At 31.1% G+C, this 55,172-nt stretch overlaps 6 protein-coding genes and 1 long non-coding RNA gene across 11 annotated transcripts in view; 4 read left to right on the top strand and 3 right to left on the bottom strand.

The window, feature by feature from the left end:
- The first annotated feature begins 4,528 nt into the window (after positions 1 to 4,528).
- On the top strand, positions 4,529 to 7,648 carry LOC123197495 (LRR receptor-like serine/threonine-protein kinase GSO1). Its single transcript, XM_044611818.1, has 4 exons — positions 4,529 to 5,117; positions 5,636 to 5,896; positions 6,012 to 6,872; positions 6,950 to 7,648. The coding sequence occupies exons 1-4, from the start codon at positions 4,691 to 4,693 to the stop codon at positions 7,429 to 7,431; spliced, it is 2,031 nt and encodes a 676-aa protein (XP_044467753.1). The 5' UTR covers positions 4,529 to 4,690; the 3' UTR covers positions 7,432 to 7,648.
- An 8,503-nt stretch (positions 7,649 to 16,151) lies between these two features.
- Positions 16,152 to 16,681, top strand: LOC123197213 (zinc finger A20 and AN1 domain-containing stress-associated protein 7-like). Its single transcript, XM_044611396.1, has one exon. It carries the CDS (start codon positions 16,212 to 16,214, stop codon positions 16,647 to 16,649), a length of 438 nt encoding a protein of 145 aa, XP_044467331.1. The 5' UTR covers positions 16,152 to 16,211; the 3' UTR covers positions 16,650 to 16,681.
- A 687-nt stretch (positions 16,682 to 17,368) lies between these two features.
- Positions 17,369 to 18,375, bottom strand: LOC123198143. The gene is made up of 2 exons (XR_006497973.1): positions 18,258 to 18,375; positions 17,369 to 17,643 (listed from the first exon to the last, which is right to left on the bottom strand). It is a non-coding gene; the product is annotated as an uncharacterized LOC123198143 (long non-coding RNA).
- Positions 18,376 to 19,827: 1,452 nt separating this feature from the next.
- On the bottom strand, positions 19,828 to 26,693 carry LOC123198142. Of its 3 annotated transcripts, XR_006497971.1 has the most exons (5): positions 24,098 to 26,693; positions 21,612 to 21,823; positions 21,244 to 21,431; positions 20,172 to 20,244; positions 19,828 to 20,082 (listed from the first exon to the last, which is right to left on the bottom strand). XR_006497971.1 is itself a non-coding variant. In XM_044612769.1 (1 exon), the coding sequence occupies exon 1, from the start codon at positions 26,434 to 26,436 to the stop codon at positions 24,094 to 24,096; it is 2,343 nt and encodes a 780-aa protein (XP_044468704.1). In that variant the 5' UTR covers positions 26,437 to 26,693; the 3' UTR covers positions 23,701 to 24,093. The 3 variants fall into 3 exon arrangements, 1 of the variants encoding a protein (XP_044468704.1); XR_006497970.1 differs by having other exon boundaries at positions 19,828 to 20,244; XM_044612769.1 differs by lacking the exons at positions 19,828 to 20,082; positions 20,172 to 20,244; positions 21,244 to 21,431; positions 21,612 to 21,823 and having other exon boundaries at positions 23,701 to 26,693.
- Positions 26,694 to 44,516: 17,823 nt separating this feature from the next.
- LOC123197897 (peptidyl-prolyl cis-trans isomerase FKBP53) lies at positions 44,517 to 49,873 on the top strand. Of its 3 annotated transcripts, none has more exons than XM_044612401.1 (11): positions 44,517 to 44,676; positions 44,900 to 44,973; positions 45,913 to 46,148; positions 46,289 to 46,422; positions 46,977 to 47,319; positions 47,648 to 47,776; positions 48,275 to 48,521; positions 48,999 to 49,083; positions 49,170 to 49,211; positions 49,306 to 49,354; positions 49,521 to 49,873. In XM_044612401.1, exons 1-11 carry the CDS (start codon positions 44,664 to 44,666, stop codon positions 49,600 to 49,602), a joined length of 1,434 nt encoding a protein of 477 aa, XP_044468336.1. In that variant the 5' UTR covers positions 44,517 to 44,663; the 3' UTR covers positions 49,603 to 49,873. The 3 variants fall into 3 exon arrangements, with proteins under 3 accessions (XP_044468336.1, XP_044468335.1, XP_044468337.1); XM_044612400.1 differs by having other exon boundaries at positions 47,636 to 47,776; XM_044612402.1 differs by lacking the exon at positions 47,648 to 47,776.
- Positions 49,874 to 50,044: 171 nt separating this feature from the next.
- Positions 50,045 to 53,962, bottom strand: LOC123197899 (enolase). Its single transcript, XM_044612403.1, has 17 exons — positions 53,807 to 53,962; positions 53,436 to 53,499; positions 53,216 to 53,280; positions 52,991 to 53,038; positions 52,813 to 52,899; positions 52,621 to 52,701; positions 52,440 to 52,541; positions 52,279 to 52,359; positions 52,100 to 52,174; positions 51,855 to 51,917; positions 51,658 to 51,738; positions 51,335 to 51,529; positions 51,203 to 51,253; positions 50,998 to 51,086; positions 50,867 to 50,918; positions 50,524 to 50,580; positions 50,045 to 50,383 (listed from the first exon to the last, which is right to left on the bottom strand). The coding sequence occupies exons 1-17, from the start codon at positions 53,870 to 53,872 to the stop codon at positions 50,303 to 50,305; spliced, it is 1,338 nt and encodes a 445-aa protein (XP_044468338.1). The 5' UTR covers positions 53,873 to 53,962; the 3' UTR covers positions 50,045 to 50,302.
- A 413-nt stretch (positions 53,963 to 54,375) lies between these two features.
- Positions 54,376 to 55,172, top strand: part of LOC123197307 (probable rRNA-processing protein EBP2 homolog) — a 1,743-nt gene continuing 946 nt past the window's right edge. The window contains exons 1-2 of the mRNA XM_044611543.1: positions 54,376 to 54,488; positions 55,025 to 55,172. The exon at positions 55,025 to 55,172 is cut by the window's right edge and continues 946 nt beyond it. Of these exons, the coding sequence (XP_044467478.1) occupies positions 55,040 to 55,172 (133 nt within the window). The 5' untranslated portion in view covers positions 54,376 to 54,488; positions 55,025 to 55,039. The remainder of the gene's footprint in view (positions 54,489 to 55,024) is intronic.

The raw sequence follows: 55,172 nt of genomic DNA, 5'->3' as shown, positions 1-55,172 counted from the left end.
ATCAATTTGGGTATTATAATGATGTATTTATAAAATTATATTTTTGATTAGACGAAGATAAATCATCTTCATCTAACGAAAATTGATGTTGAAACTTGAAGATCGGAAGGAGAAGAAGATGGTGGAAAAACTGAGTGACACTAGGAATGGAGATGATTGCTAGAGAAAAAGAAAGAAAGCCCAAGGGGAAAAAAATAACTTTTTAAACTTTAGGTAAAAAAAAAAATTTAGTTTATTAAACTATAAATAAAAAATGAGATAAAATTTTAGTTTTTTAATATTTTTTAAATAATAATTTTATTCTTAATTTTAATAAATGAATATATATGTAAATTCTTAAAACTTAACATATAAAAATTTAAAAATAGACCAAACCTTGGGTGTGAACTAGTCTTTTGGCCAAACTAAAATGACAAAAGTACCCACAATAATATTAATTTGTGACAAGATTTTTTGTGAATGACATATAACAGATGTGTTTGAGTATTATTAATGTTGTGACTTGTCATTGGTTGCAGTTGTTCAAACAGATTTCTTTAAGACAATGCTTCTCAAAAGGACGTCACATGAGTAGGAAAATATCGCACAACAATATAGAAACTTTTATTTGTAATAAAATAAATAATTAATATTAATAATATATATCATATAGTATAATATAATATAATTTAATATTAATTTAATATAATTTATAATATATATTATTTTTTATATATTTATTTTATAAGTATGCTGTCGTCCAACCCATCCTTTGATGCCGAAAAATTCCATTAAAAAATATTACAGAACAGGATTGGGAACAACTGTACTAATTATTTTTTACTGGTCCAGGGGCTCCATTTATTCTTTCCTGACAAAGTTGGGCCAATGTGGTCCTCTTTCCATCTATTGCTTTGGTTGTTGTTGGTTATTTCAATCCATTTTTATATAGATCGGCAAGTTGCTATTTTTTTAAATAAAAAATATTAATTTTTACAATTTAAAATATATAACAATGTCTTTAATTTACTAATACTTTGTTTTATTTTGTTTGAAAACGTTGCTAATGGATTCCTCACACCAATCAAGAGTGAGGAATCTGTTAATAACACAAAACCAACCATTGTGAAAGAAGAGAGAAGAAGGACGAAGAAGAAAAACAGGAAGAGAATAAGAAAGGGAGAAGAAAAATCAAGAAAAAAAAAAATGGAGGAAAGGAGAAGTTGAAGAAACATTTTCCAAATTTGGTGGTCGTGCAACTCCAAATCCAACATTCTCTTCAATGGGATGATTTTAGCCTTTAGAGAAGTAATTAACGTTCAAGGCAATTTCAAAATTTCACGTAAAATGGTAAACTAATAATTTATAGTTAAATTAAATAACTGTCATTAATTATAGTGAACGACGGATAAACAAATAAATTTTTTAAACTTAATGGTTAAAAAATCATTGTTTCATAAAAGTTGGAGAAGTAAATAATCATTTCAACTTTATATAACATTATTGTTAGAGATATAATTGAATCGAATTAAACCAAGTAATGCTCAATTCAAGCTCAATTCCATTATTTTAATAGAGAACTTGAGCCCGAAATATGAATTGATGGTTCAAATTTAACTTAAAAAATTATATTTAAACCATTTAATTGCTAAAATAATTTTTAAACCCCTAATTTATATATTTATTAATTACTTCTTATATTTAAAATTAAAAAATTGTAAGTGAAATTTTTTAAAATATATTGATATTTTACTTTGATATTTTACTTTGGACAACTCATGAGTTGATTCAATAACACACTCATTGCAGAGTATATATGAAAAAAAAAAAAAGTATTATATATACAATTTTGTATACAACAATCATATGTCATCATGTAATTAGATAGTTCAAAATTAAAGATAAAATAATACTCAATCATATAGTGATATATCATTATTTGTATATAAATTATACACATAATTTTATTGTATATGGAATTATATTAGATCGAAGTTCTTCTAACAAACCTTAAGATGATGTGTATTATACAACTTTTTAAATTTAGTTACTGTTTTTTTTTCCCTTATGATTTTGACACTTGAACTATCAGTTTTCATAATTTAGGCTCTTTAATTTAACAATAAAATTATGTGTACTTATTTTAGGTACATAAATATATACACATTTATATATGTTATTATGTGATTGAATGATTTTGAATTAATAATAAAATAACACTCAATCATATAATAATATATATAAGTATGTATATATTTATATATTCAAAATAGATACGTATAGTATTACTTTTAAGACCAAAAGACTTATTCCCACCCAAGTTATATTGAAATCTCAAACACATACTTGTCAACTTTTAAAAACTCAAACACTAATCTATCATCCAACTTTTGTTAAAATGTTCTATTAACATTACGGGTAAAATTGTTGTTTTACTAGTAATATTAGAAAAAATTATAATTTTATTTTTTCTCCCAAAAATTTAAAAACTAATAATTTTACCTCATTTTCAAAACTTTTTCAGAGAGAGAGAGAGAGAAAAGAAACTTAAAGATTTATGGTGAAAAACTATTTTTTAAAACTAGAAAAGTTTTAAAAATAAAATAAAATTGTTAATTTTCAAAACTTATGGGAGAAAATAAAATTGTAATTTTTTAATATTATCACTAAATAATTATTTTATTTTTAATTTAAAAAAAAATCTAATAAAAATTTAAATTTAATAAAATAGTGAATATATATTCAAGATTTCACTATCCTTTGGTAGGGAATATGTCTTTTGGTCTACCATTAATTTAATTGTCTCAGAAACTAAATATATTCTAGAACGTGACAAAGCTATCAAAATAAAAATATATATATATAAGTAAATAAAAAACAGAATATTAGAGCTCATATAGCGGACATACAGGCGAAGACAGTATAGGCTCGTGGTCGTATTGTCTGTCTCTGACATAGAACTAGCTGTGCCCCTTTCGAATCCATAAATGCACATACCCCAGCCGTTGCCCAATCACAATCATCGTAATGCCGCATTTTGTTTGAACTTATCATCATCACCTACAATCCGGTCAACCGATTCAATAGATATCTACGGTTAATATTTTGTTTTCATTTGACCTTCAAAAACTTTTAACGGAAAATGCCAAGGGCTGGCTACGGCTTGTCATAAGATTGAGTGTACAGGATTCACAAGTTTTTGAATTCCTGCGACTCTCTAGGCATCTCGGGTTTGAGGACTGCTACAAAGACGCGCCTGTTAGTTTTGTATGTGACTACCCATAATTGACAAGGTGGCATAGACTTTATTTGCTTAACTATTATTAATTATTTTATTTAAATTTTAAATACAAAATTATTTTATATGGATTATGTTCCCTTCTTTTTTTCAAATTTAGGTATAAGGAAATTCAAAACATTTAAGAAAAAACATATTTAAGAAAAATTATTTTATATATATATATATATAGATTTTTTTTTTTAAAGAGTTAAACCGTTTTTTAACATTGTACTGATCACACTAAACAGATAAAATATCTAATTCAGTGATTATTCTTATAATCACGTATCATATCGTATATCAAAAATTTAATTTTTCATATCATATATCAAGTATCATATGATACAGTTTTTAAGAAATAAAATAATAAAAAAAATCTAATTGGTAAATTATCATTTTAAAAAATATCACAAATACTTCATTTCTATTATATCATCATTTTTTTTAAAGTATATCAATTTATATTGATAACATGTATTATATCATAATTTATATATTGTATCTTATAATACGTTTACTGAATCGTATTAATTTAATACACTTTATAATATGTATTTTTTTCATCTTCATTGTATGATACTAATAATTATAAGTTATGAACACTACATTAAATAAATCAAAAGTTTAATTTTAATATATCAATGAGGATCCTCTCTAGCTTAAGGGGAAAATGATTTCACTAGGAGTCAAATAAAATGAATGGTCTAACTCAAAAGAGAGTATAAGATTAGTTATTAATTTGATGTTGAGTAATATTATATACATAAATAATAAATATAAATTTATATATAAACGATAATATATCATTATATGATTGAATATTATATTATTTTTAATTCAAATTTATTTAATTATATTATTTTTTATTTATAAATTTATGTTTATTATTGGTATAATTTAATATTCAAATATTGTCCCATTCATTCATAACGGGCAAAAATTTTAAATTTTGAATTATATATATTTATTTGTTTTATTAATTTATAAAATTCAGCAAAAATATATTTATTTAAACTTCCTTTACAGAAGCTGCTAAACACAGTGATGGTCAACTCAAGTCTGCATTCTTCATCACCTAAATTACTAATATGCAACTGAGCCTCTACCAAATCCCATGCTCATTAGAAAAGTCAAATAATCCAACGGCCATCTTAAATCGTCATTGCGTCCAAACAGAAAAATCAAAAATTTTCTTTCTCCTTGTTTTGGGTTTTCCCATATAGTGAGTACACACTCCTACTGAGAATGTATGAACTTTTCTGCATCTTTGTCTCTTCCTCACCATTTTCCCCTTTATTATAAGGAGAGAAAGAGAATACTGAAAACTGAGAGAGAGGCATCAAAACCGCTCAGTCAAAGAAAAAACCAGTGACCAGAGAGAGCGACCGAGTCACCAAGATATCTTTTGATATTTTTGAACCAAAACCAGACATGGGTTCTAAGCTATTTCTCTTCTGCCTGCTTGTTCACTTCATGGACCAAACATGGGTGGCTGCTGCAAACACAGAGCTGAGAACACTCATGGACATTAAAGCGTCTCTAGACCCAGAGGGCAGGCATCTCTCTTCATGGAGAATCAATGGTGAGCCATGCGATGGTTCATTTGAAGGAATAGCGTGCAACGAGAAGGGCCAAGTAGCCAACATCTCCTTGCAAGGAAAGGGTTTGTATGGCAAGGTGTCTCCAGCCATTGCAGGCCTCAAGCACTTGACTGGACTATACTTGCATTATAACTCTTTGTATGGAGATATACCAAGTGAAATAGCCAACTTGACTGAGCTTACAGATTTGTACTTGAACGTAAATAATCTCTCCGGCGATATTCCTCCTGAGATCGGTAACATGGGCAGCTTGCAAGGTTGGTTTCTGGTTTTGTTGAATATATAATCTGAGTTGCATTGTTTAGTCTGTGTTTGTTCATGGTTACTGGGGGATTGGGGTAAAAGTTTTCAACTTTATGTGTTTTTTGTTTTGACACAATTTGGTTATTTTATTTACCAGCCTCCTTCTTTCTCTCAATAGGATGTTCCTATTTTCTCAAGTTGATAATTTTCAAGGTTTCCTTTACTGTTTGATGAACCTGAAAACTGTCTAAAAAATTCCTACGTTTGGATTCTGATATAAAGGTACGAGTAGACATATAAGTACATTATTCCACAATAAATCTGACCATATAAACTCTTTTCCTTGAGTCAATATAAGACATTTTCTTCTGGAAATCAAACAGAATATGTTCCATATACAGTCATTCATTTTTGAGTTTCCGTGTTTTCTCTGTAAAGTTTGAAGCTTGCTTGGCATATTCTATTGGGTTTTATATTTTGGTGCTGTGTGTCCAATCTGTGACTTATTTATGGTTCTGCATATGCTTTGTAGTGTTGCAGCTTTGTTATAACCAGTTAACAGGCAGCATACCCACCCAGCTTAGTTCTTTGAAGACGCTTAGTGTTGTTGCTTTCCAATCTAATCAACTCACTGGTGCAATCCCTGCAAGTTTAGGTGATCTGAGTATGTTAAGGAGACTAGATTTGAGCTTCAATCGCTTATTCGGTTCAATCCCGCAAAAATTAGCTGATGCTCCTCTTCTGGAAGTTTTAGACATTCGAAACAATACTCTGTCTGGCAATGTGCCTCCTGGTAATCCAATTTCTACAGCTTTCGTTTGATTTATTCTATTGTTTGGTTGATAATTACTCTGATTTCTTGAAAAACGTAAATGGAACTTGATTTTGTTTTGATGTGGTCAATGAAGCTTTGAAGAGACTGAATGAAGGATTTCTATATGAAAACAATCTGGAGCTATGTGGAGCTGGGTTTTACTTGTTGAAGGCTTGCAGTGCTTCAAGTAGCATCAATCCTAGTAGACCTGAACCTTTTGGAACTGGTACAACAAGAAACATACCGGAGACAGCAGATTTGCAGCTGCCTTGCAACCAAACTCCGTGCTCAAATTCATCCAAATCTCATCAAGCATCTGTTGTTGTTGGTGCAATTGTTGTAACCATTGCATTGTTAGCTTTAGCTATTCTGACCTTCACACAATATCGGCGCAGAAAACAGAAGCTTGGAAATGCATTTGATATTGTTGACAGCCATCTTGGTGATGACCTGGCCAAGGGGGTTTATAGGAAGAATGGCTCTCCTCTCATTAGCCTCGAGTATGCAAATGGATGGGATCCACTGGCCGATGGTAGAAATCTCAATGGATTTGCTCAAGAAGTCTTCCAGAGCTTTAGGTTCAATCTTGAAGAGATTGAGACAGCCACTCAGTACTTCTCAGAGGTGAATTTGTTGGGCAAGAGTAACTTTTCTGCTACCTATAAAGGGGTTTTAAGAAATGGGTCTGTTGTTGCTGTAAAGAGCATCAGTAAAACTAGTTGCAAGTCAGATGAATCTGAGTTTTTGAAGGGACTAAACATTTTGACATCCTTGATGCATGAGAATATAGTAACTTTAAGAGGATTTTGCTGTTCAAGGGGCCGCAGGGAGTGCTTTCTCGTTTATGATTTTGTTCCCAATGGAAATTTGCTTCGCTATCTTGATGTGAAGGATGGTGATGGCCATGTCCTCGATTGGTCCACTAGAGTCTCTATTGTCAAGGGCATTGCCAAAGGTCAGTTTCCCCTTCTAACATAATCTGAGTTTATTTTCTTTCCAAGCTTTGTTCTCTTATATTTTTTTCTGGAGCAGGTATAGCACATTTACACAAGTGCAAAGGGAACAAACCTCCTCTTGTTCACCAGAATATTTCGGCTGAGAAGGTGTTAATCGATCAGCGATACAACCCATTACTTGCAGATTCTGGCCTGCCAAACGTTCTTACCAATGACATTGTCTTCTCAGCCTTGAAGGCCAGTGCTGCCATGGGTTACCTGGCTCCAGAGTACACCACCACTGGTCGATTCACAGAGAAAAGCGATGTTTATGCATTTGGGGTGCTTGTTTTACAAGTCCTCTCTGGGAAGCGGAAAGTTACCAGCTTGGTCCAACATGGAGCTGAGTCATGCAAATTCCAAGACTTTATCGACCCAAACCTCCATGGAAAGTTCTTCGAATACGAAGCAACTAAACTCACAAGAATCGCTTTTCTTTGCACCCATGATTCTCCTACTGAGAGACCATCTATGGAAGCGATTGTCCAAGAATTAAGTAACTTTAGTAGTTGTTTCTAATTTCAATTACTTCATTTCTCAACTGTTGCCTGAACAACTTATAGTGGGTAATGGCAGGATGAGGATGAGTGTGGCACAAACTATTCACTGATGATGGAAACTTTAGTAGTCTTCCCACTGGGGACTAAGCTTTGTTGTTCGTGTAATTTTACGCAGGCTTGCTAAGCCTGAAAAGGGAAATGAGGAGTTTTTCATCCGTGATTAACTTTGTTAAAAATTTCCACACAAATCATTTCTACATACAATTTCTGTTCAGACTGTCGGACACATATTATCTGTTACTTTTAATAACGAGAGACTTCACAACCACTGAATTAAAGTGGAGAGTTTATCGTTGAAATTTTATCAGAGATTTAAACCCAGACGCTCTAATTCTTGGAGCTTCTCCATTATCATTTGAGCTATCCAATTGCTTATGTATCACAATGTGAAACTGAATTCCAGCTTTGTGGATGTTCAAATTCACAACAACCCAAGAGGCAAAACAATTACTCAAATGTGATTTTTCATTGTAATAATTGAACTTGTCGAGACTTGCGGCAATTACAAGCAACGAAGACGCCAATCATGGAGATGACAGATGAATCTAAATGTAGATTAGAGGGGAACTTACAAAATCTTCTATAAAAGAGAGAAGCAAAAGACACACTCATACCATAACTCAATTTTCCTCGGAAGAGGTATCCTCTCTTCATGGCAAGATTTCTGCAGAAATTTCTTGTCTCAAAAGTTACTTGTTTTGTAAGATTTATTTTGTATAAATTAAATAAAACTGATTTATTCTTGATATCATAAGATCTATGTATAATTTATAAAATAATAAATAAAATATTTTAAAATTATAGGAATACTTTATCACTACCATATAATCTGAATCTGTAACCTTCCTAAGAGTTTTAGTTTTATACTGGATTAGTTTTGGAGAGAAAATTTAGTTAATATATACAGGTTAATAGACTCTATCAAAAATCTAATTAATCTTAAAATTCATATTAATAAGATTATAACTTTTAAGTATATTAAACTTATCTTTATTTGACCACTTAACTTCATTTATAAACTATATTAAATTATTCAATTACCTATTTTTATTAAATCAAAATTATAATTAATATTAATTTACATAAGAAAATTTTCTATCAATACAAACAGATAAGTTTATTAAATTATGGTATCAGTGATATAATAAATGTTTAATCAACATCAAAAGACGAGTAAGGGTAATAGTATTTTCTTTTTTAAGTAAATGGTAATATTAATAGAAAAATAATGACCCCTCCAAAGGAAGGGCACAAGAATAACCTAAACAAACTCTCCCCACAAGGAAGGGCAACCTAAGAACAAAGTTAAGACAAGCCGAACCTACACAACACAAGATATAGAGGAGGATCAATCAACCATGTACAGTAATAGTATTTTGGCAGCAGCATGTTGGGAAGATAATCCCCTACCTAGGGTTGGATTCGAGTCGAGCCGAGCTCGGCTCGCAGCCAGCTTAGGCTTGGCTCGGTTTATTTATGGCCGGCTTGAGTTCGGCTCGGCTCGACTCGTTTTTTATATCAAAATGATATCGTTTTGTATATATATATATATATATAGATCAAAACGATGTCGTTTTGTATAAAAAATTTTAAAAAAAAAATTACCGAGCCAACCCGAGTCAGCTCAAGCTCGGCTAGAGCTCGATCGAGCCGAGTAGAGCCCGGCTCGTTTCGGGCTCAAACAGAGCCAAGCCGAGCTCGAGCTCGAGCTGATTCGGCTCGAGTCCAACCCTACCCCTACCCATCATATTTCTGATTTCTAAAAGCAAAGAACACCTTGAGTTTCATCTTAAAGATTAACAAAATTGATTAAATATTAAAACTTTTAAAGTAAAAGATTAAGTTCAAATTTCTATCACGTTTATGAAACTTTAACTTATCTAATGTATTGATTATAAGTTCAATTACTGTATCTCATGTTTATCCATTTAACAAATACAGACAGAGTCATCGGTTATTTAAAAGAAAAAAACACACACATTTGAGTTTGTTACACTTGATTCTTGAACACCCCTGTTCTAATTCAGAGACAAAATCATTTCAAAACAAATCAGCAAGTTCTTTTTTGTTGATGACCCATTATTTTTACTAAACACGGAAGATTATTGATTAGGGTTCTAATAATGGATGTCTGTGGCTCTGTAATGTACCTCGGATTCTATCATAAATTCATAAGGCTCTTGATGCCGAAGCATGATGATGATTATTGTCAGTTTTATGTTGTTTGGCAATGCTGGGTCAATTTGAGTCGGTTGAGTCCCCACCAAGTTGTACCCTTATGAATATCATGAATATGACAAGATGACAGTTGGAATAATCAACCACTGTCAGGTAATTCCTGGTAAGCTTTTTATTAGTGTTTGCCATGCCTATTTTCTGGATCCAGGGTCAGGAACGTCAATAGAAATTAGTCCTTTTAATTTGGCCAAAGGTTTCCACCCAAGATTTGATGTAATTTTAAACTATCATTTATCAATTTTTTAAAGTTTAAATATAAATATATAAATTAATTTATACTAAAAACTAAAAATATTTTTAAAATTAAAATTTTATCATATGTTTCTCTTCAAATTTAAAAATCTAACAATTTTATCTCACTTAAAGTTTAAAAAGTGACAATTTTTTTCTAAGATTTTGAAACCGTTATTGGAGATGATGAAATTCACCGTCTCCGATCACGTTCTCTTTCCCTCCTTACTTATCTTTCTCTATTGATCAAACTCCTCCTTTCGACAAAGATAATTTTGTCTTCACCAGAGAGAGAGATTTGATTGACAATGAGAGATAAGTCAAGAGGGAGAGAGAGTACAATTGGAGACAACGATCTTTGCTATCTTCGACAACAGTTTCAAAAACTTAGGGAGTAATGGTTACTTTTCAAATTTTAGGTAAGAAAAATTGTCAAAATTTTAAACCTGAGGAAACAAATGTAATAAAATTTTAATTTTTTAAAATACTTTTCATTAATAACAGTTTTACCTTAACTCTATCTGAGATTTTTAACATAAATTGACTTGTGAGTGAGTGTTTAAATTTTTTAAAGTTGGTGAGTGCGAGTTTGGAATTACATCAAACCTTGGGTGGGAGCAAGTCTTTTGGTCATTTAATTTTAAGTGTGCTATTGGTTCATATAATTTGTTATTTTTGAAAAAGAGGTTATTTAAAAAATTATTATATATAAATTATTGTATTTGGTTGTTCTAATGAAATATTATTATGATATTATTTCACTTAAATATCCTAAAAATTATTGGGTATAATTATTTTAAAATATTCTTTATGTTACTTATTATATTAATAAAAAATTAAAATATTTTCCGTTTTAAAAATTAATAAATAATCAAGTGTTTGATTCAAAATAATAAAAAATTACTTCGGTAATCTATTTTTAAATATTGAGTACCTTTTTTATTTATAAATAATAAAAAAATTTGATAATGTTTTATTATTAATACTGATATGACAAGTAATATGAATAATATTAATTTACATCCAGTGCTACAGAATATACATAATTTAATCTAATTAGGTGAAACTTTGCAATAAAAAATTCTCAATTAAATTATGTGTATGAAAAATGTCATATAATTATGTGATTAGATCTTATTTTATTTCTAATTAAAAACTATTAAATCACATTGTAATATATTATTATTTCTGTATAAAGTCGTATACATAATACTTATACAAAATTCTACTATATCTTTATTGTTTGGCTAACATATTTCTAAAAATAAATAAATTCACATTTAATTTCCAAATTAGATGTGATTTCACTGTATTCATATATAATATGAACCATTTTTAGCATATTGGTCCTGCCTCTTATTCTGATTCACAAAGAAAGATTTCATTCACTTCCATAAATAAATAAAAAAGAAAAAAATAGTTGGCCACTTCATGACCACATCTTCATCCTAGAGGCAGGACTGAACATTGATAAATGAGAGGTCGGCCAAAAAATGGTTGCCAGATAAGGAATGAGAAAGAATAAAACTCTAGAAGAAAAATAGTTACTTTTTAAATTTTAGGTAGAGAAAAATAGTTAAATTTTTTAATTTAAAGAAAAAATATAATAAATTTTTATTTTTTAATATTTTTATTTTAAATTTTAACAATAAAATTTAATAGAAAAATAAGTATCTAATTTTTAAAAAATTAATAAATAAAAATTTACAATTTCACCCATCCTGGGGTAAAAAAAGGTCCTTTGGCCAACTTAATATTAGACTATCACCATAACATGTGCCACCAGGAGCTTTGTTTTTGTACTTTGCCATTATGAAATCCGGCGATTTTGTTTTAAAGTAATGTTAGGAAACCAATAAAATGCACCGAAAATTACACTGATTTAATATTTTTAAATAAAAAATTAGTTTGACGTTATAATTTTTTACTTCAGTGAGATGATAGATGAAAAAATAATTAATATGTGAATAAAATATTGAATCGGTGTAATTTTCGGTGCATTTCTTCAGTTTCAAACAAAATTGTTAATGGGATTGGATCAAATAAAACCCGGTTTGAAATACGAATTTTAAATCTCGCTTGAAAAGACCTATTCTAATATTATTATGTGTCAAGTTTGACTTATGAGTTTTTCAAATCAGATCATAAGTTTTAATAGTAAACTCATAAACTAACTCGACTTAACCCAATCAATCACTATTTAAAAATAAAAATCAGAGTAGAGCCCTTCAACCAAAGTAGAAGCCTTTAATTTTTTAATTAATTTATTTTTCTCTATATAAACCTATTCAACTTTTCTTTAATTTCAAGTTAATCTCAATTCTTTTATTATATTTTTAATCTTATTTTCTTTCATTAACTTTTTTTTGAAAATTATCTGAATCTGTAAATAATAATTCTTTGTATTTATAATTTTATTTTCATTTTAATTTTATTATTATAGAATATTACAAATAGATCCAATATCAAAAGAATTCAAAGATGTGGATGTTGAAGATGAGTAAATAAATTGTATAATATGTATATTTTTTTATTTATGTTTGCAATTTATACAATACGTAAATTAATTTATTTCTACTATATTATAAATTTATAATATTTTTCATCAAACACTTATAATATTTCTCTATCACAAGTGATGAATTATAAATAAAATGTTTAAGGTACTGTTTTCGATTTTAATAATTGAAAAATAATTTGTATTTAATAATTTTAATTAAATTTTTTTAAAAAAATTGTTTAAATGGATCGACCCGTGGACCAATCCATTTAAGGCCCAACCTATATATAAGGCTAGGGCTGGATTCGAACCGAGCCGAGCTCGGCTCAGTTCATATATGGGCGGTTCGAGTTTGGCTCAGCTCGTTTTCGTTATCAAAACGACATTTTTTTTAATATATATTAATCAAAACGATGTCATTTTGTATAAAAAATTTTATAAAAAAATCTACCGAGCCAGCTCGGTTCGAGCTCGGCCAAGCCCGGCTCGTTTCGGGCTCTACCGAGTCGAGCTCGAGCTGGCTCGGCTCGAGTCCAGCCCTACTTTCGGCCTTAAAAAATGAATGGGCCAACCCGGTCCATAAATAAGAAAATTTAGAAATTTAGTCTATTAATAATTGATGTGGTATAATTAAAGGAGAGAACACATAAGAAAATTTAGAAATTGATTTCAAATTATTTATGGTTAACTTTTAAAATTTATTTATTTATTTTCTTTGCAGTGGAATGCTTTGGGCTGAATGCTTTATATATTTATTTTGAGATGTTTTGGGTTGTGTGTTCAGGCTGTTTTGGGCTGTAATAATAATGATTTAAAAAAATCATAAATAGGAATGTTGCAGCATCAAGCCCACATGAAGTTTCTTAGTTGCAATAAAATGCTGCGGATTAAGTGTTTTGGTCTGTAACATGAATTTGGGCTTTTGACCTTTAGTATAAATCTGGGCTGCCGCATGAATTTTGGGTACGTAGTATAAAGTTTTGGGCTGTACTCGATTTAACTGGACCTGACCAATGGATGGGTCAAGTCAGGTTAGATCAATATAAGAGAAGATGAAATGGATGCGAGTGAAAAATAGGTCAAATTATATGAGTAATAATTTTAAAAAATTTGTCCAGCCTTGTGGCTATAAGTCAACCCACTAATATTAATTTTTCATTATTAATTTTTTTTATAATTATTTTAATAGATTTATTTCGTAATTTTTAGTATTTTTCTTTTCAGGTATATAAGAATTCTGTAGAGGAACGAACATTTATCTCAAATTATAAAAATACTTTTTATAAATTTGAAGAATTTTAGCATTGAACACAAAATAAATATCTATAACAAAGTGTTTAGTACTCATATTCTTTAATTTGTTTTCAACACAACAAATTCTTTAATTTTGGGGTAAAATTGAGTTCATTTCATGTCAAAAAAAGGAAAAATATGTGAAATTCATATTGGGTGTATTGTAATTTTAATGTTGAAAAAGAATAAGAATATAAATAGGAAAAAAATAACAGATGACTCGCAAGTATGCCCAACCCGTCTGTAAAAATTTATTACCTATAAATGGCAAAATAAATACAGATTCAAAAATCTAAAACTCGTACCCATTTTTAACTAAGGTTACCTACGGATCTTACAAGTAACCTGCCTATTCTGTCAAGTCTAATTTTAATATTTTGGGTATTATTTTAACATTTTTTTAGGATTAAAAAAATGTTTGAAAAAAATAAATAATCTTAAATTGATGTATTATTTTATATATACATATACATGTAAATTATTGTTAGAGTTTAAAGTCACCAAGGTAACTAAAATCCATGCATACATATACATGTAAATTATTGTTAGAGTTTAAAGTCACCAAGGTAACTAAAATCCATGCATATATATATATATATATATATATGCATGAATGGTCTAAGTTACAAAATTGTTGTAAGTATTGAATTAAGAGGTGGAATAGTTGTTCATTTGTAAGGGTGTAATATTTATTCCATTTGATATCATTTAGATAGATGAACGATTATTCTTTAATTGTGAATAACTATATAGATGAAATGTCATTCACCATAGAGATCATTAAAGACATAATTTTAAAAGAGAAGGAGATATGATTAAAGCGGTATAAATATTTAGGATGTCTGTTTTTAAATATAAAATGTTCATTCTAAACAGTTATTTTTTAAAAATTTATATAAAGGAGTCTCATTTTTTAATTAGATTTTTTTTTTTTGTAATAAGAAACCCTATTTGAACTGAATCATTACTTTTATAAAACCGAATCAATCACATTAGATAAGGTAAACTTTAGATTCAACGATCGACCTCACAATTACTGAACTAGATAAGTCAAGAATTCGATCTTGATATATCATCAAGAAAGACTTGGACTCATACTTTCTTGTACAAAAGAGTCTCATTTTTCAATTCGATTTTTATGCTTACAGTCTAAGAGAAAGAGAGCATTATGGTGAGTGGCATTTTTCCTTGTTTTAGGCATTGTGGTGAATGGAGCCGCAAGTTTCGGGAGCACCACGTAGAAGATTAAAATGTACTTGAACTAGAAAATGAATGAACCAGAGACATGAATTTTCAAACAGTATTCTAAAAGATCAATGTTATCTCCTAGAGAGCCTCTCTTCGTTTGTAATCTTTCCGAGATGGGGTGGGGGTAGAAGCCCATTGAGAGCTCGACTCTTTGGGATAAAATTGAGCGAGTGATGAAATTTGCGGCTTTGTGGGGTTAACATGAGGAATGGGAGAGATTGTTAAGAGCTAGTTTGAAAGTCTTCCATGGTTTTTCACCTCGTTATAATTTCGAATAATACTTTATATACAAATAAATTATACAAATTAAAATAAAAATATTTGATTGAATGATTTTGAAGTAAAATAGAAAGTAAATAATCACATCACCCAATCATAAGTAGTCTTCTTAATTTATATAAATAAGTTTGCATAATTTATTTATATGTATAGTTTTATTTTTTATCTTTCTAACACATCCTACTTAAGTGGGCGATGGAGAGAGAAAGAATGCAGCCAAAGATAACGAATTTCGCTATCTCTAATGACAGTTTCAAAACCCCAAAAGGAATTTCTTATTTTTTAAATTTTGGATAGAAAAAAATTGTTAGATTTTTAAATTAAGAAAATAGAATGTGATAAGTTTTTTTTTTTTAAATATTTTTAGTTAAGTAACATTTTTACCCTTAAATTAATAGTGAATTTTAACATGAAAGTAAATATTTAGATTTTTAAAACATAAATAATAAAAATTTGAAAAAAGAGTAATCTTTGAAAGTTGTTATCTTGGTTATGGGTTTGATTGGGGCATTGAACAAAGTGAGCGTCCGAGATAAGGCATAAAAATAGCCCAAAGGAATTTAAGTAGAGAGCCCAAATCCTGAGATAAACCATGGGCAGAGGAGGAGAAAAATTCACTAGATCGAAATGTTGTTTCTTCTGTCACAATTCTTACTAGGAAATAAACTCCCAAGTAGGATTAAGGTTTCTTCTATTCCTATTAGGAAATATTTTCCTAGAGAACTAAGTAGTGCCAGTTCTGAATCCTCTTAGTTGTCATTTACCCTTCAGGATATTCAATCCTCATAGGAAAAGGATTTTGATTTAGCTGAGGGTATTCTTTTCTAGACTCTCTATAAATAACCAACACACAATCACGAACCCACCAGCTTATTCACATTACAAAAACAAGAAGTAATCACAGTGCGGTGTAAAAGCCAAAAAGAAGAAGAAGAAGAAGAAGAACAAAGATGGATCTAAACAAGGCGATTGCACCACTTTGCGTAAAGGGTTGTGGGTTTTATGGCTCTCAGGAGAACAAAAATATGTGTTCAAAGTGTTACAAAGAATATCTCAAGTCTGAGTTTATTGCTAAGAATGAAGCCAAAGCATTAAACCTGGATAAAAATTTGACTCCATGTGAATCAAGCATTGCTTCTGATTCTAGGTCAACCGAAACGACATCGAATTTTGCCACATCTGGTTCAGGTGTGAAGAATCGATGCAAGAATTGCAGGAAGAAGATTGGATTGACAGGTTTCGAGTGTCGATGTGGGTACACATTTTGTGGGATGCACCGATACCCGAAAGAACATCGTTGTAGTTTTGATTACAAGAAAGCTGACCGTGAAATTCTGGTTAAACAGAATCCACTGGTTAATGGTGATAAACTTGCAGATAGGATTTGATTCGATTCATGGTTGTTTCAAATTGAATTTTTTAGGCCATACTTTTTCTTTTTTAAGTTCTTTGTGTATTTTCTTCAGTTAATAATAGAATTTATAATGTTGTCTGTACACCAAACTTTTCCAATGAGGTCAGTTAGTACCTATTTGAATTCTAAAAGAGGTTTAATTAAAAATAATAATTAAAAGATGTTTAATAAGAAAAAAAATTAAATATTTAATTGTTGGATAAAGCTATTTCACCCAAATAAAGAAAAATTGCAGTGAAAAACACGTTAAATCTACACCAAAATGTTTAAATCTCTACGTTATAAGCTATAAGACATGATAAGAAATGATTCACTATCCTTTTTTAACATTTATGTTGTCGGAAAACAAGCAAAATCTCCAAATCTTGAGTTCGATGAACAAAGATGGAAGGTTGATGTGAGTAGGCACAGTAAGAAATGATTTACTACCCTGTTTTTAACATTTTTGTTGTCGGAAAATAAGCAAAATCACCAAATCTTGAGTTCGATGTATCCAACAATTAAATATTTAATTGTTGGATACAAACTATTTTTCATTCAAACCGAATTCGAGTCAAAGGGTGTTAGGACTCGGTTTGGTTCATGTCTACCTCTACTCCCACTAACCCTTTTCTCATTTAAGATTCCACCCAAAAAATGAAAAAAACAGGTGATTTCCTATGAAAGAAAAGTAAAAACAAAACACAAAATTAATTAAGGAAAGCAACTTTAAATATATGATTGGATTGATCTGAAAATTTAAGGCATGGCTACACTGTTGTATAAGATGAATAAGAGATATAAACAAGAATAACTAGGTGATATTACTCAAGAGTGTGGCAAACCAAATCTAGATGAAGATAGCTATTGAGTCTTTTTGCCTTTTTTTTTTTTTCCCCTTGTAAAGGGTTTAAATAGACATAGTGGTGCACTGTATCGGGCCGCTCCAGCATAGTCCCATGAGCCTAGAGGTTGGGTAATGCATATGCCTGTCAATTGATGGGTTTAGCAGGCCGAGCTAGTTCACGAACATATCAAAGCCCACAGCACAAGTTAGGGTTTTTTAAATCTTGTGTCTTCGTAAACCCTTAGTGGACCAGCTTGCAAAGTTAAATATATTTCAATAATTTTTTAATATTTTATTATTTTTTAATAGATCAACTTGCAAGCTTTACCCTAAGAAGCTGACATGGCTTGCAAATGAGGGGTCTGGGCCAAGCCCATGTCTAGGTTTAAGGCTTTTAGCTCATAGCTACTTTATTTACATATATTTCTAAGTTATTTCATGTGGTATGTGTTTTCATTATTTATTTTTACTCTCTTATATTGAGTTTAGGAATATAATTTTTATTTTTATTTTTTAGCATATATGACTGATAATATTTTTTTCACGGGAACCAAAAAATGAAATTAGTAATTATTCGCATAAAGTTAATCAAATTAAATAATTTTCTTGGGATTACAGTAAGTAAGAACAAGAAGAATTTCTATCCTTAAGTTTTAAGTGTAAATAAATAAATAAATATTTATTAACTTATAATTAAATATAAACTAATAGAAAATTTTTATTTAAATTAAAAATAGGAACTGGGTTATTCTTTACCTGGAGAATAGAGATGGGCAAATGTCAACGTTTGAGCTGGATTTAGAAAATCAGCCCAACAAACAGAACTCTGTCTGTCTTCTACAATTATCAATCTTCTTCGAATCTTCGTCCACCAAATGTAACAAAAAAGAGTCAAATATATCCATCAATTGTATTCTTAATTCAATTCTGGCCGAAGGACTTATTCCCACCCCAGATTTGTTACATTTCCAAATTAGTATCCATGAAGGATTGAAAACTCAAATGTCCACCCATAAATTATTAAAATTAACAGAACCAACTAAGTTTCAAAGATAAAATTTTCATTTAGTCAGTAATATATTAAAATAATAAACGTTATCAATTTTTCTTCTAAGTTTAAAAAACTAACAATTTTCTCCTAAGATTAAACTTTAAATTATTATATTTTCTCCCCTAAAGTTTTTTTCTTTTCTCTTTCCATTTTTTGACGTTGTCTCTAGACAAAGATGACTTGTCTTTGTCCAGTGACAAAGACGATGTCTTCGTCTCTGGACAAAGACTTTGTCATCATCTAAAGACGATAACAAAGTTAATAATCTTAAGAAAAATTGTTAATTTTATAAATTTATGAAGAAAATAGATAATGTTAACTGGTTTTGATAATTTTAATAACTCATAGGTAGATATTTTGGTTTTTAATACTTAAGAGATATCGGTTTAGGAATGCAACAAGCCTTGGGTGGGAATAAGTGCATTGACTTGGTTTGGCCAAGAGGTAGCACACAGATAAATACATAATTATATAATAAATAATCTCCCTGTTTCTAATTAGTTATGATTAGCTAAGAAATTACCTCCACTAATCCACAATAGGTCAAATACAAAACCCATCATTTCAATACCCTGGACCATTAAAGGTGGTCCAGTAAGAAATATTGTCTGCTTCCTAATTACATTTATTATTAGGTTTAGGTACAATTAACAATATCTTTAAGCAATCATGTAATTGGAGGAATATTAGGGAATTATAATTAGTTATTTTGGTTAATAAGTGTAAATCATGATTATTAAAGGGATTAGATGGGTCCTCTGCTACTGATTTTGTTTTCTTGATTAAAATTTAAATTATGAAAAAAATAAAAAAGGGTTTTGATGAGGCTGGTATAATTCAAGCTTTCTATGAGTACCCAATTTCACAAGAAGGCTCCTGTTCTAGAAAGGTTGGACATTTCTATATGAAATAATTGAAAAAAGACATAATAATGGTGCATATGCATGTCTAATAAGTAGTTTTAAATCCACTATATGAAGCATGATATTTTCATAAATTACTGGTTTTAATGGAGTATTATTAGATGTCTTTAAAACCTGATGCCCAGAGAAGAAGATAACAAGAGGAAAAAACCAAAGAAAGAAAAGCCAACTGCCTGTTAGGTGAATCAAAAACCATAACTAAATAGCAAGCTCAATTATTCTTGGATCATTTATACTTATTACCCACCACAATCTATAGTTCTTTTCATTAGTAAACCAAATTTCTTACCTCTATAGTCAATATCCATCTCCTCTACCCACCCAAAAGTAAGCAAAAATCAAATACATTTAATTTACCATAATTTTTTCAATTTTCTTCAAGTGAAAAGTCCAGTTACATGATGCGAAATATCAGTATCAGTAGCATTATAGTGACAAAAAAACTGCATAAGTATAGCAATCCATTTCAACACCATCCTACATGATTTTCACATGAATGGATTTCGATTTCAAATACTACCAAGAGTTGTTGAATAAATGAAAGTTAAAACGAGAGATGATGAAAAGAAAGATTAATGATGGTGGATGATTGAAAGTTAGAAGACTCCTGTATAAAAAGAGTTGTGTTTCAGTACTAATCATTATACTTATTCCTTTTGAACAAGAAGATGAGTGGAGAGAACAATGAAACCATACCATACGATTGAAAAAGCTCTCCTTTCTGGTTGGTGAGCAGTCAACATTACTGACCTTGCCGACAGGATCCTTCCTGCGTATCTCCACCAAATTGAGTAGCATAGGTAAATACATTTTACTCTACTAATAAACTTACCCATAAAAAGTGAGAATCCAATTCATTTTCACATTTAACTCAATACAATAGGGTTATTTCACTTTCATTGACAGACAAAAGGAGGGTGGACAAATCTAAGCCCATGCATGGAGAGAGAATGAGGGGGAGGGGGTCCAAAGCTCAAACTGTTTTATGGGTCCTCCTATGATAAGAGGAAATGATGGATATGTTTTTTCTAAAAAAAATGATAGAAAGAAAGAAAAGAAAGGAATATCTACCAAAACTACCATTAAAATGTCTTAACACCAAAAATGATGAGCATCTGAAAACTAGAGTACTGTTTGACTGCTACTCGAACATAATAATAGCAAACAAGTATCCCACATTCTATTTTGTCACCCATCAGCAATTTTCATTTCATAGTTCCCTCTTCCATTTAACGTTCTTTTTTCCATCTTCATGGTTTATGGGTAACACTGGCAGTAGATTTTAATGTTTCACCTGCCATAGACTGCATTCATGCATTCCACCACCAAACTGCATTCATGCTTTTTTATTTTTTATTTTTCTGTTCTCATAGGTTTTGAGTTTCAATGACTGTGAGTTGGGTATAGCAGGGAGAATAGGATTCGAGGGATATATATTAGACGATTACCACAAGCTATATATGCTCAGACAACCACTCTATACACAAATCAGTGATCCAGCCTATATTGTGTTTATAGCATTGTGTACGATACAATATGTTTAACAATGTACCAGGACTCCCAACCACATTAGCTCAACAGCCAGCCTAAATATTTTAGCAAATTATTATTATTATTAACTCCTAAAATTTTAAATTTATAGTAGAACATTGTCCTTAGGTCTTGGATAAGGATAAAGATGCTTCATCGTGTATAAACTTAACCACATGTCAAGCCAAAAGTTAACTACATTTGACATAATGAAGTCATCACCATTGTAACCACCAACCTGCTGAGTTATAATATCACTTGCTGAAATGTAGAACCTGCAAACACGTTCAAGGTCATCACAATATCCCTATCAGCCATTCTATGTGCCTCCTTATGCCGACAAGCCTCCTTGCTTCTGTTTTGCTCACTACTGTTTAGTACTCATGGCTACTCTAACCGACAGCTCTCCACGATTTAATTTTCAACCTTGACATCAAAAGTTTGAAAAAGGTCCCATTAACAATGTAAGAATGTCACAATAATTTGCACCGTTTAAAAAATAAGTCACCAGATTTGATGCCTTATAAGCCTAGCAAAAACAATAAACTAATAGATAAATAGTGAGCAAAAATGAAATGATGGGAAAGAAGGCCCCTTTGTCCTCACTTTTCTTTGACTATGACAATAAAAGCACTGAGATGGACATCCACTCCTCGCGGTGGGGCTCCACATTTTTAGAAACAGGCACCTTAGGTGATTCAGTTGTGTCATATCACCAATAAGTGCTGCTTCAGCAACAAAGATCTGCTCTCCAGTTTTCCCAAGGTTGACACAAGTCTGATTTGCCATATTCCCGACTGGTTCAAGCAAGCCCTGGTCTGCAGCAAAAATATACAATCAGAAATTTCAGAACAAAACTATTTTGGTGTCGTTTGCAACATCTTCTACCAAGAATGGATCTTATAATAGTGGCCACTCCAGTCCAAGCATACACTGGTCTCTTTCTTATGTCACCAAACAGTCAAATATGAAACATTACAAACTTTAGCATACTTTGCTCTTCTCAACGATGTAATCAAGAATTCACCAAATTTTTAAAGATTCTAATTTACCTTTTATTTAATAGCGCTACAACACAGATTATAAGGTTTTTTGTTGTTAGTTGCATATGCTCTTCTGTAGAAAAAGGACAACTACCAAAAAAAATGAAAGAATTAAAGAGAACAATAAAAGACTACATTTTAATTCATATGACCATTAACTGCTCAAAATGGGTCAATTATATGCAGCAAGAACCTTCCTAGGAATCTACTAGATATATGATCGCAAACTTGAGTAATAGTTTCTAGTCAGTTTGTTCCTGCCTTCGACACTTGTCATTGGGTTTTAATAGTTATGACATATATCAGGTGAGTCAGTCTCTAGGTACTGAAAACCTCTAACACTCACTCAGAAGACATTAGGACTTGGTTGAACAGAGTATAATGTCAAAATGTATGATTTAAACCTAGGTGTTGTAATGTATAAAAAGTCTAATGTAGGAGCCTATGTAGAAAAAATCTACGAGAAAAATTAGGGTTGCCTTCCCCATAGTCAGGCAAGCCTTCTGGTTATCTGCTCTAAAACTTCTTGAGAACATATACTATACTCTTGTTCCATATCATGCCAAAGAAGTACTTTTGTGTACAAGTGTGAGCATAGCATGGGATACCAGAACTCCCTCTAATCAAAGAGTTTTACAATGGACAGTTCAAGCAAAGCATTCAAAGCTTTTGTCTTGAAGTCATAAGACAGCTAGAGCAAAATTCGGAATATAAGCAAAAGCTGAGGACCAAAACAGAACTATTATAATTGACAGAGAAAAAGTTACATTTTCCTCTTTGGCCAAGATTCAGAATATGTGGCAAGAATAAAGGCAGTGGATGATTATGCTCATGATATAACTAGGTGTGCCCTCGTTGAGATCATATGTTTACTTGCATAATGAGTTATAACCCCATTTATCAAGGAATGCAAGTGAAATATAATTACAAGTTAGGAGGGAGTAACATGAAGCTAATAAATTTAAAGTGGGAAAAGTGTTATGAAGCCACAACTAGGTTTTTGAAAAACTTCTGCAAAATGAAGAATATCAACCTTCATATGCGCTAATGCTCTCAGTACATGTTATAACATCACATAATGTCTTTTTTTATTGAATCACAAGATAATGTGAAACACAAGAGACTTGACCATCCATATTAGTTGGTATCCTTTTAAGATCACTGATGTGATGCACAATGGTATTAGCTTGAAAAAAAAAATTCTTAAAATGAGTATTACATGGTCAAAATGATACCTATAACCTCCTTAGGTATGAATAAGTTCAGTCCTTATGAAGTCTTTGAAATCTAACCATCTACTGCTCTTAATTTAGCTAATTTTACCTTCTGGTTCATATCACCGTCTTCCCTAATCTCTTTTTATTATTGATCCAGACAATTGGACATTCATCTCTGCCAGTCACCATTTTGGACAGAAAAATTTGTAATATAGTTTCATTCTTTAAACAGTAGAATACTTTTAGCACAATGTCCACATTGATTGATGCTTAAGTCTATTATTCCATTGACAGTCTTCAACAAATGAAAAATTACTCACCAATTCCAAAAAGGTAAGCAGTGAAAATTATCAGGAAGTCATCTACCAGCAGATTGCAGAAGATGAACTTATAATGTCTATTCACGAGAACAGTATAGATATTAGACACACAAAGGAAAGTAAAAGCAGCAATAGATATCAGACAAAGTCAGTAAATCATTCATTCTGGTCAGTATTTACAAATAAACATTCATTTTGAACTCATAAGATTGAACTATCAACAAAAAATTACGATATAATAAAATATAGCTCTAACATTCTAGCACAAAGTTCAACATCCTTCCTGTTATGGTCCTGAGCCTTTTTAATGTTATGTTTATAAACAAGGAAGGGTCTCTTCTACACAAACTGCGCTGCAGGAGATGTCAAATCCCTTCCTATATGTATCTGTGCCAGCAATACCTCTCTAAATCTTCTACTATATAAAGATGGACAAGAGAAGAGCCGCGGAAAATAATTCAGTAAATCCTACAGCTTCATAAGTTTACAGGAGTTAAAAAGGAAAACATTACATTGATGATGCATCAGCAAAGACTTCGTTGAGCATGTCATCCTCACAGCCTGATGTAGCAAAGAGCTCCGCATCCTTTTCTTCCTCATTAGAGAAATCCCGTCTTTCAAGCTTGGCATGAGCTGCAACAAATATCATCTTCTGAGCCCTTTCAAGACCCACTCGTGAGTGTCTATGCACACAAACCCACTTCAGAAAGGACCAATTACACTTAAACCCAGATGAGGTTGCATGTAGGAAAATTAACCTCACTGCAACTTTCCCTAATGACTTGTACTCACTAAGGCAAGTTTCCCAGACAAGCCTACTGCTCTGGGGATTAGCAATTTTCATCTTTCCAGTTATAGGATCTCTCTGTTTAACCTGGACAGCCTGAGCATACAGTGGGTCTAGCCCTTCTGATCTCCATTTCATGAGCTCCATCAATGCAAGATGAGCTTCTTCCCTTGAAACAAGTCGGGTTATCAGCTTATCCACATCCTTTTCCTGCTCTTGCGTCAAGCATCCGAACGGGGGGAGGTATTTTCCGCTATTATCCCTCACCAAGTAAAGAGGGTCAAGAATAAAAGCAGCTGACCATGCTGGATGATAGTTTTTCCTAAATCTTTTTTCAACTATTTTCTCAACAGGTGCTTCACCAATACCAAATTTGGCACACCAATTCTTGACTTTTGATCTCAACTCCTCCCAAAGTGGGAGGCATTGTCCAATTAATGGTCTCTCAGCCTCAATCTCTTGAGTCATCCCTTTAATGAGCTTCACAAGTGAATAAACAGCTTCCAGTTCATTCCAAAACACCTCGCTTTGAATCAACCCAACAACTTCCCTAGCAACTGGATCCTCCATGCAGCTTACCTTAAAAGACTCATCCAAGACAACCATTTGAAGCACACGGGCAGAGCTTAATATATCCTCCAACATTGCAAAAACGGGAACAAAGTTGTTTTCACAATCACATTTGTTTGAAGGAACTCGAATCAAACCAACGTACTCAAGCTCCAGCATCTTGTACTTCCGTAAACTATTCCTAATCTGCGATTTATTATTTACAAAATTCGCAATCCTCAAGCAATTCTCAGTAACAGTCCCGAACACAGGAAGGCCTTTGCTAAAGTCCTTTATCAAACTGACAAACCCTTGAAGCTGACAGGACAGATTAACCATCCACTGATTCTGAATCTCTAAATTTCTCAATGCCTTAGCCTTATACTTATCAGCAACTACCCCTACACATCTCTGAACACCACTCCCACATATTCCGGTCACGGTCTCCCACAAAATCTCTTCAGCATACTTAGACGAAACTAATCCTCCAGTGATCACCGCCTTTTGGTACACACTAGTCCCATTAGGCAAATTAACAGTAAACTTAACTAAGTTATCTTCACCACCACAACTTTTAATCTTCCACCCATCAGAAGCAAGTTGAAAAAACATAGCCTCTCTAATTCGAGCTTCTGACTCAGTTTTAGCCTCAACGAACTTGCTATCCAGTCTAGCTTCCAAAACCTCCCTACGGGACACGAACGGCAAACCCACTTGATTAAGAAACGCCTTGAACTTTGGATGGTCAAGACTCGAAAATGAAACCGACCCACACGAATCATAAAACCAATCAGCTAATAATTCAACAGCTGAATCAATCTGTTCCTTGCTTAGCACAGGACCAGGCCTAGTTTTAGGACTCTTTAGCTTCTTAACACTATCTTCCAACATTGCTAAAGCTCCCAAGTCTTCTTTCCCACCAGATAGAACCAAATGTTGCTGAGTCGATACCGCATTACCCGGAGAATAACTCGGTTCATTACAACCACGACTTAACTCAACTATCGCTAGTGAATTGATGTTGTTAAGTTGGTGATAATGAGAAGAGTTACCTGTTTCCGTTTGGTTCTTACTTCGCTTTCTGTTAATGCTGTTAGTATTATTGCCCATAGAATTGTTATTAACATGAACAACAGAAGTTGAAGCCAAGGAAGACAACGGTATCGGCGAAAGAGAATGGTTTGTTCTCAAAACGGCGCTGAAATTGGGGCAGGTGCCACGTTTAAGGTGCTCGGAGGCCGTCCTCGAAGGATTAGACGCAGAGAAAACGGCATCGCATAAGGAACACTTGAGTTTAACAGCTTTAGGAAGATTTGTATCCGGGTTTTTAACAAGTATGGGCTCTAAGTGAGTCCAGTACCACGCCCCTTTCCCTTTTATAGCCTTGATTCGGACCATCATCAGACCTTCGAAACGCTTGCTCAGGGCCTTCGCAGCAACGTCGTCGTCTGTTGAAGAGGACGGGTCAGGCGGCGGTTGCGGAGGTGGTGGCGCTGGTGAGTTCGTCGAAGCCATAATTAAGAGAAAAAAGTATGTGGGTTTTGGATGTGATTTGATTGATGAATCAGTTTGAAGGGGTGTGAAAGTGATTTATGTTGTTCATATGTGTGATCAACCAAACAAAAAGGGAAGTGAATTGAGACAGGGTCTGTGCAGAACAAGTGTGTGAGCTGTTTGTGGAATTGTTTACCTTAAGTTGACGTCCAAGACTTGAAGGTGAGAGAGAGAGTGTGAGAGAGAGAGAGAGTGCCCGTCTCTTTTATAAAACAAAGGTGCTATGTCTTGTTTCATTATACTCGTGGCTAATTATAATATATATATACACACACTAACATTAACAAATTTACTATTTCTTATTGTTATTAGGCCTATTTTCCACCCAAGTTGGGGTGGGAAGATAAATATATACACTTGCTATTTGAAAAATTAAATGTTCACTTAAATTTTACTCTATTATTACATATCTAAAATATTTCTACTAGGGTTAAAAATAAAATTATTATTTTATTAATAATATTAAAATACTTAAAACTATATCTTATTTTCTTCTATTAATTTAAAAAATTAATAATTTTTTTCTAGATTAATGTTTGAAAATTTTACTTTTTCTCTTGGGATTTGATATCTCGAAATCCAATCACTTCCTTCAACAAATAACGACCTGTTTTTGAAATCCAACTAAAACTTTCATTTGAACGATAAGCATCATCTTCTAAAGGATGATGTTTTGTTGTCCCTAGGTTTGGGGCGAAGGCTTTGATAGCCAGGTATAGGTTGAAAACCGGTGGTCAAAGAGTTGAAGAAAAAACTTATGGATTTAGAAGGGAATAAGTCACTTTTCAAAGTTGAGACTTGAGATGAAATGTTAATTTTCAAAATTTATGAGAAGAGAAAAATGAGATAAAATTATATATTTTTTAATATTATTATTGAAATGATGGTTTTACATTTAACAACAATTTTAATTGAAGTTTAGGAATGGGTAGATGACTGGGTTTTTAAATTATCGCAAGTGTACTTTTGAGTTTAAGTTAAAACTTGGGTGGAAAATAGTCATTTGGCCTTGTTATTATACAATAATTATTACTAGCAATGTCACGTGTATACATTTTTTATACATAGTGTAAATACGAATAAAATTATGTATATATATTTTTAGTACACAAATATGTATCATGATGTGATTAAATGATTTTGAATTAATGATAAAACAACACTCAATCATATGATAACACATATATATATATACACATTTGTGTATCAAAAGTGTATACACATAGCAATGCTCTTTAAATATATAGATAATATCTCATTATATGATTAAATTTTACTTTATCTTTAATTAAAAATCATTCAATCATATAATGACATATCATCTCTGTACCCAAATTATATACTAAAATATGTACACATAATTTTATTGAATTATTATTAATTAATCAATAAAACTATATAAAACTATTTTGAGTACACAAATAGATACATATTTGATATATGTCATCATGTGATTGAATGATTTTAAATTAAAGATAAAGTAATACTTAGTCACATGATGACATATATAAGTGTGTAGTCTGTACCCATTTATATATTCAAAGTGGGTACACATAATATTGATTTTAATTATTTATTTTTTCTTTGAATTTGCAATATTATCACAGACAATAAACACAAACTTGTGTAAAAACCATGACACATGAGTATGTGATTGAATAATTTTAAATTAAAGATAAAACAACATTCAATCATATGATAACATGTCATTATTTGCACTCATCATGTTACTTTATCACAAAACATTGTGTCACAATCTTAAAGTTTTACTCCGAGTCTTTTTTATAAATATTTAAAGTTGTGAACAAAATACAATAGAATTTTGTGTATCCCCTAATTGGGTATTATGTAATTATATGACTTAAAAGATAAAATAATATTCAATTATATGATATATCATCTGAGTATTCAATTAAATACTTAAAATTATGTACATAATATGCTAAAAAATATATATTTAACATATTTATTTTAAAACTGTATCTGATAAAAATAGTAGTATTATGTGTATAATTTTTATATATAATTTTATATACAAATAATAACGTGTCATCATATAATTGGATAATTATAAATTAAAGATAAAACAATACATAATTATATGATAATATATCGTTATTTATGTATAAAAATTACATGTGTAGTTTTATTGCTGGTTAAAATTATATAAAAATAAAAATTACAAATTAATCACGTATATAATCAATAAAATCTCTTTAAATTACTATTTATTTTATTCATCTAAAAGAATGTTGATTTTTTTAAATCCTATTTACAATTTTATAATAAAAATATTGATGTGAAACGTTACTTTATAAGAAAAGAGAAAAAAAAAAAAGTCAAAGAAAAAATTAATTCTTTTGTCGAAATATCTTTATTTATTTCTTTACTCTTAATTTTTTTGTTTTATTTCCATGAAAATTATAAAAATAAATAAATAATGGGAAGATTTTTTGCAATTATGATTAGGATAAGAGGGGGGGTTGCTTGTTATGGGGGTAAAGTTGAAGATATGAGAGGAGAATAGGGGTGGGATGGCGTAATAATTGCATAGAATATTGAAAATGGAATGTTAACCCATGAGTTGATTTGGGTATTATAATTCATTTTAGGCCAAATCGTTGTTTCCCACCCAAGGTTTGATGAACTAACAAGTCACTCCCATTATTTTTGAATAAGTTAAATACGTACCTATCATCCAATTCTATTAGTATATCCTGTTAATTTAAACTAAATTACTAGTTTACCCTTGATTGAAAAAACATGTATGTTTTCTTTTAGTAATGAGGGTGTGTTTGGTTAGGAGACATTAAAGATTACTTAGGGAATTTATTTTTTATTATTTATATTACTTGGTTTGGTTTATAAATAATAAAAGATTCCGATAATATTCTATTACTAATGATGATGTGACAAGTAATATAAGTGGTAATTTGATTACCACCTTCAGTTTAGATATTAAAAGATTACCAAAGTAATCTTTATTTTATTATAACTATATCCTTATTTATTAATTTTGTTAGGGCAAAAATAATCTCATTTTCAATTAATATAACAAATAACATAAAAAAATATTTTAGAATAATTATACCCAAAGATATTTAAGTAAAATAATATATTAGTATGTTTTTATTAACCTTAATCAAATACAATAATTATTTATACCTATCCAGTTTATTAAATTTGATCAAACATAGTAATAATTTATACCCAATAATTTTCAAGGTAATCTATCTTTAAGATAATTTTTTAATTTTAATAATAAAACATTTTTCAAACCAAACATTCCCTAAATGTTTTATAATGAGATATAAATAATGGAAATAAAATCGTATTTATAAGATTGACAAGTATTGAAAAACTAAAATAAAATAAAATTATTGAATTAGGTCAAGTTCTAAGTATGTTAGATCGATCATGTTAAAAGTTGTTATAATTTAGTGTTTAATAGGTCAATTATTGGAATTTTGATAATTCATGAATTTTAATTCAAATATTGCTATATAACAAATAGAATATTAAAAATAAAATATTGTTTTTGTATAATAATAAAATTTTGTATTATAATAATATATTAAAAGTTTGATTTTTTTATTCCATAAATTGTCTATTTTAACGTTATATCTTATAGAAAATTATTTATTATACTCTTATATCCGATGGAATTCATTAAGATTTATAGGGTACAAGTGGGTATTTGACTTTTTCAAAGTTTACGGTGAAAATTAGTAGTTCATCAAACCTTGGGCGGGAAATAGACTTTGGGCCTTCCATTTTAATTTCAAAAAAACTATTGGTTATTTGGTTAAAATAATAATGTTTAATGATGAAGTAGAGAGAGAGAGAGAAAGAGAGAAATGATGGAGAAAATTAAAAAAGCATAATTGGATGTAACTAAAAGGCTCTTAACTATTTGATTGTGATGGGTAAATCATACTAATTGGTTTGGTGAGTCAAGTGGTTACAACATAACATAATAATACTATTATATCACCCTCCTTTATCTTTTTCAACCATAATCATACATTCATTGAGGATATAAAGCAGGGCTAGATTCATATAGAATAGGGTCGAAGTTGTTCGCCAGCTTGGCTCAATTGAGTTCAAAATGAGTTTGATTAAGATGAGCTCGAGTTTGAATATAAAAGTTTTATATTGTCAAACTCGAATTTAGGAGTATTCGACTTGCTAAATTAGCAAGTTTAGAAAAATTCGATTCGAATCAACTAAAATGATATTATTTTTATGTATATACATAAAAATAATATCATTTTAGTCGATTTTGGCTTAACTATATAGATGACAATGAGACAAGGTGGGGTTAAATACGCTATTTCCCATCTCCGTCCCTGTAGGAGATATCAATCTCCAATTCTAACCCATCTTTGTTATGAGGATGACAAAGATTCCTCATTCTCTATTTACGAGAAAAAATTCCTTCCCTATCCTTGTACTCATGAGAAGAAATATCTTCTTTACACCTGCTAAATATAATATAAATATATTAAATAATATAATTAACTAAAACTAAAATCAAACCACTATTTCAAAAGCACACAAATAGCATATGTTAATCACCTTCATATACACAACAAAAAACATAAATAAATTTAAAACTATAAAATATATTTGTATTTTAAGCAAATAAATTAATATAAAACGCAAGGAGGGTACATATATATTCTTGACTTTGGCTTATTGTCAGTTGCGAAGATATTTTTTATTCCTATCTTTGTCCCTTTCCTCATTTCTATTTGAGAAACTCTTCTCGTTAGGTCAGAGCATACCAAAGATCCTAAATTCAGACTAAAATTGTTATTTTTATTCAATTATAGTATTGAGTCAACTCAATTCAAATATATTTCAACACTATAATCAAACTCGAACCAAATCTGAGCTCGACTTGCATCAAATTGAACTAAAATCAAATTAGTTTAAAGAAAATTTGTAAAGCTCTAATCATACTCGAACTAATCCAAATTCAGACTTGACTCAACTCAATTTCAATTCAGTTATAAAAAGTTGACTGTATTAATGAGTTGATCAGAGTAATTTTAAAAGCATCTTTGCAATTGCATGGTAAAAATTAGTATAAAATTATTAAATAAGTAAAAATTGTTTTCACTATTTCACACCCGTTTTAATATTGAAATTAATTTTAAATGTTATATTAAGCACATTCTTAGATATTAAAAATTGTAAACAGTTGAAAAAAAATCTAAATACAGGAAATAAGTATTATTCTCTTTCTTATATAAAAAATGTCAAATTTAGTTTATCCCTATAGTCCTATCTAGAAGATTTAAAAAACTCAAATATTTATTTATAATATAATTTATGTTAAAATTATTTATTAAGTATATGGGTAAAAATGTAATTTAATTAATAAATAAAAATAAATAAAAATGTATCTAACTTTTTCTTTTTATTTTTAAAAATTCACAATTTTTTTCACCTAAATTTTGAAAAGTTACATTTTTCCCCTTTAAGTTTTAATATTTTCTTTCATTTTTTGAGCAGCATCTCCGTCTCTGCTCGCTGTCGCTTTTTCTCTCAACATGTTTGTCCCTCCATTGACGCACTCTCTCCTAACATCTATAGTTTGTCTCTCTATAAATCGAAATGTTGATTTGTCTTGAATGAGAGATTCAATTGACAATTGACTATGATCTATTGTCGACCTTTCTCTTTAACCGATCTTTTGATAAAAACATTCGCTTTTAAAAGAGAGAGTGAATGAGTTCTGATCTGTAGGGAGACAAACCATTGACGTTGGGAGAGAGAGCGATGACAACCAAAGATGGAGATGCTACTTGAAAAATGAGATTGAAAATAGTTATAATTTTTTAAATCTTTTAATTGTAATTAAAATGGGTAGATAATGAGATTTATTTATATTATTAGTGAAGTAATATGTTTATTCTTATATCTAATAAAAAAATTTAATAGAAATTAGATGATAAATAAATATATAAAATTTTAAAATCTTACAGGTAAGAATTAAAAAATGTACTAAACTTTGAGGGGGAATTAAGTCTTTTGGCCGAAATGACGTAATGATGAGTTACTATAATAGTGGAAAAACAAGAATCGATCAACTTTTCGATAAAACATGAAAACTGATAACAACATACGAGTAAAGGAAGGCATGTGGGGTGCCCTCAAAAGTCAAAAAAAGTGATTTTCCAGGTATTTTCACCAAAAGCTAACCAATTCGGTGGTGTGCTGTCTTTTTCTCACCCCTCAACTTTCATTAATTTACCTAAGGCCCTTCACCTTCATTCTGAGAGAGAAAAATTTCCCTAATCATTTTCCATTCCGCTTTTATGTTGTCATTATAACGCAAGAGATTCTCAGCATTAAACTTTTTTGTATTCTATCTACTTGAACTTCTAGAAATTCTATTCATTTCCCCTGTTCCTTTTTTTTTTTTTATAACAAAATATTTCCCAAATTAGATTATTGTATTAAGATCGAACTAATTATCTAGAATTAAATAAATTTTAATATTTAATATCTTTAAAAAATAATTAAAATAATAAAAAATAAGTTCATATATAAGAAAAAATGAGGTGAATTCGCTATTTTTCTCCTGAAGTAATTGCTGTAAATTTATTTGACGGTCTTTTCACGGGTTAAGAAATCAAGCCGTAAAAGGGGAAATTTGTGTTTGAAATTTAGGCTTCGGGAGAGAAAATTCAATGGAGTGAAGTTGAAGAAAGACATACTAGTTGGGAGGTTAATTTTACCTTTTTTCCCTTGACAGGTATTTAAATGTCCAATAAAATTATTTTATATATTTTTTATATATAATTTACGTATATAAATAATATATCATTATATAATTAAATAATTTTAAATTAAAAATAAAATAATATTTAATTATATGATAACATATTATTTATATATTTAAATTATATATAAAAAAATATATATACATAGTATTACTCTTAAGTGTCAAGTGTCTGACCATTTATTTAAACTATTGAATAAAAAAAATAACTTCTGATCAAGGGTATATTTTAAGGGTTGTGGTGAAATTAGAAAGTGAATTTATTCGAATTTAAGTTTGAGTTTGGGTTAAACAAATTTGAAATAAGTTTGAATTTAACAGTTAAATATTTTTAAGTTCGAGTTCTAATTTTAAAGGTCATCGACTTACCAAGCTTGCTGACCTAAAAGTTTTGATATAAATAAACTAAAATGAATTCATTTTAACTAATACCTATCAAAATGATATTGTTTTAATAATTTTCACTTGGGTACAATACTAAATCGAGTGTAAAACTTGGTTTGAGTCTGAACTTAAACTCGACTCTCTCAAACGAATAAAATTTGAAAACTATTATAACGTATTTGATAAATTCAAGTTTAGCTTCACTTAAATTGAATTAAACTTAAATTAAGATGTTAAATTTAAATATAATTCGATTTAAATCTAACCGTAAATTTTACGAGGGCTGGCTCTACACCATTAAGTGGTTTTTATAATATGTATAGTTTAAAAACCGCTGGCTGAAATTAACCCAGTTTGATCATACGGTCGTGAAAAGAATAGTGTGTCGGATTTAGTTGATGTTGACGACAAAAAAACTCTAAAATTTGGGCATATTATTTCAACAACCACGATCATTATGACCACCATCTCTTTCATTTTTGTGTAATGGATGGATTGCGTTAAGCCATCACTGTTTATTTATGAACAAATGTCAAAATTTGTACAGTGGATTACTGTAGACCTGACAAACAGACAAGTCGTCTGCAAGTACCTATCAAAGAGAAGGATACGAGTTTTGAGGTTTTTGGACTCTAACTTGGAAGTAACCAGTGTTTGTGAATAAATAGGAAAGAAAGATGACAGTTCGGCTTATGAAAATGGATCTTTATTGGTCTTTTTCATCGATGGAAAAAAATTCTTTAATAAAGACGAAAATAAGGAAAAAAATAGCTAAAATCAAGAAAGAGATAACGATCACTTTACATATATTTTCACTTGTCTTTTATATAGTTTTTAAATTTTTACGTATTAAATTACGTTTAAAAAATTTAAAGTATTATAAATATAAATAAATTAAAATTGAATCAAACTCAAAAAAAGATAAAAATAACTAAAATCTATACAATCGAGAAAGAGACAATGATGGCTCTACATATATCCTTATCCGTCCCTTACATAGTCTTTAAACATTTATATATTAAATTATGTTTAAAAATTTTAAAATTTTACAAATATAGTTAAATTCAAACTGACCCAAATTCAAATAAGGACAAAAATAACTAAAATTTATGTAATTGAGGAAGAGCCAACTATGGCTTTACGAATATCTTCACTCATCTCTTACATAGTCTCTAAATCTTTATATATTGAATTACGTTTAAAAGTTTTAAAATATTACCAATAAGATTGAATTCGAATTGAACTAAGCTTGAATATGATGAAGTTTGTTTTTGGCTCGTTTCATAGTTTGAAAGTTTGTGTTTGACTTAGGTTCATGCAAACAAGCCAAACTTGGCTCATATTTATCGAACTCGTTCGTTTAAATTCGATTCACTTATAATTTGTGCAACATAGTTTAAAATTTTTTTAATATATTTTAATTTAGGGCTAGATTCTTTTGAGCAAAGCTTGTATCGTCATCAAACAAACTCTTTCCAAATATATTATAATAGCTAATAAATATTTTATAATGCTCTTTTAATAAGAGAGTAAAGTAAGACGGGATAAGGATTACTCATCACCCATATTTTGAGGATGGGACAAAGACAGAACGGAAACAGGACCGCTACCGGTAGCTTTGCCATCTGTAGTTGGTAACGCCCGTGGGTAATTGCTTAAAGAAGTCAAAGTGGTTCCAGAATCTGAAGCAGAGCCAGCAGACCATCTACTTTGTTGATGAAGACTGAGCTTCTGGTTCCCTTTTCTTCTACTGATTTCATCTTTTCTTTTCCAGAAAGAAAGAAGAATAAAATTCGAAATAATATTATTTATATTATTGGGAAGATTAAAAAATAAAAATAAGGTGTGGGGGCGAATATTAAATTAAATTTACATAATTATTAATCATTATAAATTGAGGCAAAAAGAATAATAATAATAATTCATTATCATGTATGAATTGGCACACGTGCTTTAATTGTGAGCTTCTGTTTTTAGGGGTGCAGTTATGGTGGAGTCCAACAACCTTTGATAGATTCAAATTTATAATTTAAAATATATGATTAATAAATAATAAAATTGTTGATTATGTTTTACTCTACCTTATGACTGAAAAATCAAATCAAATGCTGGGTTATTATATGGTCAAAATCAAATCTTTTGGTATATACGGAGAGAGAACATTAGAGATGACTTTTTGGAGTACCCAATTTTGAATGTCACCGGGTTCACACTCGTAAATTACTTAGGTTAAAATATATTTAACTTAAGAAATTTTGTTTCGTGAAAATTTGTTTTCTTGTTTTAACAACCAAGAAGAAAGGGTAGTCCGTCCATCTTGGTTGAATAGAAAAAGTTATTATGGTAATTCTTCTTCTTGGCCCATTTCCATTATAGAGAGGATACAAATTCTTCGTTTTTTTTTTTTAATATATAAAAAAAGATTCCCTTTTCAATTACAAAGACAAAAATAGTCGAAGGTAAAAGTGAGGATAGAGATAGAGATGTAGATGAGGATATATATATTCTATTTCCTAATTATAAGGATTTTTTTTGTTTGTGTCCTCCTTTCTATTTGAAAATTCTCTCTTCGTTAAGTTAAAAACCCTAAGTTTGGGTAAAATTATCATCTTTACATTATAGAATAATCGATCTAATGATCGAATTCATAACTACTACATTAAGTAAGTCAAAATTTTAAGATTTTATATACATGATAAAAGTTTAAATACAAACATTTTTTTTTTAAATTATAATAATCCACTAATTTTATTAATACTTGAGAACAGAATGCATAATTTTCATGTGTCAGGAAAATTATAAAATTTTGTAGCGGTTAATAAAGGAGCCCATTCACTTGGGTTGGGGTCCACGGGCTAATTAATTGGATTGAATTGACTTGAGATCTGATGGGCCTATTTAAACTTTAACAATTCAAGTGTGGGAAAAAGGCCCATTTAAACCCAATTTCCCTTTTTTTTTTTTCTTCAACCCACTAAAATTGTATTTATTATTATTCAACTCCCATTAATTCTTCATATTATAATGGATAGGGTATAGATTTAGTATTCCCCACTTCTAAATCCTTTTCATTTCTTGTTAAAAAATTAAATATAAATTATTTACTTTATAAATATATAATTATATGTGAAAATATAGGTATATTTATTTCATTTTATTCACATTACCAAACTAAATTCTTCTGAACTTGTTACTAAAAGTAGGTTTAATTTTAAAATTTAATTATGGTATATATATAATAAGTTAAAATTAACATAAATGATTTAATGCACATTTTATAGTACGTTGGAGGATAGGATGAAAATGTTAAGTGGGGTGAGTAATTGAGGAAATCTTTCCGCTCTCGATTGGCCACATTGGCATATGATCCGAATCGAGTCAGTTTGAATTTATTTGATTCAAATTCAAATCAAATTTAAATTAAAAGATTTGACTTATTTTTTAGAATCAAACTGAACTTAAACTAGAAAGTAGTCGGTTTGAATTAGTAGTTTGAATTCGTGATTTGATTCAGTTCGAATTAACTCAACTTTATAGTTTGAAATGATGGTTTGTATTCGTGACTTAATTCAATTTGAATAAGTAATTTTGAATATTATTTGGATAAAATGATATTATTTTGTCAATGACCTATGAACTTGAGCCATGAATTCGAGTCATTAATTCGAACTATGAATTTGAATCAAACTAAGTTACAAATTCGAATAATTGATTTAAGCTACAAAATCAAATTAAACTTGAAATGAACCATTTTTTATTTAAATTGAGGTTAAGCCAAACCTAATTTTAACTCAAGTCAAACTCAAATTGAACAATTTTCTATTTAAACTAAATTCAAACCAAAACATGTTTGAGCCCAATCTGGTTCATATCCACCCCTATGTTCTATCTTGAAAAGTCATTTTAATTGAGATAAGAATTTCTGAAAAAATCAAATTATGAAGTTTATATGTGTATTTCATTTGTTTAGAAGTAAAACATACACGGAACAAATTCATATGAGATATATGCAAAGGCAAAATTAAATTTTGGAGATTCTTTCACACAAATATTGAGGTAATTTCTCGTTTGTCCCAAACTACAGGGTTGGGTTTGTAGACGCACTAAGAGATTAATAAAACCAAAGCGGGCATGTGCGGTAACTACAATAAAAACATGTGCATCCATTTTAGAGTAAAGACTAAATCCAAACTGAATTGGTTTATTTTTGGAAGTTAGTTTGGTTCAATTCGGGTTAGATCAAATTATTTAGTTTGATTTTTTGTTGAAAGATTTAATTTGTTTTTAAAATCGAACCAAACTTGAGTTAAGAGATGTATAATTTGATTCCACTTGAATTTGATTTAAATTTATAATCCGAATACGTAGTTTAGATTTATGATTTAAATTCGATTCAAATTTATAACTGAAATTGATAATTTAAATTCTTGAATCATATCCGTAATTTGGATTCATATTTTTATTACAGTATGTAAATGTGTTGTTTCTTTCATTTTTTGGTTCACCACTTTAGGTCATTTGCATACGATGGATCGACTTTAGTATCATGGGGTCCAACAATTTGCTATCTATGTTCTGTGTGGGTTAGCCATAGAGACTCATGCTATCTTTTTCTTAGTTATGATTTCTCTATCTCTGTTTGGAGGAAAATCAAAGTTAGAATCTTTTTGGCTTGTCAAGTTTCTCCTTGTGGTCACTAGTACACTAGACATCTTTGCACCTTAAGTGGAGGAGTGACTTCCACATCTTCTTTCCCAATTATCCCTATCTGTCACTGTTTACTTTATATGGTATGAGAGAAATAATTGGGTGTTCCATCATGCTTGCATGTATAGCTGTGAGATTGTTTTTGATATCTATGATGTAGTTTGCACCAGGATTGTTGCCCTTGAGCTAATGTATTGATATATCTCTTCAGTATCAAGCTATATGACAATTACCTCATTAGGTTTTTTTTTTTTGTTTTGAACATGCGTGCTCTTTTTACCTTATTATGACTTTTAATTAGTTTGTTTTTGGGAGTTTATACGCTCATTTTACTTTATTTTATGAGTTTTTTATAACTTTGCTTGAGGTATATCACTCGTATTTTGTACTTTATTTTGTTTTTTTAAATGAACTTGTCATTTTATCTAACATTTGGTGGAATACAGACATTTAACCCTTATTGTATCACTAAATGATTTGTAAGTTAAGAATCTTAAACCCAAACATGTTGAATTTGTTAATTAGCTATCATATTTATTCATGTTAGGACTTAATCCCTTGTGTGGATCTATAAATTGGATCTACTTATTCAAACTTCATATGTTAATGTCTAAAATCCTTTTTTTTTTTTTTTTTTGGGACTCAAAGTTTGAATAGATCCATTTGAGCTTTATTTGGTATATTCAAGTCCAATTCATTTAATCATTTTAGAATTAAGATATAAAATTTCAGGTTTAACGTGACCTAAAACAATATATTAAAAGTTATTAAACCATATCAACTAGACCTAAATATATGACTAGTTTGACCATTCACAAGAATTCTGAATATTGGATTTGAGTCTATTTCATGATGGGTCACATTAAACAAGAAGAAGGATGGTTGAGAGTGGTTGATTAGTGGGTAGAGGGTTTTATACTTGATGTAAAGTATTGTGTTGCACCAATTTTGTTATTTTAGTTATATTAATTTCATATTGATTGGGGGTTTGAGCTTAAATAATCTATATTCAAACACAAACTTGAAAAACATTTTGGACAAGATTTATGCCCAATCCTTGTTTACACTTGAAAATTGTTCAACATTCAGGTTTGGGACTTGCCCAATATAATTGACAGAACAACTTCGAAGATATGTTATTTACTTGGCCAAACACTATTTCCCATCCAAGTTTTAGTGCATTTTCAAGAATACATTTGTGGATTTCAAAAATCCAAACATCCACTTATAGGCTAATTTATGTTAAAGTTTCGGATAAAATAATTATTTTAACACTAAACTTTAAAACCCTAAAAATTTATATTATTTTCTCGTCTTAGTTTAGAAAAATCATAATTTACCCTATGATTAAACTTTGAAAAATTCACTATCTCCTTATTTCTAGGGTTTCATCTCCAACTATCATTGGCCAATCTTCTCTAATGAAGGATGAAAGATGTTTGCCGATTTCCTCCTAGGATTGTCTGCTAATCTTCTTCGACAAAGGATGACAACGTTGGACAAATTGGACGATGCTTTGTCGTCCAAATTTGGGTGCTTTGTCCAACCTCCACAAAAGATGAAACCCTAGAAATTGAGGGGGGACAGTGAATTTTTTAAAGTTTAATTATAGAAAGAAACTGTGAGTTTTCTAAATTAAGAGGGAAATGATATAAATTTTTAGAGTTTTAGGGTTTAGTGGTAAAATGATCATTTTACCCTTTTCTCTAACAAAAAATTCTAATAAAAGTTAGCTCATAGATAGATGTTTGAGTTTTGAAATGCCACAAATGTATTTTTGAGAATGCGCTAACACTTGGGTGGGACATAGTCCTTTGGTGTAATATTCTTAAATTAATGAAAAAGGCAATTTTGTCATTTTGTTACATTCAATGTCATATTTACCACCCAATTATTTTTGTAAGTATAAATTACGTGTATGAGCTTATATACCGAAATTATATATATTTGAGAGTAAACTTAGACGAGCATTGCGTGAATATACTTCTTTGGCCTATATGTACTTATGTTTGAATATAAAATATATAGGTATGAGTAAAATTATTTGGAAGGTAGTGTAGTTAATTTTCAACCGACTTTGTGCAAAGTATCTCATTCAAAGTTGGCAGTTACTTTTGGTTGGATAATGCTTGTCGTGTATCACTCTGTTGAAAAATGTTTTGGAAAGAACCGACATAAAAATGAAGAGACAGTTTCAAAAGCCTTTCAAATGAACATTATTTTCTCTCTTTTTGCTTCCTTTTTAGAAAAAAAATTTCTCTTCCCCTCTACACATGAAAATGCTTCAAAAATTCTCTTCTTGCACAATAAAAAGGGGAGAAGGACCTTCTATTCACCGGCCAGAGAAGGAAGTCACTGAGGAAACCATTGCCACGCAAAGGCCGATGTAATTGCTGGAGGAGAGGTAGGCCATTAACCCAATCTTTTGCATTGGAAATTTGATGTATAAAGTCTAGAATGTTGTGAATGCCTATTTTGAATCTTTTAAGATGTATGGTTGACATGGTGTGTTATGCAATTTTGATATATGTATACACATATCTATATCTAGAGAGAGAGAGAGAGAGAGAGAGAGAGATAGAGAAAGAGAAACTTTGCCTGAACCTAAGATTCTAGAACAAATTTTGAAGCCATGAAGTCTTTACATATGTATATTGTGACATTATGATGGTGTGATTCAGAAGGTCTTAATCGGACCATGGTTGGGTCACCATCCAACGCTGCCAGGGTTTGACTCACTCCACAAACGCTGATAGTGTCTTAATAGGCAAGTGTTATATTGCCGACATGCAGTGTGCATGATGAACGTGGAATGCGTATGCTGAACGGGCACCAGATATGTTAGCTATGTTGCTTGCACGCAAGTCATGTGACGTATTCACCTGTCATAGGCGAAATTGTCGTCATCTTCTTTCTCCAGAAAGCCAAAGTCTACAATGTTTGAAAAAGAAAAGAAGAAGAAGAAGAAGAAGAATTTCGTTACTGTTTGGAGAAAAGAGAAAAGAAAAGAAATAATTTTTGACATGTGTTTAGTTGCTTTTGGGGTATAGGATATGGTGCATGCATCAACACATGTTACAATGCACCATTTAGAACAAAATCTTAGCCATCAGTTATTGATTCTTGGGTTTGCTAAGTGAATAAAGTGTGTTCTTGGGAGATTTTAGGTGATTATATGCATGAAATAACTTATTGTCTTGAATAACAATTACGTGACGTTTTTCATATTTTTAATTGATAAATTGTATGAATTAATATAATCACATTAAAGGTATAAACAGTACAACTCGTAATTGGAGACCAGTGGATGAGACGTCCTGACCTTAAGGATGTTCGAACTGATTGATGAGACGTCTCAGTTTAAATTAATGGAAAATTAGAATTTACTAGATATATGGTTATGATATCAACAACATCTAGGATGAATGTTCGAAATTGAAGAATAAGAGGTAAGAGGTAAGAGGTATCCGAGATTGATGTCTTCTAATACAATGGCGTAAGTGGGATCTAAGATGGGTGTCCAACTGAGTGCATCAGTGACATGTGTGACAGTGAGACTCCGTCGAAAATGCCCATAAGGAACATCAAATTTATTATAAAAGTCTACTGAGTTTTACAACTTATATATTTATTTGGCTGTTGCAGGTTGGAAAAACAGGATTTGAGGAGAAGCCAAGCCAACTCGGGGCTCAAATGGGGAGAGCTGAGCCCGAGCGAGTCAACTCATTGATGCTACACTTTTAGCTAAAATTATTTTATTTCTATTTCGTTCATTATTATGATAATAATTTACTTTACGTAATTTATGCATTCCAAGATTGTCATTTTATCTACAATTATTGAAGTTATGTTGGGACATTTTGACACACTTGATTTCTAATAAATATTTTGTGCGGATACTTCATGAGCATCAAATTGTATTCTATTATTATTATTATCATTTTTTTAATTAAAAAATAATAATAAAATAAAATGCCTATATATATATAATAATATTATTATTGCTAGGGATTTGTTCTTGAAAAGGGGTGTTACATTTGGCCTATCTACTCTAGGTTTAGATATAGCATCATATTATAAAGTTATTAGTTTGTTTGGAGAATGAAAGACATAACAAAGTATACATTGTCTACTATTTACCAAACATTTATATTTGAGTTGAGTAATACTATACATACAAACAAATTTTACCAATTTACTCATACAATATAATGTGATTATAAAGTAAAAATAAAATTAAACAATCACATTAATCAATTATATATTGCAATTTCAATTTGTATAAATAAATTAAATATTATTTTATTCAACTGAGTTATATGTAACATGATCCTAAGGGTTAACAAAATTGATAGAACATTAGAACTTTCAAGGTGAAGGTTTGGGTTCGAGCCTCTACCACATTTGTAAAATCTTGACTTATTTGATGTAATAGTTGTTGGTCTGGTTATTGTGTCTTAAGTTTACCCATTCAACAAATACGAGCGGGGTCTTTGGTTTTCAAAAAAAAAAAAAAAAAAAAAAAAAATATATATATATATATATATATATATATATATATATATATATATATATATATATATATATATATATATTACATATTACATATTCTTGATCCAAAACCGAATATCTAGCTAAAAGGAATCAAAACTCATAAACTAAGATATGCTTTTTTAGCTAGAAATGTATGATGTGATAATATCCCATACAATATACATCTAAATTGCACCAAAAAAAAAAAAAAATCAATAAATGGTATAATGTATAGTATTACTAGCAATTTTTAAAGTCAAAAGTCAAGGTAAAGGTCTGGGTTCGAATCTCTATCATATATATAAAAATTTGACTTATCTGGTGTAATAGTTATGAGTTCGGTCATTGTCTTTTGAGTTTATCCATTTAACAAATACAGACGAGGTCTTCGGTTATCAAAAAAAATTGTTATATATTCTTTATCCAAAACCGAATATCTAGCTAAAAGGAATCAAAGCTTATAAACTAAGATATGCTTTTTTTTTTTTTGCTAGAAATGTATGATGTGATAATATCCCAAACGATATACATCTAGATTGTACAAAAAAAAAAAAATTAAATCATTAAATGGTATAATGTATATAATTACCAGCAATTTTTAAAGTCAAAAGTTTGTTTATCAAAAATTTTAGATTTAAGTGTTATCAATGTAAACTTTGGGATCTGAAAATTTATTAATTTTAAACTTTAGGGTGTAAAATTTATTATTGCCAAAAGACTTAATCCCACCAAAGGTCTAGTCCAACCCAAACTTCTATTTGTTAAAATAAAAAAATCTAAATACTCACTATTCAATTGTTAAAGTTAACAAATTTCATTAAATATAAGGGTATAATTGTTATTTAATCATTAATATTAAAAAATTAAATTTTTTTCTCATTTCCACCCTTTAGTTTTAAAAACTAATAATTTTTCCTAAAACCCTAAGTTTTAAAAAGTTACATTCCTCTTATAGGGTTACAATCTTTTTCTCCTTTGGTGATCGAAATCCAACTAAGAATCAATGACGCTCCCTCTTGTTTCTATTTCAATGCTCTCTCTCAGTCTTCAGAGATGACAAATTGATAGAAACAAGGAAGAAGACAAAGGGCATTTGACAGAGACAATGAATCGGCATGTGTTCTTCTTTCATTTCGAATTGGCTATGTCATCTTGGCCAAATCAAAGAAGAACACAAGCACCAAAGAAAAGGTCGTCTCAATCGAATCGAAGATAAACACAATTGTTTTTGTCTTATGAGATTCGATCAGTTTGATGACCATTTCTATCATCAGAAGTGATAGAGAGCACCGAAGAAAGGTAGTCGGTCTCAAAGAAGGTGGCCGGAGCTTCTATTCTAATTAGAAAATGGGATGCTTTTTGAGTTAACCCTAATAGGGGGGGAATGCAACATTTAAACTTAGGTTTGGAAAAAAACGTTAGTTTTTTAAACTAAGCATGGAAATGAGATGAAAAATTATTTTTTTTAATAATATTAGTTAAATAACCATTATACCCTTAAATTTAACAAATTTTATTAATTTTAACATTTGACAGGTGTGTATTTAAATTTTTAAAACGTAGCTACTACAAGGTTGAGAATGAATTAATCCTGGGGCGGAACGAAGTCTTTTGGCCATTTATTAATTTCCATGTGTAAGGTCATATGGGCAACGTATATAAAACCTTCTGTGAGTTAGGGTTTTAGAAGTTTACAGTCCGGTGTCTTCTAGGGCTTTAGAAAAAGCGCATAAATTAACACAATTCTCTGAACCAAGTGTCAACGGAGAAAATGGGTTTCTGGGGTCAGTTCTCTCATAATCTCCCAAGACCACTTTAATTTTCATTCCACATGTATTTTTTTTATTGAATTTGTTTTGTTAAATGTGTTTGGGTTGACGGGAAACCGTGAGAAAGAAACAAGAAAATGATGATCATTTCATTAAGGGTATTGAGTTTCGAATTTGTTCGTTAATGGTTAAATTTCTCGTTTATTTATGTGTTTTTGTTGATTTCATTTTATATCAGGAATCGAAGTGAAACCAGGAAAGCCTCATCCTTATCATTCTGACAATGTGCAAGGAACTCTGCATGTGACTCAGGTATGCACCTGTTCTAACAGACATTAATCTATTTTAAAATTCCATTTTTTTTTTAAATTTGCATTTTCAGCTTTCCTTTTTGTGATGACTTTGCTGTTGATCATGTTTGTTTGGATATATATTACACTGGCTCATTCAATTTATCTCAATGGATAGACTCTAGATAAAGTAGGGTGAAATAGTATAGAAGGATGTCTGTGTTTAGGACTGAGGCTTAGTGGCTATATGTATTAAGTTCATTGAATGTCATAGATGATTTTGCATTTCTTTTAGATTTTCTTTTTCCAAAATCCATGAAACTTTATATGTCTTTTGTTGATACGTGGCTTGATATTATGTGTGGCATGGCATTTCATCAATACTGTTATACAACTGATTTTGTTGCATGTCATTCTGATTTTACTATTTATTTTGTAGTACGTTTTAAATTGAATATTATGTTTTCAATTTTCATTTTTGTTGACAATGCTTGACTTGCAATTTTAGGCAATAATGTGATTTTGGAACAACTCTGAGCATTTTCTTAAGTTGTCTTTTAACTTGATATTGTATAAATTCTGAAGTTTGCATGCACCCTAATGGGCCCTGTAATGCCTTTTTTGCATCTGGCTAAAGCTTGCTGCAATCCTACAGTCTGTTTATTGACAGGAAAATGTAATTAGAGTCTAGAGGAAGCATACTTTTGATAGTGACATTGAGCTACATGTTCTAGTTGGACTTGAATTATAGAGAGGCACAAATGAGCTGTATGCAACTGGTTTTAGACTTACTTGTTTTGATGGTTATGACTTGTCTTGGTGCATCAGTATATATTGAAGGAGTAGATTTTTTTAATTGATTTCTGAAAATTTGTGTTTCTTTGTTTGTCAATGTACTTTCATTGATCTGTTGAAAGTTTTGTAATCCTTAAGTTTATTATGTTTTTATGTGATGTTTCAGGCGACTTTAGGCCTTGGTTCGTCAACAGAGAAGGCCATACTTCAGTGCTCTGTTGGAGATAAGAACCCAATTTTCTTGTGTTCCTTATTGCCAAATCAGAATGAATCTTGCTCCTTGAATCTTGAATTCAATGAGGATGATTTGGTAACCTTCTCTGTCATTGGTCCACGAAGCATCCATCTTTCTGGCTACTTTGTGGCTGATGATGGAGATCACCTTCGAGATGAATATGATTCGTATCCATTTTGATTAGTTCCTTTGTGTTGATTACTTTGCTATTGATATTTTATTTTGTTTTAATTGTGTGCCAAATATATTATTCAAACGTATTGGAGTCATTTTGTGGTAATATCGATTTTCCTTTACTTAAATGAAGTGATTCTTATGGGGAGGATATCATAGAGACTGATACAGACGAGTCGTCTGAATTTGATACTGGAGACGAGTATGAGGATGACATTGATGATGATGACGACTTATTCCCACCTTCACCTGTCCGTAATAGTGGAGGTAATTTGTAATTGAAAATTTTCTCTCTCGAAAATTTAACTTTAAGATCTTTATGCCCTTCCAAACTTTTATTTCCAAATAGTTTAAAATTGACCTCCAAATTTAGAATTGACCTCCAAATTTAGACCTTCCATTAAAGGGTTGTTGAAAAGAGGAAAGTCAGGAAACTGTACTGAATTTAAGAAACTCAACAAAAGAAGCTTTGGGTTAACTTGATCATCGTTTTTATTTACCAAATAGACTAAAATGCATTCTGGATATGTGGAAACTGTTAAATTCAGAACAATCCAATAAATTTTTGCTGTAAAATGGTTAGTTAGAAAATGCTCATGGTCACTCAGTCAAAATTTCTAGATTAAGAATATGAGCACTTACAGGCTATTATAGATTTACTGGTGACATAAAAGTGAAATAGGTCTCAATTGGTCTGCATTGGTTCTTTCTCACTTGTGCAGTATATTTGCTCCATTTGTTCATGTTCCAACCCATCATTATAAGGTTTGATGACACTTAAGATGTTTGCCTCTTGATGTTTTATGTACTTTGTAATGTAGTTGTGATTGAGGAGATAGTGGATGATGAGAAACCAACGAATGGGAATGATCGATCAAAACGACTAAAGAAAAAGGATCAATCAAGTAACTCTGAGCAACAAATTGTTGTCAAGAATAGTACTGGTATCTCAGTCTTGGAAAGTGAAGATGAAGATGGCTTTCCCATTAATAGTTCCGGTAAAAGCAAAGGAACTTCTCAAGATTCCCAAGTGGAAGTGGTTGATGAGATGGGTAAGAAATCAAGTGAAAAATCTGAGAAGAAGAAAGCCAAAGACAGCAGTGATGAGGGTACTGGAAAAAAAAGAAAGGTTAAAAGTGTGGACCACGATGATCAAACAGAGAAGTGAGTTAATTAATCTATTAATAGTAATTACGCAATAGTTCCTTTTTTATTCTTTGGAGGTGCCATTTCTTTCATATCACATTTGAAAAAGAGGGTCCCCTCCTTTACCTGCCTTCTTCAAACAAAGGCCTGATCTTTTTCTTGTTCTTTTGTAAAGTCGGTGTGCTATTAGGTTTAGAGATTTTTTATGTGACCATGTATGGTTGATTTGTACTTGCAGTGAGAAATTGAGTTGTCTTATCATGTTAGCTAAGATTATTATAAGTAATGGAGCCTGCTAATATCAGATTCTTCATGTTATATAAGTGGCTTCTAATTTTGATTTCAGGAAAAAGAAGAAGAAAAAAGAGAAGCGTGAACAGAGACAAATTAAAAAGGCTGTTATCAGTAGTGAGGCTGAGGTTCTCTCAGAGGGTGAAAATCAGCAGGAGGTGAAGAGTCTCAATATGAACCAGAAGTGAGAATTTGCATCTGTCACTGTTATTATTTCATTAAGATGAGAGTATAGCCAAGATCCTTTTTGGGTGTATTCTTTTGAGTAGGGAGGGCCAATTATTTATTCCCTTGTGATTAGCCATTTTGGAATCAAAAGTTAATAGGTCTATGTTTGGCCGTAGGAATTATTTCTGACCCCAATTTTATATTTATTCTTCTTGTTGACTGTTTGATAAGATGAGATATTGTATCACCCACTTTCCACTGATCGATCAAATGTTACCCACTCTAGGAATTGAGAGATCTCACCTATAAACACATTCAAACCTCCAGAGTAATAATAACAATATAAAACCTTGGAAATAATTTAGGGTATACACATATGTCTCCGGCTGAACAAATTTATGTGTTCATTTTGTTGAATGAAGACTTGTCTGGCAAATATTCTGATGTTAATATGCTAGTATTAGCATAATTTACTTGTATAGTTTCTTGAGCATGTTGCTCTATGCATGCGCAGGGACCTTGACAATGAAGCATTCAATTTGCCTGATGAAGATCACTCCAAGAAGAAAAAGAAGAAACAAAAGAAGAAGAAGAAGGCCCAGGAGAGTGACGGGGATGGGAAAACAGGTCAGACTGTTTCAACTGTGCAAGAACAAGCTGCGGCTAAGCCATCTCAAGTGAGATCGTTTCCAAATGGGCTGGTTATAGAGGAGGTAGCAATGGGAAAGCCAGATGGGAAAAGAGCTTCTAATGGAAAACAAGTAATATTAGTCTTCTTAATTTTTGATTGTTTAATTTGATCAACTATGCAAGGCCTCACAGCTTTTTAAGCCAACATAAATTGATGATCTTTTTACTGCTTGCTTTTCTCTTCTCTGCTGTTGTAGACGTATCCTTTTATTCATTGTGTCTTACAAGTTTAGCAAGGTGAGAACATGTTTGAAGAATGATTAGTTAATGGAAGTACCATATTAAGTCACCAGCCAAGCAACACTGTCGTCTGTTGCTATTATCATACAGTGCTTTTAGGCAAGTTTTAAATGTATATGCTATGCATGTGATGTTTCAGACCATTTACTTGTAGGTTTTGGTTTGTGACAAAAACACCAACAATAATGGTATCCCTAGACATCACAAAAATTGGTGTTTATAAAATCCTATTACAGTTTTAATGGATGACTCGGAAATAATTGGATGGATGTTAAATTTTCAGTTACTGAAAGTTACTTTGGTTTCAGGTCAGCGTCCACTATATTGGCAAACTAAAGAACGGTAAAATGTTTGACTCTAATGTGGGAAGAGCACCTTTTAAATTCCGCCTAGGTACTACCTTCTTATCAAGAGTCTAAAGGAATAAAAACTTAGACTTTGTATATCGCTATATTAATTATTTTATTTTGATCTTGCAGGCATTGGACAAGTTATTAAGGGATGGGATGTTGGTGTCAACGGTATTCTCTGAATGCCCAAGATATTGCTATTGTTGAATTATAGGTATATGTGTTCAATGTGTTTAATTGCACTTTTCTGATTATTGAATTACAGGCATGCGCGTGGGGGACAAACGAAGACTAACAATTCCGCCATCAATGGGGTATGCAATTGAAATAATATCTAATTCATAATGTTCTTTGTAGTCACCAACCTTGATGCTCATTATTTTCAGTGGCATCATAATACTTACATCCCCATAATTTTTTGTTAGTAATTGATATCAATTACAGCCTTAGTCTAATTGTATTTTCTGTAATATCATGCAGTTATGGGGCAAAAGGAGCTGGGGGAAAGATACCACCAAATTCGTGGCTTGTGTTTGATGTGGAATTGGTTGATGTTCAATAATCCGGCCTTTTTTTTTTCCTCTGCTTCAGTTTTGAAGCTCTTAACTGTTTTAGTAGCCGGCAAGATGATCACAGGAACGTATTCTAAGAGACAGTATAGGTTTTCTCTTTTGGCAATTGTAAAAGTTTACCCTTATCATATGTTCCAATGGGAGTTGTGAGATTAAATTCTGTAAGCGCAAATTTTGTGGAACACACAGTACTTTATTATGTTTCAGTAAGGCATTTTTGACCAGCAATAGCCACGATATAATAAAGCTAAATATTTTAATTTTACTATAAACGCGGTCCCCAGAAAGGAATAGGTAAGAAGCTTTTGATAAGTTTGGTCTTTTGCTTGCTGTGTAGGTCGAATTTAAAAATATTTAATTTTCAAACTCAAGCTCAAATTTTAAATTCGCTTGAGTGAGACTCATTTTATTTTCGAGTTTATATAAACTTGATTCGAATCCAATCATAAATGTGCATAAAATCCCAGTGCCACCAATTAGGGTCTTTCAAGTTTCATCTAAGAACAGAGCTACAACAATATTAGCAAGAACTCAAAAATTTAACAGAAATGTCAAATAAGTTTAATTCACTCCGATGAAAAAGTTATGGAGTAGCTAGGTTCAAAATTAAACCACCATGGCGGTCAAGATAGCACAGAGGATATTATTTCCATGATATTATATAGACCTGCATAGAGAGACTAAATTGCCTTAGTATGGTGCAACTGGAGCTCTGAATTTTGCACCAGCATAAACTGCTGCCGACCCAAGCTCCTCTTCTATCCTGAGAAGCTGCAATTTGAGAAACACAATTACTTAGTTGAACCAAAAGTGTCCAATGAAATACCAGATTGATGTTTTTGAGTAGGTGGTCGTTGCGAAAGAGAGCTGAATAAATATTCATGAATGAGTAGGCTGTGATAATCCTATACCTGATTGTACTTAGCAAGGCGTTCTGATCTGCAAGGAGCTCCAGTCTTGATTTGACCCTGTTTTAACAAAATAATGTAAGCATGATAGAGTTGGCTCTAAGCAGAAACTCATTAAACTCAGTAGTAGAAACACAAAGTGCTATAACCTTGATGTCACTTTCAATTACAGCTTTTTTTGAGGTAAGGTCTTTATAATCAACATTTAAGTAGTAAACATAGAGGTCCTAAAATTCATTCTAAGTATTTCCAACCCGGAAATTCATGAAAAAAGCCCCATACAACAGGTTCTAAATCTGACAGAAAGATAACAAGTTTGAAGCATTGACTTGGAATGAGCACTTACAGTTGCCAATCCAACTGACAGATCTGCTATAAATGTATCCTCTGTTTCACCACTACATTAAACAAAGAGAACTATGTAAAATGTCGCTACAAACACTTATTAAAATGGCCAGATACAAGAGCATGTCATACCTTCTGTGGCTTGCCATAACACCCCAGCCAGCCTTTTTGGACATTTTCACAGCCTCAATACTTTCAGTAACACTACCAATTTGATTCACCTGATGATTCATAAATTGGAAGTAAATTTCTATGAGCCAAACACTACTTACATTAAGCTACAATGTTATGTCCCAGACTAGATCCACCTATAAAAAGGAAAAGGGGTTAGTATTACCTTCAACAAAAGAGCATTGCATGCCTTACTGTTAATAGCTTTCTCCACACGCTGCAGTAGCCACAGAATTTGATGTTAAACCTCTTATCAATTATCTTACTTCCTATTGGCTTAAATCATGAAAAAATTAACCTTTGGATTTGTGACAAGGAGATCATCACCAACAATCTGCACTTGCCCTCCAATTTCACCAGTCAACTTTGCATAGGTTTCCCAATCATCTTGATCGAATGGGTCCTCAATGGACACAATTGTATAGTCAGATATGAATGACTTGTATACATTCTTCAAACTGTCACCCGATATTTTTTGCGATCCATCATTGTTCTGCAGCAGAATGAGTTCATTTTCTCAGTTTATAGTTTAACACTGCATCAGTCAGAATACATAAGAAACATCTAGTTGTTTAACAGGAAAGATAAATTTTATTTATTTCCAAGAAATAAATGTAACACCTCTTCCTTGAAGTTCAAGTCATAGGTCTTATTCTTGCCATCATAAAATTCTGATGCAGCAACATCCATTCCAATAACAACCTACCAACAAATTCAGGGACCAGATTATAAACAACCATCAACTAAATAAAGGCTAAGTAACAAGGCAAGATGGAGTACCATATATAATATAAGTAACAATGCAATATTATACTAACCTTTCCAGTATATCCAGCTTGTGCTATGGCAGTCTTCAGCAATTCAAGGCCTTCTTTGTTTTCCTGTAAATCAGATATTCTTCAGGATCTCCTCTTATTGCAAAAGAACAATGCCAAATATATATCATGCACAATGCTCTTGAAACCATGAAAAATGAAAAAGGCAGTTATAGAAAGTGGAGTCTTCCATGTGTAAGAAAATCAGAGCAAGAACAGAAGTATCAATATTAAGAACAATTATAGACCTGAATATTTGGAGCAAAGCCACCTTCATCACCAACATTGGTGGCATCTTGTCCATACTTCTTCTTGATTACAGCCTGAAAGCAAATATAAGTGCAGTTTAACACATTGAACAAGAAAATAATGTAACTTCAAGCAGCAACTCACAATTGCAACAATAAATAAATTAATTAATGAACACCTTTAGATGATGATATACTTCAACACCCATTTTCATTGCTTCCTTGAAAGAAGATGCTCCAACAGGGAGAATCATAAATTCCTACACAAGAAGAAAACCGTAAGAACTTCAAGCCCAGACATAGATTTAAAATAGTAAAAAAGTTCTTACACCTACATTACCTGCATTGCCAGCTTATTTCCGGCATGGGAACCCCCATTGATAACATTGAATGCAGGGACAGGCAAGACCAATGTCTTGTTCCCAGCAAGATTTGCAATGTGCTGCAAATTAAAAGACAAATATTAGTAAATATATATCACATGTAGAAATTAAAGCAGACAATAATTCAACATCACTTACCTTGTAAAGAGGGATCTTCTTCACCATAGCACCGGCTTTACAAACAGCAAGTGACACTGCCAATATAGCATTAGCTCCGAGCTAAACCATAGACAGAAGAAAAAAAAGCATATCATAAACAATTAATGAATCAAAATGAAACTGGACCTGCTGAATGCCAAATACAAAGAATAAATAACAAAAAAATTTTACTTTTTGTTTGCACCAGCCCCATTCATTGGTTGTACCATCAAGTTGTTGCACCATAAAATTGTCAATCTGAGTCTGCTCTGTTGGGTCCTGCGTATTTAGAAACAATCATTTTCTCATTAATTTCCTAACACCGCACAAACATTACAGGATAAATGATATATAAAATTTCATATATTACCTTGCCAACCAAGGCAGGACCGATGACTGAGTTCACATTCTGCACAGCCTGAGATTAAAAAAAACCACAAAGACAGAGAACACCCTCTTAGATTTCTTCCTAGAAATACACATTATGGATTTAATAACAAATAAACTAAAGCGTAAATTGTTCAAATCACACATTTTACTTAATTGTTCTTGGTCCTCTTTTAGAAAGCTCAATTCATACAAACAAACCACATACCTTGAGAACACCTTTCCCAAGGTAGTCGGATCCCCCATCTCTCAATTCCAGTGCTTCGTAGACACCTTTTAGGATAAATAAAATAAGAGTAAACAACTAAATATACATGTACTCACCATCCATTTATGAAAGTAAAAGAGAAAATGTAACAACCCAAGATGTTATTTGATCCATGCTCAATGCAATATTATTTTAAAAAAAGAAAAAAAACTAAAATTACCAGTTGAAGCACCACTTGGCACAGCAGCTCTAGCAAAAGTTTCATCGGAGAGAATCACATCAACCTGTTATCAATTTCATTAGCCCAAACATCACTTTCAGCTTCACCATTATCATTACACTAATGTACAACAACACACGTGGACTGACATTTTCCTAAATATTAAGTTATAGGCACAGTAATGGCTTCATTTAAGTTAGCACAGACGATCAAATTATTCTCTTTATCACATTTTCTCACCAATCTAACGCAGACTAAAGATAACAATAAACTTATCAAGAAAAAGAGTTTCTAAACTTCTTACTTAGAACCGAAGTGGAAAAAAATGAAATCAGAGGAGCGAAAGTGATGGAAATGGAATGAAAACATACTTCAACGGTTGGATTTCCACGACTATCGAAGATCTGGCGCGCTTTGACGATCCTGATGGTGGCCATTGTGTTGTTTGTTCGGTCTAAACGATGCCTGATTTGGTTCTCAGAGAATAACTAGAACTGGCTAAGTTGGCGCTCTTGAAACCGGGGGGTTTATTTAAGGAGGTAAGCACGTGCATAGCATGCGAAGTGGTTAAATCTACCCCGTTCGGGGTAGAAAATTAGGGTGACGTGGATGGTCGAGATTGCTTTTTGTGACCACCGTGGCCCCATCACGAAGCGCATGCGAAGGAAAATGCGGATGCGGTCATTCGGTTCCTCGTTTCGCAAAAAATTCATAATAATTACAGTTTTGAATGTAAGGGCAAATTCGGGATATCAAGAAATTTTCTTGGAAGCAGTGTTTCGGGTTCGAATCGGGCCATTACAAATGGGCCCATTTAAAGATGACCTTTTAATAGGCTGGACCATGGATATCCGGCCCGACCCATTCTCAAAGTCATTCGATTCGCTCAAAGGTCTTTTTTCTAATAAATAAATTTAGGTTTTTAAAATTATAAGTTAGTGGGAACGTTGTCGTTTTGAATTCGCTCAAAAGTCCCTTCGCCGTAGTTGAAGCTTCAGGTTCTCATAGCAGAACTAGGTTTTTGTAAGGGTTTTGGCAGACTGCAACAAAGAGGTATATTTCTGTCTTATTTTTTCGTTTCGAATTTTACAGTATTAATTTCAATCTTAAATTAACGTGTGCATGAACTGAAAGAGAGAATAATTATTACAAAGCTTGAGATTTTGTTTATTATTCATGTTTCAATGCTTGTGGGAGGGAGTTTCTTTCTTGTAAACCAAATGGAGTGTTGACCTAGCCGTGGTTTTTTTGGAGGATGATTCTTGATTTTCAGCTGTTTTGAAGTTGATTAAACAAAAAATTGAGCTCAATAGCCGTCATCTTGGTGGGAGTATCGTTAATTCTTTTTGAATGTTTAATTTGTGTTGTTTTTCCGTGAAGAAGTAGATAAGTTCTAATTTACGCTTGTTTAGTGATAGCAATCTTGAACAATAACACAACGCAATCTGGCTGATGTATATGCTTGATTTATTGAAAGTTTAATGTCTTAATTCTATTTATAATATCTTGATAAACAAATGCTGCAATGTATTCTGCGTGATTGTTGAGTCTGAATGTTGATTTTGTATTTTCCTTTTTCATTTTTATAGGGTTAGGGTTCTGTAATGGGAAAGCCTAATAAAAAACCAGCTCTATTAGATGAGGATGAGATTGAGGATGAGGAAATGAGTGATCTCAACGAGGAAGTGTCTGAATCAGAACAGGAATCAGATTCAGAAGAAGATGAAGATGTTAAAT

This window comes from Mangifera indica, chromosome 15 (genome assembly GCF_011075055.1).
Source record: "Mangifera indica cultivar Alphonso chromosome 15, CATAS_Mindica_2.1, whole genome shotgun sequence".
In the NCBI taxonomy this organism is placed as follows: domain Eukaryota; kingdom Viridiplantae; phylum Streptophyta; class Magnoliopsida; order Sapindales; family Anacardiaceae; genus Mangifera; species Mangifera indica.
Note: the sequence above shows the minus strand (reverse complement) of the source record. Positions and strands in the feature narration are given on the sequence as shown.

Bases quoted from the DNA above. Each gene is read 5' to 3' on its own strand.
- LOC123197495 (XM_044611818.1), top strand. From the start codon at position 4,691: ATGGGTTCTAAGCTATTTCTCTTCTGCCTGCTTGTTCACTTCATGGAC. The intron at 5,118-5,635 runs GTTGGTTTCTGG...TATGCTTTGTAG, and splicing joins TAACATGGGCAGCTTGCAAG to TGTTGCAGCTTTGTTATAAC. The intron at 5,897-6,011 runs GTAATCCAATTT...TGGTCAATGAAG, and splicing joins GTCTGGCAATGTGCCTCCTG to CTTTGAAGAGACTGAATGAA.
- LOC123198142 (XM_044612769.1), bottom strand. From the start codon at position 26,436: ATGGCTTCGACGAACTCACCAGCGCCACCACCTCCGCAACCGCCGCCT.
- LOC123197899 (XM_044612403.1), bottom strand. From the start codon at position 53,872: ATGGCCACCATCAGGATCGTCAAAGCGCGCCAGATCTTCGATAGTCGT. The intron at 51,739-51,854 runs GTTAGTATAATA...ATTTGTTGGTAG, and splicing joins AAGCTGGATATACTGGAAAG to GTTGTTATTGGAATGGATGT. The intron at 51,530-51,657 runs GTGTTACATTTA...ATTCTGCTGCAG, and splicing joins ACTTGAACTTCAAGGAAGAG to AACAATGATGGATCGCAAAA.
- LOC123197213 (XM_044611396.1), top strand. From the start codon at position 16,212: ATGGATCTAAACAAGGCGATTGCACCACTTTGCGTAAAGGGTTGTGGG.
- LOC123197897 (XM_044612400.1), top strand. The intron at 46,423-46,976 runs GTAATTTGTAAT...TTTGTAATGTAG, and splicing joins ACCTGTCCGTAATAGTGGAG to TTGTGATTGAGGAGATAGTG. The intron at 48,522-48,998 runs GTAATATTAGTC...CTTTGGTTTCAG, and splicing joins GAGCTTCTAATGGAAAACAA to GTCAGCGTCCACTATATTGG.